General features: G+C 41.2%; 2 protein-coding genes and 7 long non-coding RNA genes across 23 annotated transcripts in view; all 9 read left to right on the forward strand.

Annotated features, from left to right (window-relative positions):
- Positions 1–5,026: 5,026 nt before the first annotated feature.
- On the forward strand, positions 5,027–12,240 carry LOC140591763 (HMG domain-containing protein 3-like). Of its 9 annotated transcripts, none has more exons than XM_072713229.1 (14): positions 5,027–5,925; positions 6,183–6,322; positions 6,426–6,630; positions 6,737–6,777; positions 6,956–7,149; positions 7,239–7,380; positions 7,479–8,126; positions 8,397–8,477; positions 8,731–8,816; positions 9,823–9,886; positions 11,246–11,312; positions 11,528–11,682; positions 11,795–11,905; positions 12,087–12,240. In XM_072713229.1, exons 1-5 carry the CDS (start codon positions 5,166–5,168, stop codon positions 7,124–7,126), a joined length of 1,317 nt encoding a protein of 438 aa, XP_072569330.1. In that variant the 5' UTR covers positions 5,027–5,165; the 3' UTR covers positions 7,127–7,149; positions 7,239–7,380; positions 7,479–8,126; positions 8,397–8,477; positions 8,731–8,816; positions 9,823–9,886; positions 11,246–11,312; positions 11,528–11,682; positions 11,795–11,905; positions 12,087–12,240. The 9 variants fall into 6 exon arrangements, with proteins under 9 accessions (XP_072569333.1, XP_072569330.1, XP_072569336.1 ...); XM_072713231.1 differs by having other exon boundaries at positions 8,397–8,453; XM_072713232.1 differs by having other exon boundaries at positions 11,528–11,686.
- Positions 12,241–18,187: 5,947 nt separating this feature from the next.
- On the forward strand, positions 18,188–21,442 carry LOC140591764 (uncharacterized). 3 transcript variants are annotated; one of them, XR_011992064.1, is made up of 7 exons: positions 18,188–19,419; positions 19,677–19,816; positions 19,920–20,124; positions 20,231–20,271; positions 20,450–20,643; positions 20,733–20,874; positions 20,973–21,442. XR_011992064.1 is itself a non-coding variant. In XM_072713238.1 (6 exons), exons 1-5 carry the CDS (start codon positions 18,222–18,224, stop codon positions 20,618–20,620), a joined length of 1,755 nt encoding a protein of 584 aa, XP_072569339.1. In that variant the 5' UTR covers positions 18,188–18,221; the 3' UTR covers positions 20,621–20,643; positions 20,733–21,442. The 3 variants fall into 3 exon arrangements, 1 of the variants encoding a protein (XP_072569339.1); XR_011992065.1 differs by having other exon boundaries at positions 20,238–20,271; XM_072713238.1 differs by having other exon boundaries at positions 20,733–21,442.
- Positions 21,443–23,377: 1,935 nt separating this feature from the next.
- On the forward strand, positions 23,378–25,724 carry LOC140591765 (uncharacterized). Its single transcript, XR_011992066.1, has 6 exons — positions 23,378–24,275; positions 24,533–24,672; positions 24,776–24,980; positions 25,087–25,127; positions 25,306–25,499; positions 25,589–25,724. It is a non-coding gene; the product is annotated as an uncharacterized lncRNA (long non-coding RNA).
- Positions 25,725–25,797: 73 nt separating this feature from the next.
- LOC140591767 (uncharacterized) lies at positions 25,798–28,268 on the forward strand. The gene is made up of 4 exons (XR_011992068.1): positions 25,798–26,476; positions 26,747–26,827; positions 27,081–27,166; positions 28,173–28,268. It is a non-coding gene; the product is annotated as an uncharacterized lncRNA (long non-coding RNA).
- Positions 28,269–28,729: 461 nt separating this feature from the next.
- On the forward strand, positions 28,730–30,591 carry LOC140591766 (uncharacterized). The gene is made up of 4 exons (XR_011992067.1): positions 28,730–29,663; positions 29,879–30,033; positions 30,146–30,256; positions 30,438–30,591. It is a non-coding gene; the product is annotated as an uncharacterized lncRNA (long non-coding RNA).
- A 5,195-nt stretch (positions 30,592–35,786) lies between these two features.
- On the forward strand, positions 35,787–42,997 carry LOC140591768 (uncharacterized). Of its 3 annotated transcripts, none has more exons than XR_011992071.1 (14): positions 35,787–36,685; positions 36,943–37,082; positions 37,186–37,390; positions 37,497–37,537; positions 37,716–37,909; positions 37,999–38,140; positions 38,239–38,886; positions 39,157–39,237; positions 39,491–39,576; positions 40,583–40,646; positions 42,003–42,069; positions 42,285–42,443; positions 42,552–42,662; positions 42,844–42,997. It is a non-coding gene; the product is annotated as an uncharacterized lncRNA (long non-coding RNA). The 3 variants fall into 3 exon arrangements; XR_011992069.1 differs by having other exon boundaries at positions 42,285–42,439; XR_011992070.1 differs by having other exon boundaries at positions 38,801–38,886; positions 42,285–42,439.
- Positions 42,998–49,995: 6,998 nt separating this feature from the next.
- LOC140591769 (uncharacterized) lies at positions 49,996–55,220 on the forward strand. 2 transcript variants are annotated; one of them, XR_011992072.1, is made up of 10 exons: positions 49,996–51,227; positions 51,485–51,624; positions 51,728–51,932; positions 52,039–52,079; positions 52,258–52,451; positions 52,541–52,682; positions 52,781–53,428; positions 53,699–53,779; positions 54,033–54,118; positions 55,125–55,220. It is a non-coding gene; the product is annotated as an uncharacterized lncRNA (long non-coding RNA). The 2 variants fall into 2 exon arrangements; XR_011992073.1 differs by having other exon boundaries at positions 53,343–53,428.
- Positions 55,221–55,725: 505 nt separating this feature from the next.
- LOC140591770 (uncharacterized) lies at positions 55,726–57,545 on the forward strand. Its single transcript, XR_011992074.1, has 4 exons — positions 55,726–56,617; positions 56,833–56,987; positions 57,100–57,210; positions 57,392–57,545. It is a non-coding gene; the product is annotated as an uncharacterized lncRNA (long non-coding RNA).
- A 9,933-nt stretch (positions 57,546–67,478) lies between these two features.
- LOC140591771 (uncharacterized) overlaps positions 67,479–71,075 on the forward strand; it is a 6,476-nt gene continuing 2,879 nt past the window's right edge. Inside the window, exons 1-9 of one of the 2 annotated variants that reach the window (XR_011992075.1) lie at positions 67,479–67,636; positions 67,894–68,033; positions 68,137–68,341; positions 68,448–68,488; positions 68,667–68,860; positions 68,950–69,091; positions 69,190–69,837; positions 70,108–70,188; positions 70,442–70,527. This is a non-coding gene — a long non-coding RNA (uncharacterized lncRNA). The remainder of the gene's footprint in view (positions 67,637–67,893; positions 68,034–68,136; positions 68,342–68,447; positions 68,489–68,666; positions 68,861–68,949; positions 69,092–69,189; positions 69,838–70,107; positions 70,189–70,441; positions 70,528–71,075) is intronic. The other variant, XR_011992076.1, reaches the window with a different exon arrangement.

The raw sequence follows: 71,075 nt of genomic DNA on the forward strand, positions 1-71,075 counted from the left end.
GCGTGTGTTGCTGCCGCCGCCATTTTGAAAGGCGCGTCTGCGTCACTGCGCATGCGCAAGCTTCGCATCCCATAAGGCAGTTATTTCGCCCGCATTGTTCAAACGGGTGGCACGCGCCTGGCCCTGCTCCTTGGATAATGGCAGCCTAGATCACGCTAGCTTTGTGCTACGCTGACGGGACCCAGAGCCGCTATGGATGGATCTTCGCCTTTGGTGAAGTGTTTTTTTTTCTCTTTGACATTGAAATAAAACTGTTAAACTGATTACGGCTTTTTCTCATTTTTAAAAACTTGGGCTAAAGTAGTTGTGCTTGTTTCACACTTTCTCTTGTTTCGCTTGGGTATGCCTCTACTTAAATATTGTGTCTCTAGTTAAAAGTTTTGGACCTGTGTCTCATTCACATAGGCTTTCACATATGCAAATTGCCACCCCTCTTCTGGGCTAATGCCGTACGCTCATTTTGACAACGAATTACCAGCGTTATTCGTTGATTTTTTTTGTCTAAAATGTTTATTATTCACATTGGTAGAAAAGTGCTTCAATACTTTAAAAAAAAGGTCATGGTTTATTTGAAATAACTGGGCACTCCGTTTGTTGCTGCCATATTTTGAAATGGGTTGTCTAAGGAATCCTTATTCTTTGTTTGATGCCCCGGTTTCGGGTAAACATCCGCGACGGTTTATGACTACACCACATGGCCAAAGTGGCCTGCGAACGGACGATCACCCTGATAACAAAATACAACTAAATACATCTTTGTCAGGATGTGGGGGGGGGGGAGGTCTATGACATTCGGGCTAAATGGGGGCAATAGCTTGGGGAGCCAGCCTATCTCAAAGCCTGTGGCCTGTTTGATTCTACCCCATGTTTCCTCCGTGTATGTCCGCTGTGATATGCTTAACAGACACGTTTGATGGCATTATTCTAACATAGCATGTTGCTAAATACCGCTCACTAGTTCCTACAGCTATTAAATGTATTTAAATGAAATCGGGGCATCTTGTTTAGAATAAAACTAAGAAAATACAGGAGATCGATCTTTCGCGTGTGTTGCTGCCGCCGCCATTTTGAAAGGCGCGTCTGCGTCACTGCGCATGCGCAAGCTTCGCATCCCATAAGGCAGTTATTTCGCCCGCATTGTTCAAACGGGTGGCACGCGCCTGGCCCTGCTCCTTGGATAATGGCAGCCTAGATCACGCTAGCTTTGTGCTACGCTGACGGGACCCAGAGCCGCTATGGATGGATCTTCGCCTTTGGTGAAGTGTTTTTTTTTCTCTTTGACATTGAAATAAAACTGTTAAACTGATTACGGCTTTTTCTCATTTTTAAAAACTTGGGCTAAAGTAGTTGTGCTTGTTTCACACTTTCTCTTGTTTCGCTTGGGTATGCCTCTACTTAAATATTGTGTCTCTAGTTAAAAGTTTTGGACCTGTGTCTCATTCACATAGGCTTTCACATATGCAAATTGCCACCCCTCTTCTGGGCTAATGCCGTGTGCTCATTTTGACAACGAATTACCAGCGTTATTCGTTGATTTTTTTTGTCTAAAATGTTTATTATTCACATTGGTAGAAAAGTGCTTCAATACTTTAAAAAAAAGGTCATGGTTTATTTGAAATAACTGGGCACTCCGTTTGTTGCTGCCATATTTTGAAATGGGTTGTCTAAGGAATCCTTATTCTTTGTTTGATGCCCCGGTTTCGGGTAAACATCCGCGACGGTTTATGACTACACCACATGGCCAAAGTGGCCTGCGAACGGACGATCACCCTGATAACAAAATACAACTAAATACATCTTTGTCAGGATGTGGGGGGGGGGGAGGTCTATGACATTCGGGCTAAATGGGGGCAATAGCTTGGGGAGCCAGCCTATCTCAAAGCCTGTGGCCTGTTTGATTCTACCCCATGTTTCCTCCGTGTATGTCCGCTGTGATATGCTTAACAGACACGTTTGATGGCATTATTCTAACATAGCATGTTGCTAAATACCGCTCACTAGTTCCTACAGCTATTAAATGTATTTAAATGAAATCGGGGCATCTTGTTTAGAATAAAACTAAGAAAATACAGGAGATCGATCTTTCGCGTGTGTTGCTGCCGCCGCCATTTTGAAAGGCGCGTCTGCGTCACTGCGCATGCGCAAGCTTCGCATCCCATAAGGCAGTTATTTCGCCCGCATTGTTCAAACGGGTGGCACGCGCCTGGCCCTGCTCCTTGGATAATGGCAGCCTAGATCACGCTAGCTTTGTGCTACGCTGACGGGACCCAGAGCCGCTATGGATGGATCTTCGCCTTTGGTGAAGTGTTTTTTTTTCTCTTTGACATTGAAATAAAACTGTTAAACTGATTACGGCTTTTTCTCATTTTTAAAAACTTGGGCTAAAGTAGTTGTGCTTGTTTCACACTTTCTCTTGTTTCGCTTGGGTATGCCTCTACTTAAATATTGTGTCTCTAGTTAAAAGTTTTGGACCTGTGTCTCATTCACATAGGCTTTCACATATGCAAATTGCCACCCCTCTTCTGGGCTAATGCCGTGTGCTCATTTTGACAACGAATTACCAGCGTTATTCGTTGATTTTTTTTGTCTAAAATGTTTATTATTCACATTGGTAGAAAAGTGCTTCAATACTTTAAAAAAAAGGTCATGGTTTATTTGAAATAACTGGGCACTCCGTTTGTTGCTGCCATATTTTGAAATGGGTTGTCTAAGGAATCCTTATTCTTTGTTTGATGCCCCGGTTTCGGGTAAACATCCGCGACGGTTTATGACTACACCACATGGCCAAAGTGGCCTGCGAACGGACGATCACCCTGATAACAAAATACAACTAAATACATCTTTGTCAGGATGTGAGGGGGGGGAGAGGTCTATGACATTCGGGCTAAATGGGGGCAATAGCTTGGGGAGCCAGCCTATCTCAAAGCCTGTGGCCTGTTTGATTCTACCCCATGTTTCCTCCGTGTATGTCCGCTGTGATATGCTTAACAGACACGTTTGATGGCATTATTCTAACATAGCATGTTGCTAAATACCGCTCACTAGTTCCTACAGCTATTAAATGTATTTAAATGAAATCGGGGCATCTTGTTTAGAATAAAACTAAGAAAATACAGGAGATCGATCTTTCGCGTGTGTTGCTGCCGCCGCCATTTTGAAAGGCGCGTCTGCGTCACTGCGCATGCGCAAGCTTCGCATCCCATAAGGCAGTTATTTCGCCCGCATTGTTCAAACGGGTGGCACGCGCCTGGCCCTGCTCCTTGGATAATGGCAGCCTAGATCACGCTAGCTTTGTGCTACACTGACGGGACCCAGAGCCGCTATGGATGGATCTTCGCCTTTGGTGAAGTGTTTTTTTTTCTCTTTGACATTGAAATAAAACTGTTAAACTGATTACGGCTTTTTCTCATTTTTAAAAACTTGGGCTAAAGTAGTTGTGCTTGTTTCACACTTTCTCTTGTTTCGCTTGGGTATGCCTCTACTTAAATATTGTGTCTCTAGTTAAAAGTTTTGGACCTGTGTCTCATTCACATAGGCTTTCACATATGCAAATTGCCACCCCTCTTCTGGGCTAATGCCGTACGCTCATTTTGACAACGAATTACCAGCGTTATTCGTTGATTTTTTTTGTCTAAAATGTTTATTATTCACATTGGTAGAAAAGTGCTTCAATACTTTAAAAAAAAGGTCATGGTTTATTTGAAATAACTGGGCACTCCGTTTGTTGCTGCCATATTTTGAAATGGGTTGTCTAAGGAATCCTTATTCTTTGTTTGATGCCCCGGTTTCGGGTAAACATCCGCGACGGTTTATGACTACACCACATGGCCAAAGTGCGAACGGACGATCACCCTGATAACAAAATACAACTAAATACATCTTTGTCAGGATGTGAGTATGTGACCGATATATTATTAAATTACACCAACAACCTCAATGGTATTTATGTAAAAATAGTATATTATGATTGTTAATTATGCAGATGTTTAGGCTATATTATGATGCTCAGGATACTCAAGTTAATGCTGATGATATGAATGCTCTATAAGATATTTTATCGATATCACAGCCTGATAACCTTACAAGCTGCATTACTTCTGCATGCATGTTATGTTGTTAGAATGAGCGTGCACCTCAGAGTAACAGTAAGTTTACACAATGTTTTATTGTTTATGTTTTAAAGCATCCAACGCATTTACAGGCCAGTCCTGATGCAACAAGGTTTTGCCTAGACGGTGTGTTCAGATGCCCATGCTGCACTTATGCAACTGACCAACAATTCAAATTTACAACACACATTCAGAGCCACGTGAGACATGCAGTACAGCATAGAGGTAATTCCTAATGATGTTTATTGGTCTATTGATTTTGGTGGTTTTAAAACATACACATGCTTAAATGTAGAATGCACTTCTTACAATCAAGATAGACAAAATGATGTGGAGTTCCTTAGTGGGAGTCCCTGAAGTCATGTGAATATTGGTAAGCTAATTTACCTATGTTTGTGTTTTGTTTGACACTGTAACTTTCTGATCAGCTACTCCTGACCTCACTCCCCCAGTCCCGTTCTGTGTATACCTTTCTTTTCTGTTGATAGCTTTGGTCTTCATGTTGCCGTCTTGCAGGTTTCTTCATCAGCAAATGCAACAATTATTGCAGACCCACAGGACACTTTCATTGTCTTTATTGCAGCCAAACAATAATACGCAAAGACCAGTTTAAACATCATGTATCCCAATGCATCAGTGAAACCAAGCCAACCACAACGGAAGCGCATCAGTCACCTCCCGCCTCTCCTGCTCCCTCCTTTACTGCTTCTGAAGCTGCATGTCCCCCTCCCCCAGTCCCCATCCTCCACCCCTCACTTTCTTCATGTTCCTCTGATCCTGGCTCCTCAGCAGCACCAGCACTACCACCCCCTCACCCAAAGAAAGCAGAAAACAGTGAAGTGTACTAGCTGTGGCCTAATCCTTAATAGACGGAACCTACGGATACATCTTCGAAGACGTCACACTCCCATCAAAATGGACATTACGGCACAGAACCACCTCAGTGCTCAGTGTGTTGATTACACAAATGGAGTGTTTGCAGTAGCAAAGTCTTTTATAGCACCCAGCACACCAGTACGTGTCATTAAAAGGACATGGGGTCCTGAACAAAAAACAATGTGTGAGCTGGATATCTGCAGAATTAATGCAGAGTTTGCAGAGAGGTCAAACCTTCGTCCATTTGAGTGCCACCACATTCAGTCCCTCGTGTACTGCCCTCCAGCCAGAATGGACACTCCATCACTTACAGAGGATGTTTTGCAGGTGATGGTACATGACAAGTGGTTTGGGGAAGACAAAAAGGAAAGGTGTTTGGTACGTCAGAGAGAAGCAAATGATGCAGGAGTCCCGTTGTCCTGTCTGGTGACTGTGTGTGGACCCCCCTACAAAAAGCACATTTCTGTATACGAGTCAACTATCTCCTATTACAGCCGGCTTGGCAGAGTGGTGGTAAGGTACAATTCTAAAATCATTTCATGGCATTGTCCTTGCGCGAACCCAAGGCAGTCATGCATACCTAAATATGTTGCCAAGTGGCATTTATTTGAAACAGACCAGGCACTCTTCAGAAAAACCAGAAGTGTGGAGGAGAACATCACAGAACATTTTCCAATTGACATGGAAAGTTTTGACCTAGAAGAAGGAGCTCCATACTCACCTGAAGGCAAAAATCTGTCGCGGATGGTTCAATACATTTTTCATAAGAAGAAACTGCCTGCGATTTTCCCCTCAGACGTGGTCAAGACCATTCATTTCCCTGTGCACTTCATACCATCAGAAACCTTTTGCTCAGAATGTTTAGAGCCCACTCCTCTAAGCGAACCTGTGCTGATTACATCTAAGGCTAAAATCCTAACAATCACTGATGTCATAGAAGGTATGTTCTCTCTTTATTTAAATATTTATTATCGATATTTTAACATTTCATTACTCACTACATGTACTGTAAATGTCAGTGTAGCCATGACTTCCACTATCAGCAGCTTAGCCTCCTTCCCAGCAATTCACACTTGTATGCTTACTGAGATAATTTCATACACTGGCTTTTAGTACTGTGCAAAGTATAGAGACATGTCACAGTGTAAAATGGTGAAAGATAAATGTGTAACATTTACTGGTGCTTGTGTCCATTAGGAATTTCAGTGTACAGAAAATGGTGCTACAGGTGTGGTATGGCATATCGATACCAGGAGTGGACTGATGGTGTCCACAATTTCGATGACCACACACTTCTGTCCATATACATGTGCCATTTTCTACGCAATACACTTCAGGTAGGAACCATGTTCTGTTGTTTTAATCATTTAAAACAATTACGAATACTTTATCAAAATAATATATTGTAAAGCCTTTAAATGTCATACATCAATTTCACAGACTCATCAGGCAGTAGGGAGTGCCATGGATGTGTTGGAGAAGACCTCTGGTAAAACCTATCCATCCAGGGAAAGGGTCCTGCAGGCTTATTTAAGCTTTGAAGCACTGTCAGACCTCGGTTACACATATGCTTGTGTATCGTGTGGTTATCATCCAGTATCTGTTGTGATGGACCTTCATGAGAAGGGCGTTTTTAGCATGCCTGGTAAGTGAACACATTTATTCATTTTCTTAGTCTTACATTGTTTCAAGCACCACATATCCAGCTATGACTGTTTGGAACATGCTTACTTAAGTCTTGCTTTCCTTAGTGAGCAGCATTGAGGAACCATCTCAGACTTTTGATGGAAAGGTAAGTGTTGAAAATTTCTGGGAGATGGTTTCCCTTGAAATGATCAGCCGTGGGTTGGTCCCAAGTAAGTACAGTCCGCACAATGTTCTAGGTGGGATGACAGTATTCTAGCATTTACTTTGTTTATCGTGGAATAATGTACTGTTATGTTAATAATATTTTCTAACATCATTTAAAGGCAACAAGTCAAACCCATTTGTCGTCCATCCCAGTTACCATAGTTGGGCTCCGTGGATTGGTCCTCACACAAGAGATAGGGATGTTGTACTCAACACTGAATACAAAGAAGTGTATTCTGCTTGTAGTGCAAAGGAGGAATCTGAGTTTAACCTCACAGAGGACCGACTGACTGATGAACTTCTTAAGCTCAAGGTACTGAACTTAAGTCAATTTTTGTCAGTTTTGTCAAAGATGTGTGTTTTTGAACCACGCCAGACCAACTATACTAATGTTCATTATAGATGGAAGCTGTGCGTGCTCTGTGCCGACAGTGTGGCATAGACCCCAAAGGCTCACGGATGGACCTGGTAACGAGACTTCAACAAGAAATGAAGAACAGAGCGAGTTATGATAAGGTGTTTTCACAGATCTGGGGAGCTTCTGGTAAGTTGTGTTCTATTACTGAGAGACCGTTTTTACAGACAGTTCTTAGTTTCATTACTTGGAATGGTTGCACTCTGATTTACAGTTTCCTTAAACAGGTGGATGGGCTGTGGTCACCTGTCCTTGTGCTGTGGTGTATGGTGTTAAGTTCAACATAAGGGCTGAGAGCCCCCGGGACTTTGCTGACCTTTTATTGTCGATGAAACATTTTCCAAACATTGTATTATATGATTTTGCGAGAGGGTTGGCAACACATACCAACCTAAGAGATCCAGAATCATTACCCTTCAAACCTCATGGGGGTAGGTTACTTGAGCCTACTGAAGATAACATCAGATGTGCCACTACTGGACAGATAAAAGTGAGCTTGCCATGGCTAGTCACCAAGAAGCCAGTTCCTGATGAAAATGGCCACCCTATAACTGGATCGTCTGAGCATTATGCTCTTTATGATAGATTTCATGAGGCAAACTCAAAAGATGCCAGGGATGTCTTGCGAAAGGTGGAACTGGTCCCAGAGTTACGTGGTTGGATCAACAGCCCGTGTGCTGAACAGCTCTTTGCTGGAATGAGGAAAAACAATCATTTTCTCAACATGATGACTCCCTCATCGCATGTCTTTTTGATGCGAAATATTTTGTGTCACTACAACAATGCTAGAAATTCAAGAACCATAGAAAGCATGAAGAAGAGATTGGGCAAAGGAGTGGACATACAGTTAAATTCCAATGGTCAGACAGTTTTGGGTATGTATTCCACCCTCATTCTAAATTATTAGTGGTAATGTCATGTTTATGTCATGTTTATGTAATTTTGCTGTCCGGTGCCGTGAAGTTATATTTGTCTTTTAATTGTAGGTGATTCCTCATGTTTATTTTGCAATTTGAAAGATCATAAAGCTATAACTTACAAATCTGTCAGAAATGCTAGACAGCATAGCGTTGATGAGAAATGCATGCAGTACAACCGATTTAACTCATTCTAAATCATTTGGTTTAAAATGTGCTTTTTTGCAGCACCAGCTGAAGCACCAGCCGAACAAGCACAAACAACAACAGCAGCACCAGCTCATGGTATGACAACTGCAGCATCCCCTGGTATGAAGACAATATATATTTTTTGAGGGCCTGGTTGTACAACTTAATAAAAACCTTAACACATCCATGTTTTTTAGAATATGTATACTTATGTATGTTTGCAGTGGGTACTTGATCTGCAGCTAAATGTATACCAACCTTCAGCCACCCTAAGAAAGTGTTATATGCTTCATAAGATGGCTCAGTATCACAGAAATGTGGTGAAACACTTATTTGGTTAATATTTTCATGCATGGTCTGATATGTATGACAGGAGATCTACCAGTGTGCAGTGATGACTGCTGGGGACTACCACATCTGGAGCACACAAGTGCCCGATCGGAAATCAGAGACTCAGAGGTGCATGTTTTATGTTTTGTTCCTCCGTATTTGTTTGTTTGTTTATATATTGATTGACTCATTTGATTGATTGCCGCATGGGCTCTCTTAGTCGCAAATTTGGAAACCATTTAACAATTGGCAACCATTTCATGTAATACAGTTGTCATTGTTTATGGGTGTTATAACTTTTAACATCTAATGTATCGGTTATTATATTATTTATAACTTGGAAACAAACTATTCATTAATCAGTAATACAATTCCTTTTGTGTCATACTTTTTAAATATTTTCTGTGATGCCTCGTAGTGCATGGCATATAAGTGAAGTGATTAGTTGTCATTGACACACCACAGCACACAGTGCACAACAACAAAATGTGTACTCTGCATTTAACCTATATGACACCATGACATTGCAGAGGAGAGCAGTGCTTGGGGGTGGTACCTTGCTCAGGGTACTTCAGTGGCACCTTTCGATTACAAGTGCACTTCCCTATCCATTAGGCCACCACTGACCCTATTACAAACAGCAGCATAATTTAATGGAGTCAGATTAATTGGTCTTAGTGATCTGATCTGAAGGTGGGGATTAGGGTTGTAACGGTATGAGATTTTCACGGTATGATAATCGTCTCAGAAAATATCACGGTTTCGTGGTATACGGTATTAAACTATCATTATTATTAGTATAATCATCAGCTACAATGACCCTTAAATGAATAAAAAGAGATATGGTTTTTGGATGAACATGGTTTATTGTAACAAACTTTTTTTTAATGAAAATAAAAAAAACTTATGGAAGTATGAGTCTAACTTTTGGGGGAAAAATAAATAAAATAAAGCTGCGCATCTCCCATTTGAACAAAATAAGGAATAAGTTATTTCTCTTTATATTAGACAAGAATAAATCAAACTGTCCTTCCTCTTTAACAGCATATATGGGAGAGCAATATGTGCAGGGTCATGTTTGTTAATATTTTCCTGAGATTATCATAGCAGCATGCATTTCTTTGCTTTTTTTCAGGTCAGATTATGATGAAGAAATGTAAGCATGTTGAGATTTTCAGGGCTCAATCTTGACCGCTGAGGTGAGAGAATGTGTCCACTTGTACTAAACACCTATGAGTTTTCAGTTAGTGTATTTGATGATTATTCTTTTAAATAAAATTATAAAGTGATCATTAAGTGTTCTCTTGAGAGTAGCTCTGGATATGTTCATGTGTTCACGTCTTCACATAGTGAATGAGACAGCAGACGCTTTAAAAACCATGACCATCATGCAGTGGCGGTTTTAGGCATGGGCGAACGGGGCAGCCGCCCGGGGCGGCACTTTTTCATGTCACGTGGGGGGCGGCACACGAACTTGGAGGAAAACAAAAATAATCTAAATAAAGCGTTTTTCTAGAGGATGGGCGAGCGGAGACGATAAGGGATGAAGTTGGGAGGGCGCCGGGAGGGATTCTATGGGGGGCGGCACACGAACCTGGAGGACAAAATAATCATCTGTGCCGCTGTGTGTGTGTGTGTGTGTGTGTGTGTGTGTGGGGGGGGGGGGGGGTAGTTGGTTAATGAGCAAGCGGCAGCCTTTTTGCGCTGTATATTCACAGACGCACATCGCGATTTAATTTGCTGCACAGCTATATTTTGATTTATTCATCCATCTATCTATCAAATCGGACATTTTACGTGGCATCTGAATTATACTGTAATTGACTCCAATTACATGACTGGATTCCGGGATTCCCTCTGCATCACAGAAATAATACGGCTTTAAGTTATAAATGGAACTTACCTTTATCTTCACGGAGGGATGGTGTTCGCGAATATGGGAGAACATGTTCGACGTATTTCCTCCTTTTGCGGCCACTGTTCGTCCACATTTCTTGCAAACTGGATATCCACCCCACGATCATTTTTCGGATACCCAAAATATTCCCATACTGCAGATTTTAATTTTTTTTTCGGCAGGAAATAGAGATTAGAATTTGCAGCCACTATCGGACATTTTCGCCGCTGTGCATTTATGGGTGGAGTCTAAGCAGTAAAGCGGAAAGAAGTTCCATATACACAGCAGCGCAGGTGAGATCTGGTTTCTTTTTTTTTTTTCCAAACCGCGGATAGGCAAATGTGCATGATATGATAATCGTACATGTCAATATCACAATAAACCGCCATACCGGTATACCGTTACAACCCTAGTGGGGATTGATACACCTTACAAAGTTGATGCTGTAATATTTATCACTCTGATGCATTGTTCTGACCCATATGCATATAAGCCTTTCAGTCTGACAAGCTGGTAGTATCATGACTGCCTTTTTCCAGGTCTGGTGCCCAACGTGATCAAATTGTTTTACACCTGTGCCCTCAGGTGGAGTCAACTCTATGTGATACCATTACAATATGTCATAGTTTTACAATAGTTGTGACAATATAATTTCTTTTAGGAAAATTCAATGTGTTGAAAGCACAGATGGTAGAGGAGGAGGAATGGGTTCCATCTCCATTGAACAGGTATTTATGTAGCTGATCTTACAGCTGAACCTGCTGTTTTTCTCTTTTTTTCTCTGTGCTTACTGTGCTGTACCCTACAAAAATGTGAAAACAATGAGCTTCATTTTAAGCAGTTGGAGTTGGAATGTAGAAGTCATGCTATTTTTGTCTGTTTTTGTTATATTACAGAACTATTGTAAAATAATATTTGCGTGCTTGTATGATTTCTTTCACAGATCCCCCTCGACGTCCTGGAGGATATCCTTTTAGAAGTAGTCCTGTTCGAGGGTGACAAAGCTTTTTTAAAGCTGTCACTTGTTTGTCACCTTTTTTTGGGACTTAGTCGGAAGGGAAACATTCCGTGCCCGAGCGCATTTTCAGTGGCTTGACAGTAGGTATAAAACATATTATGATATTTGAATACCCTTTGAGTTAGGATGTTTGTATTCCCATTAACAAGGGATTTTACTCTAATGAATCATTCTTAAATTTGAAACCTACAGGTGTAGTCCCATGGAAACTGTACAGTGCGGCCTATCAAGCACAATTCCGACGATTGTATCGCCTGGAATGCTGCCAGCACTGTCTAGAGACTTATAAGAACAGCTTACCAGGTATGCATACTGTGTAAGAATGTTGACAATTGTTGCTGAAGTCAGTGGTTGCAAAAAGAAAGTCACCAGAACAATTTATTGTGTATCAGGTCCTGAATATTTTCTTGAAAGTATGCAATGAAAAACATTGTTGCTCTGTTTTGATACTAAGTATGCTTGCTTATTATTTATTGTCCCATAGGCTACATTGGGCGTGGAAGACGAGGGGAACTTCACACAGCCTGGGTTCTGCAGCGAGTTCTGCAAACACCTTACGGAAGACTTGGGTGTGTGAATGGGTGGGTGGGTCAGTGAGTGAGTGAGTGAATGGGTGGGTATGTAAGGAAAATAGCAAATTGGATGACTTTGGAATAAAAAAATAACAGCTACTATGCCTCTGTTTCCTTGTCTACACACAGACTACACACATGACCGAACCACATTTTAAGTTTTATCAGCTTTTCATTAAAAAGCACAGTGGCACCCAATTGTGATGAGTTACTGTATGTGGAAATGAGTGGCACCTCTGTATCATTTGTGAATAATTTGTCATCTCATATCGACATTAAATCATAAGTTTATTTAATTTTAATGTTGGCACAGAAATAAGTTACAGTGCCTTTGGAAATGCAATAAAATGCTCATTTGGAAAACGTTTAACTATCCTTTGTAATTGAGTAAAATTATGATAACTGAATACTTTTATAAGGCACTGTATACTTGATTGCAATGGGTTTTATTACTTTCCGGCTATATTAATACACCAATCAATATGTTAACCAATCATCACAGACAAGCATTACATCGATATCGGATTGAAACTATATTATGGCCATCCTACAGCTACATAAACAAGGGTAAATAGTCCTACTTTCACTGTCCTGGAGAGAGAGAGCGAGAGAGACAGAGATGTAAACATGTAAGCAGCAGCAGAATAAAATAGAAATATGATTTCAGAATGTTTTACTTACTGTATGCAAATGTCATTTTCGAGAAATGTTTGGCTCGCATTATCACCAAATTGATGACAATATCACCATTTACTACAAAACTTTGAACTCAATAATTAACAAAATAATATATAAGAAATAAATTGAGAAACTAAATTTCCTGTTACAGACAATTTATCTTAAAATAGTTTGATGTTCAGAATGCTCCTCACTCCACTTCACGCAACTTTAAAACACGCAAGGACCATGTTAGGCCAAAAGCTGAACAATGTTTGTGGGCAACACTCTTGATTTCCCCAGGAGATCTAGACATAGCATATATGCTCACCTAAAGGATTATTAGGAACACCTGTTCAATTTCTCATTAATGCAATTATCTAATCAACCAATCACATGGCAGTTGCTTCAATGCATTTAGGGGTGTGGTCCTGGTCAAGACAATCTCCTGAACTCCAAACTGAATGTCAGAATGGGAAAGAAAGGTGATTTAAGCAATTTTGAGCGTGGCATAGTTGTTGGTGCCAGACGGGCCGGTCTGAGTATTTCACAATCTGCTCAGTTACTGGGATTTTCACACACAACCATTTCTAGGGTTTACAAAGAATGGTGTGCAAAGGGAAAAACATCCAGTATGCGGCAGTCCCGTTGGGCGAAAATGCCTTGTTGATGCTAGAGGTCAGAGGAGAATGGTCCGACTGATTCAAGCTGATAGAAGAGCAACTTTGGCTGAAATAACCACTCGTTACAACCGAGGTATGCAGCAAAGCATTTGTGAAGCCACAACACGCACAACCTTGAGGCGGATGGGCTACAACAGCAGAAGACCCCACCGGGTACCACTCATCTCCACTACAAATAGGAAAAAGAGGCTACAATTTGCACGAGCTCACCAAAATTGGACAGTTGAAGACTGGAAAAATGTTGCCTGGTCTGATGAGTCTCGATTTCTGTTGAGACATTCAAATGGTAGAGTCAGAATTTGGCGTAAACAGAATGAGAACATGGATCCATCATGCCTTGTTACCACTGTGCAGGCTGCTGGTGGTGGTGTAATGGTGTGGGGGATGTTTTCTTGGCACACTTTAGGCCCCTTAGTGCCAATTGGGCATCGTTTAAATGCCACGGCCTACCTGAGCATTGTTTCTGACCATGTCCATCCCTTTATGACCACCATGTACCCATCCTCTGATGGCTACTTCCAGCAGGATAATGCACCATGTCACAAAGCTCGAATCATTTCAAATTGATTTCTTGAACATGACAGTGAGTTCACTGTACTACAATGGCCCCAACAGTCACCAGATCTCAACCCAATAGAGCATCTTCGGGATGTGTTGGAACGGGAGCTTCGTGCCCTGGATGTGCATCCCACAAATCTCCATCAACTGCAAGATGCTATCCTATCAATATGGGCCAACATTTCTAAAGAATGCTTTCAGCACCTTGTTGAATCAATGCCACGTAGAATTAAGGCAGTTCTGAAGGCGAAAGGGGGTCAAACACCATATTAGTATGGTGTTCCTAATAATCCTTTAGGTGAGTGTATGTGTGTATGTGCACAATGAATGAATGGAATAAGCTGCTACAGTTACATTGAACCATGTGCTTGTGCTCATGTGCACAAGCACACACACACACACACACACACACACGCCGATGGGCTTTAAAGTTTAACTTTAGGTTTGTGAAAGCAGACATAATTATTTCTGTCAGGACCTCGATGTGTATCCAAGCCCCAAAAACACACTAACTCAGGCGTTCACGCAACTTATCGCGAAAAACCAGACAGAAATAGACTTGAAAATTTTAAAGAAAAGACATTAGCGGTTTTTGTTAATGTTTAAAGGTATAAAAAAAAACCTTTGCTGCCTTTCTTAAATGGCTAGAAAACATTGCCTCAACACTATTAAACACGGAATCCGCTGTTTGTAAACGGTCCGCATTTTACCCTCACCGCTAAAATAGTTGTGCTTGTTTCACACTTTCTCTTGTTTCGCTTGGGTATGCCTCTACTTAAATATTGTGTCTCTAGTTAAAAGTTTGGGACCTGTGTCTCATTCACATAGGCTTTCACATATGCAAATTGCCACCCCTCTTCTGGGCTAATGCCTTACGCTCATTTTGACAACGAATTGCCAGCGTTATTCGTTGATTTTTTTTGTCTAAAATGTTTATTATTCACATTGGTAGAAAAGTGCTTCAATACTTTAAAAAAAGGTCATGGTTTATTTGAAATAACTGGGCACTCCGTTTGTTGCTGCCATATTTTGAAATGGGTTGTCTAAGGAATCCTTATTCTTTGTTTGATGCCCCGGTTTCGGGTAAACATCCGCGACGGTTTATGACTACACCACATGGCCAAAGTGGCCTGCGAACGGACGATCACCCTGATAACAAAATACAACTAAATACATCTTTGTCAGGATGTGGGGGGGGGGGGAGGTCTATGACATTCGGGCTAAATGGGGGCAATAGCTTGGGGAGCCAGCCTATCTCAAAGCCTGTGGCCTGTTTGATTCTACCCCATGTTTCCTCCGTGTATGTCCGCTGTGATATGCTTAACAGACACGTTTGATGGCATTATTCTAACATAGCATGTTGCTAAATACCGCTCACTAGCTCCTACAGCTATTAAATGTATTTAAATGAAATCGGGGCATCTTGTTTAGAATAAAACTAAGAAAATACAGGAGATCGATCTTTCGCGTGTGTTGCTGCCGCCGCCATTTTGAAAGGCGCGTCTGCGTCACTGCGCATGCGCAAGCTTCGCATCCCATAAGGCAGTTATTTCGCCCGCATTGTTCAAACGGGTGGCACGCGCCTGGCCCTGCTCCTTGGATAATGGCAGCCTAGATCACGCTAGCTTTGTGCTACGCTGACGGGACCCAGAGCCGCTATGGATGGATCTTCGCCTTTGGTGAAGTGTTTTTTTTTCTCTTTGACATTGAAATAAAACTGTTAAACTGATTACGGCTTTTTCTCATTTTTAAAAACTTGGGCTAAAGTAGTTGTGCTTGTTTCACACTTTCTCTTGTTTCGCTTGGGTATGCCTCTACTTAAATATTGTGTCTCTAGTTAAAAGTTTTGGACCTGTGTCTCATTCACATAGGCTTTCACATATGCAAATTGCCACCCCTCTTCTGGGCTAATGCCGTACGCTCATTTTGACAACGAATTACCAGCGTTATTCGTTGATTTTTTTTGTCTAAAATGTTTATTATTCACATTGGTAGAAAAGTGCTTCAATACTTTAAAAAAAAGGTCATGGTTTATTTGAAATAACTGGGCACTCCGTTTGTTGCTGCCATATTTTGAAATGGGTTGTCTAAGGAATCCTTATTCTTTGTTTGATGCCCGGTTTCGGGTAAACATCCGCGACGGTTTATGACTACACCACATGGCCAAAGTGGCCTGCGAACGGACGATCACCCTGATAACAAAATACAACTAAATACATCTTTGTCAGGATGTGGGGGGGGGGGAGGTCTATGACATTCGGGCTAAATAGGCTGGCTCCCCAAGCTATTGCCCCCATCTCAAAGCCTGTGGCCTGTTTGATTCTACCCCATGTTTCCTCCGTGTATGTCCGCTGTGATATGCTTAACAGACACGTTTGATGGCATTATTCTAACATAGCATGTTGCTAAATACCGCTCACTAGTTCCTACAGCTATTAAATGTATTTAAATGAAATCGGGGCATCTTGTTTAGAATAAAACTAAGAAAATACAGGAGATCGATCTTTCGCGTGTGTTGCTGCCGCCGCCATTTTGAAAGGCGCGTCTGCGTCACTGCGCATGCGCAAGCTTCGCATCCCATAAGGCAGTTATTTCGCCCGCATTGTTCAAACGGGTGGCACGCGCCTGGCCCTGCTCCTTGGATAATGGCAGCCTAGATCACGCTAGCTTTGTGCTACACTGACGGGACCCAGAGCCGCTATGGATGGATCTTCGCCTTTGGTGAAGTGTTTTTTTTTCTCTTTGACATTGAAATAAAACTGTTAAACTGATTACGGCTTTTTCTCATTTTTAAAAACTTGGGCTAAAGTAGTTGTGCTTGTTTCACACTTTCTCTTGTTTCGCTTGGGTATGCCTCTACTTAAATATTGTGTCTCTAGTTAAAATTTCCGGACTTGAAATGCCCTTAGATTCAGAACATGAGAAGGGTAACACATTGAATAGACTAAAATGAAATTGGGTATGCCTCTACTTAAATATTGTGTCTCTAGTTAAAATTTCCGGACTTGAAATGCCCTTAGATTCAGAACATGAGAAGGGTAACACATTGAATAGACTAAAATGAAATTTGAATAAATAAATCATGTATATATGTTTTGTTTTAGGGCGTAACACTAGAAAATGCAGACGGTACGTTTTGCTGCTAGGTTGTTTCTCTTTTGTTTCAGGGACCGCAGGTCTGGGCCTTATGTCCTAAAAATTATATGACAATATTGCAAAATATTTATCACAAATGCATATGTAGAAAACAGACTACGACAGGTGCTTTTGAGTTTTTCTGATTATGATGACCGAATTGTTTTATTAAGAGTTATGGAGTATGTGACCGATATATTATTAAATTACACCAACAACCTCAATGGTATTTATGTAAAAATAGTATATTATGATTGTTAATTATGCAGATGTTTAGGCTATATTATGATGCTCAGGATACTCAAGTTAATGCTGATGATATGAATGCTCTATAAGATATTTTATCGATATCACAGCCTGATAACCTTACAAGCTGCATTACTTCTGCATGCATGTTATGTTGTTAGAATGAGCGTGCACCTCAGAGTAACAGTAAGTTTACACAATGTTTTATTGTTTATGTTTTAAAGCATCCAACGCATTTACAGGCCAGTCCTGATGCAACAAGGTTTTGCCTAGACGGTGTGTTCAGATGCCCATGCTGCACTTATGCAACTGACCAACAATTCAAATTTACAACACACATTCAGAGCCACGTGAGACATGCAGTACAGCATAGAGGTAATTCCTAATGATGTTTATTGGTCTATTGATTTTGGTGGTTTTAAAACATACACATGCTTAAATGTAGAATGCACTTCTTACAATCAAGATAGACAAAATGATGTGGAGTTCCTTAGTGGGAGTCCCTGAAGTCATGTGAATATTGGTAAGCTAATTTACCTATGTTTGTGTTTTGTTTGACACTGTAACTTTCTGATCAGCTACTCCTGACCTCACTCCCCCAGTCCCGTTCTGTGTATACCTTTCTTTTCTGTTGATAGCTTTGGTCTTCATGTTGCCGTCTTGCAGGTTTCTTCATCAGCAAATGCAACAATTATTGCAGACCCACAGGACACTTTCATTGTCTTTATTGCAGCCAAACAATAATACGCAAAGACCAGTTTAAACATCATGTATCCCAATGCATCAGTGAAACCAAGCCAACCACAACGGAAGCGCATCAGTCACCTCCCGCCTCTCCTGCTCCCTCCTTTACTGCTTCTGAAGCTGCATGTCCCCCTCCCCCAGTCCCCATCCTCCACCCCTCACTTTCTTCATGTTCCTCTGATCCTGGCTCCTCAGCAGCACCAGCACTACCACCCTCTCACCCAAAGAAAGCAGAAAACAGTGAAGTGTACTAGCTGTGGCCTAATCCTTAATAGACGGAACCTACGGATACATCTTCGAAGACGTCACACTCCCATCAAAATGGACATTACGGCACAGAACCACCTCAGTGCTCAGTGTGTTGATTACACAAATGGAGTGTTTGCAGTAGCAAAGTCTTTTATAGCACCCAGCACACCAGTACGTGTCATTAAAAGGACATGGGGTCCTGAACAAAAAACAATGTGTGAGCTGGATATCTGCAGAATTAATGCAGAGTTTGCAGAGAGGTCAAACCTTCGTCCATTTGAGTGCCACCACATTCAGTCCCTCGTGTACTGCCCTCCAGCCAGAATGGACACTCCATCACTTACAGAGGATGTTTTGCAGGTGATGGTACATGACAAGTGGTTTGGGGAAGACAAAAAGGAAAGGTGTTTGGTACGTCAGAGAGAAGCAAATGATGCAGGAGTCCCGTTGTCCTGTCTGGTGACTGTGTGTGGACCCCCCTACAAAAAGCACATTTCTGTATACGAGTCAACTATCTCCTATTACAGCCGGCTTGGCAGAGTGGTGGTAAGGTACAATTCTAAAATCATTTCATGGCATTGTCCTTGCGCGAACCCAAGGCAGTCATGCATACCTAAATATGTTGCCAAGTGGCATTTATTTGAAACAGACCAGGCACTCTTCAGAAAAACCAGAAGTGTGGAGGAGAACATCACAGAACATTTTCCAATTGACATGGAAAGTTTTGACCTAGAAGAAGGAGCTCCATACTCACCTGAAGGCAAAAATCTGTCGCGGATGGTTCAATACATTTTTCATAAGAAGAAACTGCCTGCGATTTTCCCCTCAGACGTGGTCAAGACCATTCATTTCCCTGTGCACTTCATACCATCAGAAACCTTTTGCTCAGAATGTTTAGAGCCCACTCCTCTAAGCGAACCTGTGCTGATTACATCTAAGGCTAAAATCCTAACAATCACTGATGTCATAGAAGGTATGTTCTCTCTTTATTTAAATATTTATTATCGATATTTTAACATTTCATTACTCACTACATGTACTGTAAATGTCAGTGTAGCCATGACTTCCACTATCAGCAGCTTAGCCTCCTTCCCAGCAATTCACACTTGTATGCTTACTGAGATAATTTCATACACTGGCTTTTAGTACTGTGCAAAGTATAGAGACATGTCACAGTGTAAAATGGTGAAAGATAAATGTGTAACATTTACTGGTGCTTGTGTCCATTAGGAATTTCAGTGTACAGAAAATGGTGCTACAGGTGTGGTATGGCATATCGATACCAGGAGTGGACTGATGGTGTCCACAATTTCGATGACCACACACTTCTGTCCATATACATGTGCCATTTTCTACGCAATACACTTCAGGTAGGAACCATGTTCTGTTGTTTTAATCATTTAAAACAATTACGAATACTTTATCAAAATAATATATTGTAAAGCCTTTAAATGTCATACATCAATTTCACAGACTCATCAGGCAGTAGGGAGTGCCATGGATGTGTTGGAGAAGACCTCTGGTAAAACCTATCCATCCAGGGAAAGGGTCCTGCAGGCTTATTTAAGCTTTGAAGCACTGTCAGACCTCGGTTACACATATGCTTGTGTATCGTGTGGTTATCATCCAGTATCTGTTGTGATGGACCTTCATGAGAAGGGCGTTTTTAGCATGCCTGGTAAGTGAACACATTTATTCATTTTCTTAGTCTTACATTGTTTCAAGCACCACATATCCAGCTATGACTGTTTGGAACATGCTTACTTAAGTCTTGCTTTCCTTAGTGAGCAGCATTGAGGAACCATCTCAGACTTTTGATGGAAAGGTAAGTGTTGAAAATTTCTGGGAGATGGTTTCCCTTGAAATGATCAGCCGTGGGTTGGTCCCAAGTAAGTACAGTCCGCACAATGTTCTAGGTGGGATGACAGTATTCTAGCATTTACTTTGTTTATCGTGGAATAATGTACTGTTATGTTAATAATATTTTCTAACATCATTTAAAGGCAACAAGTCAAACCCATTTGTCGTCCATCCCAGTTACCATAGTTGGGCTCCGTGGATTGGTCCTCACACAAGAGATAGGGATGTTGTACTCAACACTGAATACAAAGAAGTGTATTCTGCTTGTAGTGCAAAGGAGGAATCTGAGTTTAACCTCACAGAGGACCGACTGACTGATGAACTTCTTAAGCTCAAGGTACTGAACTTAAGTCAATTTTTGTCAGTTTTGTCAAAGATGTGTGTTTTTGAACCACGCCAGACCAACTATACTAATGTTCATTATAGATGGAAGCTGTGCGTGCTCTGTGCCGACAGTGTGGCATAGACCCCAAAGGCTCACGGATGGACCTGGTAACGAGACTTCAACAAGAAATGAAGAACAGAGCGAGTTATGATAAGGTGTTTTCACAGATCTGGGGAGCTTCTGGTAAGTTGTGTTCTATTACTGAGAGACCGTTTTTACAGACAGTTCTTAGTTTCATTACTTGGAATGGTTGCACTCTGATTTACAGTTTCCTTAAACAGGTGGATGGGCTGTGGTCACCTGTCCTTGTGCTGTGGTGTATGGTGTTAAGTTCAACATAAGGGCTGAGAGCCCCCGGGACTTTGCTGACCTTTTATTGTCGATGAAACATTTTCCAAACATTGTATTATATGATTTTGCGAGAGGGTTGGCAACACATACCAACCTAAGAGATCCAGAATCATTACCCTTCAAACCTCATGGGGGTAGGTTACTTGAGCCTACTGAAGATAACATCAGATGTGCCACTACTGGACAGATAAAAGTGAGCTTGCCATGGCTAGTCACCAAGAAGCCAGTTCCTGATGAAAATGGCCACCCTATAACTGGATCGTCTGAGCATTATGCTCTTTATGATAGATTTCATGAGGCAAACTCAAAAGATGCCAGGGATGTCTTGCGAAAGGTGGAACTGGTCCCAGAGTTACGTGGTTGGATCAACAGCCCGTGTGCTGAACAGCTCTTTGCTGGAATGAGGAAAAACAATCATTTTCTCAACATGATGACTCCCTATTTAAATGAAATCGGGGCATCTTGTTTAGAATAAAACTAAGAAAATACAGGAGATCGATCTTTCGCGTGTGTTGCTGCCGCCGCCATTTTGAAAGGCGCGTCTGCGTCACTGCGCATGCGCAAGCTTCGCATCCCATAAGGCAGTTATTTCGCCCGCATTGTTCAAACGGGTGGCACGCGCCTGGCCCTGCTCCTTGGATAATGGCAGCCTAGATCACGCTAGCTTTGTGCTACACTGACGGGACCCAGAGCCGCTATGGATGGATCTTCGCCTTTGGTGAAGTGTTTTTTTTTCTCTTTGACATTGAAATAAAACTGTTAAACTGATTACGGCTTTTTCTCATTTTTAAAAACTTGGGCTAAAGTAGTTGTGCTTGTTTCACACTTTCTCTTGTTTCGCTTGGGTATGCCTCTACTTAAATATTGTGTCTCTAGTTAAAATTTCCGGACTTGAAATGCCCTTAGATTCAGAACATGAGAAGGGTAACACATTGAATAGACTAAAATGAAATTTGAATAAATAAATCATGTATATATGTTTTGTTTTAGGGCGTAACACTAGAAAACGCAGACGGTACGTTTTGCTGCTAGGTTGTTTCTCTTTTGTTTCAGGGACCGCAGGTCTGGGCCTTATGTCCTAAAAATTATATGACAATATTGCAAAATATTTATCACAAATGCATATGTAGAAAACAGACTACGACAGGTGCTTTTGAGTTTTTCTGATTATGATGACCGAATTGTTTTATTAAGAGTTATGGAGTATGTGACCGATATATTATTAAATTACACCAACAACCTCAATGGTATTTATGTAAAAATAGTATATTATGATTGTTAATTATGCAGATGTTTAGGCTATATTATGATGCTCAGGATACTCAAGTTAATGCTGATGATATGAATGCTCTATAAGATATTTTATCGATATCACAGCCTGATAACCTTACAAGCTGCATTACTTCTGCATGCATGTTATGTTGTTAGAATGAGCGTGCACCTCAGAGTAACAGTAAGTTTACACAATGTTTTATTGTTTATGTTTTAAAGCATCCAACGCATTTACAGGCCAGTCCTGATGCAACATGGTTTTGCCTAGACGGTGTGTTCAGATGCCCATGCTGCACTTATGCAACTGACCAACAATTCAAATTTACAACACACATTCAGAGCCACGTGAGACATGCAGTACAGCATAGAGGTAATTCCTAATGATGTTTATTGGTCTATTGATTTTGGTGGTTTTAAAACATACACATGCTTAAATGTAGAATGCACTTCTTACAATCAAGATAGACAAAATGATGTGGAGTTCCTTAGTGGGAGTCCCTGAAGTCATGTGAATATTGGTAAGCTAATTTACCTATGTTTGTGTTTTGTTTGACACTGTAACTTTCTGATCAGCTACTCCTGACCTCACTCCCCCAGTCCCGTTCTGTGTATACCTTTCTTTTCTGTTGATAGCTTTGGTCTTCATGTTGCCGTCTTGCAGGTTTCTTCATCAGCAAATGCAACAATTATTGCAGACCCACAGGACACTTTCATTGTCTTTATTGCAGCCAAACAATAATACGCAAAGACCAGTTTAAACATCATGTATCCCAATGCATCAGTGAAACCAAGCCAACCACAACGGAAGCGCATCAGTCACCTCCCGCCTCTCCTGCTCCCTCCTTTACTGCTTCTGAAGCTGCATGTCCCCCTCCCCCAGTCCCCATCCTCCACCCCTCACTTTCTTCATGTTCCTCTGATCCTGGCTCCTCAGCAGCACCAGCACTACCACCCCCTCACCCAAAGAAAGCAGAAAACAGTGAAGTGTACTAGCTGTGGCCTAATCCTTAATAGACGGAACCTACGGATACATCTTCGAAGATGTCACACTCCCATCAAAATGGACATTACGGCACAGAACCACCTCAGTGCTCAGTGTGTTGATTACACAAATGGAGTGTTTGCAGTAGCAAAGTCTTTTATAGCACCCAGCACACCAGTACGTGTCATTAAAAGGACATGGGGTCCTGAACAAAAAACAATGTGTGAGCTGGATATCTGCAGAATTAATGCAGAGTTTGCAGAGAGGTCAAACCTTCGTCCATTTGAGTGCCACCACATTCAGTCCCTCGTGTACTGCCCTCCAGCCAGAATGGACACTCCATCACTTACAGAGGATGTTTTGCAGGTGATGGTACATGACAAGTGGTTTGGGGAAGACAAAAAGGAAAGGTGTTTGGTACGTCAGAGAGAAGCAAATGATGCAGGAGTCCCGTTGTCCTGTCTGGTGACTGTGTGTGGACCCCCCTACAAAAAGCACATTTCTGTATACGAGTCAACTATCTCCTATTACAGCCGGCTTGGCAGAGTGGTGGTAAGGTACAATTCTAAAATCATTTCATGGCATTGTCCTTGCGCGAACCCAAGGCAGTCATGCATACCTAAATATGTTGCCAAGTGGCATTTATTTGAAACAGACCAGGCACTCTTCAGAAAAACCAGAAGTGTGGAGGAGAACATCACAGAACATTTTCCAATTGACATGGAAAGTTTTGACCTAGAAGAAGGAGCTCCATACTCACCTGAAGGCAAAAATCTGTCGCGGATGGTTCAATACATTTTTCATAAGAAGAAACTGCCTGCGATTTTCCCCTCAGACGTGGTCAAGACCATTCATTTCCCTGTGCACTTCATACCATCAGAAACCTTTTGCTCAGAATGTTTAGAGCCCACTCCTCTAAGCGAACCTGTGCTGATTACATCTAAGGCTAAAATCCTAACAATCACTGATGTCATAGAAGGTATGTTCTCTCTTTATTTAAATATTTATTATCGATATTTTAACATTTCATTACTCACTACATGTACTGTAAATGTCAGTGTAGCCATGACTTCCACTATCAGCAGCTTAGCCTCCTTCCCAGCAATTCACACTTGTATGCTTACTGAGATAATTTCATACACTGGCTTTTAGTACTGTGCAAAGTATAGAGACATGTCACAGTGTAAAATGGTGAAAGATAAATGTGTAACATTTACTGGTGCTTGTGTCCATTAGGAATTTCAGTGTACAGAAAATGGTGCTACAGGTGTGGTATGGCATATCGATACCAGGAGTGGACTGATGGTGTCCACAATTTCGATGACCACACACTTCTGTCCATATACATGTGCCATTTTCTACGCAATACACTTCAGGTAGGAACCATGTTCTGTTGTTTTAATCATTTAAAACAATTACGAATACTTTATCAAAATAATATATTGTAAAGCCTTTAAATGTCATACATCAATTTCACAGACTCATCAGGCAGTAGGGAGTGCCATGGATGTGTTGGAGAAGACCTCTGGTAAAACCTATCCATCCAGGGAAAGGGTCCTGCAGGCTTATTTAAGCTTTGAAGCACTGTCAGACCTCGGTTACACATATGCTTGTGTATCGTGTGGTTATCATCCAGTATCTGTTGTGATGGACCTTCATGAGAAGGGCGTTTTTAGCATGCCTGGTAAGTGAACACATTTATTCATTTTCTTAGTCTTACATTGTTTCAAGCACCACATATCCAGCTATGACTGTTTGGAACATGCTTACTTAAGTCTTGCTTTCCTTAGTGAGCAGCATTGAGGAACCATCTCAGACTTTTGATGGAAAGGTAAGTGTTGAAAATTTCTGGGAGATGGTTTCCCTTGAAATGATCAGCCGTGGGTTGGTCCCAAGTAAGTACAGTCCGCACAATGTTCTAGGTGGGATGACAGTATTCTAGCATTTACTTTGTTTATCGTGGAATAATGTACTGTTATGTTAATAATATTTTCTAACATCATTTAAAGGCAACAAGTCAAACCCATTTGTCGTCCATCCCAGTTACCATAGTTGGGCTCCGTGGATTGGTCCTCACACAAGAGATAGGGATGTTGTACTCAACACTGAATACAAAGAAGTGTATTCTGCTTGTAGTGCAAAGGAGGAATCTGAGTTTAACCTCACAGAGGACCGACTGACTGATGAACTTCTTAAGCTCAAGGTACTGAACTTAAGTCAATTTTTGTCAGTTTTGTCAAAGATGTGTGTTTTTGAACCACGCCAGACCAACTATACTAATGTTCATTATAGATGGAAGCTGTGCGTGCTCTGTGCCGACAGTGTGGCATAGACCCCAAAGGCTCACGGATGGACCTGGTAACGAGACTTCAACAAGAAATGAAGAACAGAGCGAGCTATGATAAGGTGTTTTCACAGATCTGGGGAGCTTCTGGTAAGTTGTGTTCTATTACTGAGAGACCGTTTTTACAGACAGTTCTTAGTTTCATTACTTGGAATGGTTGCACTCTGATTTACAGTTTCCTTAAACAGGTGGATGGGCTGTGGTCACCTGTCCTTGTGCTGTGGTGTATGGTGTTAAGTTCAACATAAGGGCTGAGAGCCCCCGGGACTTTGCTGACCTTTTATTGTCGATGAAACATTTTCCAAACATTGTATTATATGATTTTGCGAGAGGGTTGGCAACACATACCAACCTAAGAGATCCAGAATCATTACCCTTCAAACCTCATGGGGGTAGGTTACTTGAGCCTACTGAAGATAACATCAGATGTGCCACTACTGGACAGATAAAAGTGAGCTTGCCATGGCTAGTCACCAAGAAGCCAGTTCCTGATGAAAATGGCCACCCTATAACTGGATCGTCTGAGCATTATGCTCTTTATGATAGATTTCATGAGGCAAACTCAAAAGATGCCAGGGATGTCTTGCGAAAGGTGGAACTGGTCCCAGAGTTACGTGGTTGGATCAACAGCCCGTGTGCTGAACAGCTCTTTGCTGGAATGAGGAAAAACAATCATTTTCTCAACATGATGACTCCCTCATCGCATGTCTTTTTGATGCGAAATATTTTGTGTCACTACAACAATGCTAGAAATTCAAGAACCATAGAAAGCATGAAGAAGAGATTGGGCAAAGGAGTGGACATACAGTTAAATTCCAATGGTCAGACAGTTTTGGGTATGTATTCCACCCTCATTCTAAATTATTAGTGGTAATGTCATGTTTATGTCATGTTTATGTAATTTTGCTGTCCGGTGCCGTGAAGTTATATTTGTCTTTTAATTGTAGGTGATTCCTCATGTTTATTTTGCAATTTGAAAGATCATAAAGCTATAACTTACAAATCTGTCAGAAATGCTAGACAGCATAGCGTTGATGAGAAATGCATGCAGTACAACCGATTTAACTCATTCTAAATCATTTGGTTTAAAATGTGCTTTTTTGCAGCACCAGCTGAAGCACCAGCCGAACAAGCACAAACAACAACAGCAGCACCAGCTCATGGTATGACAACTGCAGCATCCCCTGGTATGAAGACAATATATATTTTTTGAGGGCCTGGTTGTACAACTTAATAAAAACCTTAACACATCCATGTTTTTTAGAATATGTATACTTATGTATGTTTGCAGTGGGTACTTGATCTGCAGCTAAATGTATACCAACCTTCAGCCACCCTAAGAAAGTGTTATATGCTTCATAAGATGGCTCAGTATCACAGAAATGTGGTGAAACACTTATTTGGTTAATATTTTCATGCATGGTCTGATATGTATGACAGGAGATCTACCAGTGTGCAGTGATGACTGCTGGGGACTACCACATCTGGAGCACACAAGTGCCCGATCGGAAATCAGAGACTCAGAGGTGCATGTTTTATGTTTTGTTCCTCCGTATTTGTTTGTTTGTTTATATATTGATTGACTCATTTGATTGATTGCCGCATGGGCTCTCTTAGTCGCAAATTTGGAAACCATTTAACAATTGGCAACCATTTCATGTAATACAGTTGTCATTGTTTATGGGTGTTATAACTTTTAACATCTAATGTATCGGTTATTATATTATTTATAACTTGGAAACAAACTATTCATTAATCAGTAATACAATTCCTTTTGTGTCATACTTTTTAAATATTTTCTGTGATGCCTCGTAGTGCATGGCATATAAGTGAAGTGATTAGTTGTCATTGACACACCACAGCACACAGTGCACAACAACAAAATGTGTACTCTGCATTTAACCTATATGACACCATGACATTGCAGAGGAGAGCAGTGCTTGGGGGTGGTACCTTGCTCAGGGTACTTCAGTGGCACCTTTCGATTACAAGTGCACTTCCCTATCCATTAGGCCACCACTGACCCTATTACAAACAGCAGCATAATTTAATGGAGTCAGATTAATTGGTCTTAGTGATCTGATCTGAAGGTGGGGATTAGGGTTGTAACGGTATGAGATTTTCACGGTATGATAATCGTCTCAGAAAATATCACGGTTTCGTGGTATACGGTATTAAACTATCATTATTATTAGTATAATCATCAGCTACAATGACCCTTAAATGAATAAAAAGAGATATGGTTTTTGGATGAACATGGTTTATTGTAACAAACTTTTTTTTAATGAAAATAAAAAAAACTTATGGAAGTATGAGTCTAACTTTTGGGGGAAAAATAAATAAAATAAAGCTGCGCATCTCCCATTTGAACAAAATAAGGAATAAGTTATTTCTCTTTATATTAGACAAGAATAAATCAAACTGTCCTTCCTCTTTAACAGCATATATGGGAGAGCAATATGTGCAGGGTCATGTTTGTTAATATTTTCCTGAGATTATCATAGCAGCATGCATTTCTTTGCTTTTTTTCAGGTCAGATTATGATGAAGAAATGTAAGCATGTTGAGATTTTCAGGGCTCAATCTTGACCGCTGAGGTGAGAGAATGTGTCCACTTGTACTAAACACCTATGAGTTTTCAGTTAGTGTATTTGATGATTATTCTTTTAAATAAAATTATAAAATGATCATTAAGTGTTCTCTTGAGAGTAGCTCTGGATATGTTCATGTGTTCACGTCTTCACATAGTGAATGAGACAGCAGACGCTTTAAAAACCATGACCATCATGCAGTGGCGGTTTTAGGCATGGGCGAACGGGGCAGCCGCCCGGGGCGGCACTTTTTCATGTCACGTGGGGGGCGGCACACGAACTTGGAGGAAAACAAAAATAATCTAAATAAAGCGTTTTTCTAGAGGATGGGCGAGCGGAGACGATAAGGGATGAAGTTGGGAGGGCGCCGGGAGGGATTCTATGGGGGGCGGCACACGAACCTGGAGGACAAAATAATCATCTGTGCCGCTGTGTGTGTGTGTGTGTGTGTGTGTGTGTGTGTGGGGGGGGGGGGGGTAGTTGGTTAATGAGCAAGCGGCAGCCTTTTTGCGCTGTATATTCACAGACGCACATCGCGATTTAATTTGCTGCACAGCTATATTTTGATTTATTCATCCATCTATCTATCAAATCGGACATTTTACGTGGCATCTGAATTATACTGTAATTGACTCCAATTACATGACTGGATTCCGGGATTCCCTCTGCATCACAGAAATAATACGGCTTTAAGTTATAAATGGAACTTACCTTTATCTTCACGGAGGGATGGTGTTCGCGAATATGGGAGAACATGTTCGACGTATTTCCTCCTTTTGCGGCCACTGTTCGTCCACATTTCTTGCAAACTGGATATCCACCCCACGATCATTTTTCGGATACCCAAAATATTCCCATACTGCAGATTTTAATTTTTTTTTCGGCGGGAAATAGAGATTAGAATTTGCAGCCACTATCGGACATTTTCGCCGCTGTGCATTTATGGGTGGAGTCTAAGCAGTAAAGCGGAAAGAAGTTGCATATACACAGCAGCGCAGGTGAGATCTGGTTTCTTTTTTTTTTTTCCAAACCGCGGATAGGCAAATGTGCATGATATGATAATCGTACATGTCAATATCACAATAAACCGCCATACCGGTATACCGTTACAACCCTAGTGGGGATTGATACACCTTACAAAGTTGATGCTGTAATATTTATCACTCTGATGCATTGTTCTGACCCATATGCATATAAGCCTTTCAGTCTGACAAGCTGGTAGTATCATGACTGCCTTTTTCCAGGTCTGGTGCCCAACGTGATCAAATTGTTTTACACCTGTGCCCTCAGGTGGAGTCAACTCTATGTGATACCATTACAATATGTCATAGTTTTACAATAGTTGTGACAATATAATTTCTTTTAGGAAAATTCAATGTGTTGAAAGCACAGATGGTAGAGGAGGAGGAATGGGTTCCATCTCCATTGAACAGGTATTTATGTAGCTGATCTTACAGCTGAACCTGCTGTTTTTCTCTTTTTTTCTCTGTGCTTACTGTGCTGTACCCTACAAAAATGTGAAAACAATGAGCTTCATTTTAAGCAGTTGGAGTTGGAATGTAGAAGTCATGCTATTTTTGTCTGTTTTTGTTATATTACAGAACTATTGTAAAATAATATTTGCGTGCTTGTATGATTTCTTTCACAGATCCCCCTCGACGTCCTGGAGGATATCCTTTTAGAAGTAGTCCTGTTCGAGGGTGACAAAGCTTTTTTAAAGCTGTCACTTGTTTGTCACCTTTTTTTGGGACTTAGTCGGAAGGGAAACATTCCGTGCCCGAGCGCATTTTCAGTGGCTTGACAGTAGGTATAAAACATATTATGATATTTGAATACCCTTTGAGTTAGGATGTTTGTATTCCCATTAACAAGGGATTTTACTCTAATGAATCATTCTTAAATTTGAAACCTACAGGTGTAGTCCCATGGAAACTGTACAGTGCGGCCTATCAAGCACAATTCCGACGATTGTATCGCCTGGAATGCTGCCAGCACTGTCTAGAGACTTATAAGAACAGCTTACCAGGTATGCATACTGTGTAAGAATGTTGACAATTGTTGCTGAAGTCAGTGGTTGCAAAAAGAAAGTCACCAGAACAATTTATTGTGTGTCAGGTCCTGAATATTTTCTTGAAAGTATGCAATGAAAAACATTGTTGCTCTGTTTTGATACTAAGTATGCTTGCTTATTATTTATTGTCCCATAGGCTACATTGGGCGTGGAAGACGAGGGGAACTTCACACAGCCTGGGTTCTGCAGCGAGTTCTGCAAACACCTTACGGAAGACTTGGGTGTGTGAATGGGTGGGTGGGTCAGTGAGTGAGTGAGTGAATGGGTGGGTATGTAAGGAAAATAGCAAATTGGATGACTTTGGAATAAAAAAATAACAGCTACTATGCCTCTGTTTCCTTGTCTACACACAGACTACACACATGACCGAACCACATTTTAAGTTTTATCAGCTTTTCATTAAAAAGCACAGTGGCACCCAATTGTGATGAGTTACTGTATGTGGAAATGAGTGGCACCTCTGTATCATTTGTGAATAATTTGTCATCTCATATCGACATTAAATCATAAGTTTATTTAATTTTAATGTTGGCACAGAAATAAGTTACAGTGCCTTTGGAAATGCAATAAAATGCTCATTTGGAAAACGTTTAACTATCCTTTGTAATTGAGTAAAATTATGATAACTGAATACTTTTATAAGGCACTGTATACTTGATTGCAATGGGTTTTATTACTTTCCGGCTATATTAATACACCAATCAATATGTTAACCAATCATCACAGACAAGCATTACATCGATATCGGATTGAAACTATATTATGGCCATCCTACAGCTACATAAACAAGGATAAATAGTCCTACTTTCACTGTCCTGGAGAGAGAGAGCGAGAGAGACAGAGATGTAAACATGTAAGCAGCAGCAGAAAAAAATAGAAATATGATTTCAGAATGTTTTACTTACTGTATGCAAATGTCATTTTCGAGAAATGTTTGGCTCGCATTATCACCAAATTGATGACAATATCACCATTTACTACAAAACTTTGAACTCAATAATTAACAAAATAATATATAAGAAATAAATTGAGAAACTAAATTTCCTGTTACAGACAATTTATCTTAAAATAGTTTGATGTTCAGAATGCTCCTCACTCCACTTCACGCAACTTTAAAACACGCAAGGACCATGTTAGGCCAAAAGCTGAACAATGTTTGTGGGCAACACTCTTGATTTCCCCAGGAGATCTAGACATAGCATATATGCTCACCTAAAGGATTATTAGGAACACCTGTTCAATTTCTCATTAATGCAATTATCTAATCAACCAATCACATGGCAGTTGCTTCAATGCATTTAGGGGTGTGGTCCTGGTCAAGACAATCTCCTGAACTCCAAACTGAATGTCAGAATGGGAAAGAAAGGTGATTTAAGCAATTTTGAGCGTGGCATAGTTGTTGGTGCCAGATGGGCCGGTCTGAGTATTTCACAATCTGCTCAGTTACTGGGATTTTCACGCACAACCATTTCTAGGATTTACAAAGAATGGTGTGCAAAGGGAAAAACATCCAGTATGCGGCAGTCCCGTTGGGCGAAAATGCCTTGTTGATGCTAGAGGTCAGAGGAGAATGGTCCGACTGATTCAAGCTGATAGAAGAGCAACTTTGGCTGAAATAACCACTCGTTACAACCGAGGTATGCAGCAAAGCATTTGTGAAGCCACAACACGCACAACCTTGAGGCGGATGGGCTACAACAGCAGAAGACCCCACCGGGTACCACTCATCTCCACTACAAATAGGAAAAAGAGGCTACAATTTGCACGAGCTCACCAAAATTGGACAGTTGAAGACTGGAAAAATGTTGCCTGGTCTGATGAGTCTGGATTTCTGTTGAGACATTCAAATGGTAGAGTCAGAATTTGGCGTCAACAGAATGAGAACATGGATCCATCATGCCTTGTTACCACTGTGCAGGCTGCTGGTGGTGGTGTAATGGTGTGGGGGATGTTTTCTTGGCACACTTTAGGCCCCTTAGTGCCAATTGGGCATCGTTTAAATGCCACGGCCTACCTGAGCATTGTTTCTGACCATGTCCATCCCTTTATGACCACCATGTACCCATCCTCTGATGGCTACTTCCAGCAGGATAATGCACCATGTCACAAAGCTCGAATCATTTCAAATTGATTTCTTGAACATGACAATGAGTTCACTGTACTACAATGGCCCCAACAGTCACCAGATCTCAACCCAATAGAGCATCTTCGGGATGTGTTGGAACGGGAGCTTCGTGCCCTGGATGTGCATCCCACAAATCTCCATCAACTGCAAGATGCTATCCTATCAATATGGGCCAACATTTCTAAAGAATGCTTTCAGCACCTTGTTGAATCAATGCCACGTAGAATTAAGGCAGTTCTGAAGGCGAAAGGGGGTCAAACACCATATTAGTATGGTGTTCCTAATAATCCTTTAGGTGAGTGTATGTGTGTATGTGCACAATGAATGAATGGAATAAGCTGCTACAGTTACATTGAACCATGTGCTTGTGCTCATGTGCACAAGCACACACACACACACACACACACACACGCCGATGGGCTTTAAAGTTTAACTTTAGGTCTGTGAAAGCAGACATAATTATTTCTGTCAGGACCTCGATGTGTATCCAAGCCCCAAAAACACACTAACTCAGGCGTTCACGCAACTTATCGCGAAAAACCAGACAGAAATAGACTTGAAAATTTTAAAGAAAAGACATTAGCGGTTTTTGTTAATGTTTAAAGGTATAAAAAAAAACCTTTGCTGCCTTTCTTAAATGGCTAGAAAACATTGCCTCAACACTATTAAACACGGAATCCGCTGTTTGTAAACGGTCCGCATTTTACCCTCACCGCTAAAATAGTTGTGCTTGTTTCACACTTTCTCTTGTTTCGCTTGGGTATGCCTCTACTTAAATATTGTGTCTCTAGTTAAAAGTTTGGGACCTGTGTCTCATTCACATAGGCTTTCACATATGCAAATTGCCACCCCTCTTCTGGGCTAATGCCGTACGCTCATTTTGACAACGAATTGCCAGCGTTATTCGTTGATTTTTTTTGTCTAAAATGTTTATTATTCACATTGGTAGAAAAGTGCTTCAATACTTTAAAAAAAGGTCATGGTTTATTTGAAATAACTGGGCACTCCGTTTGTTGCTGCCATATTTTGAAATGGGTTGTCTAAGGAATCCTTATTCTTTGTTTGATGCCCCGGTTTCGGGTAAACATCCGCGACGGTTTATGACTACACCACATGGCCAAAGTGGCCTGCGAACGGACGATCACCCTGATAACAAAATACAACTAAATACATCTTTGTCAGGATGTGGGGGGGGGGGAGAGGTCTATGACATTCGGGCTAAATGGGGGCAATAGCTTGGGGAGCCAGCCTATCTCAAAGCCTGTGGCCTGTTTGATTCTACCCCATGTTTCCTCCGTGTATGTCCGCTGTGATATGCTTAACAGACACGTTTGATGGCATTATTCTAACATAGCATGTTGCTAAATACCGCTCACTAGTTCCTACAGCTATTAAATGTATTTAAATGAAATCGGGGCATCTTGTTTAGAATAAAACTAAGAAAATACAGGAGATCGATCTTTCGCGTGTGTTGCTGCCGCCGCCATTTTGAAAGGCGCGTCTGCGTCACTGCGCATGCGCAAGCTTCGCATCCCATAAGGCAGTTATTTCGCCCGCATTGTTCAAACGGGTGGCACGCGCCTGGCCCTGCTCCTTGGATAATGGCAGCCTAGATCACGCTAGCTTTGTGCTACGCTGACGGGACCCAGAGCCGCTATGGATGGATCTTCGCCTTTGGTGAAGTGTTTTTTTTTCTCTTTGACATTGAAATAAAACTGTTAAACTGATTACGGCTTTTTCTCATTTTTAAAAACTTGGGCTAAAGTAGTTGTGCTTGTTTCACACTTTCTCTTGTTTCGCTTGGGTATGCCTCTACTTAAATATTGTGTCTCTAGTTAAAAGTTTTGGACCTGTGTCTCATTCACATAGGCTTTCACATATGCAAATTGCCACCCCTCTTCTGGGCTAATGCCGTACGCTCATTTTGACAACGAATTACCAGCGTTATTCGTTGATTTTTTTTGTCTAAAATGTTTATTATTCACATTGGTAGAAAAGTGCTTCAATACTTTAAAAAAAAGGTCATGGTTTATTTGAAATAACTGGGCACTCCGTTTGTTGCTGCCATATTTTGAAATGGGTTGTCTAAGGAATCCTTATTCTTTGTTTGATGCCCCGGTTTCGGGTAAACATCCGCGACGGTTTATGACTACACCACATGGCCAAAGTGCGAACGGACGATCACCCTGATAACAAAATACAACTAAATACATCTTTGTCAGGATGTGAGTATGTGACCGATATATTATTAAATTACACCAACAACCTCAATGGTATTTATGTAAAAATAGTATATTATGATTGTTAATTATGCAGATGTTTAGGCTATATTATGATGCTCAGGATACTCAAGTTAATGCTGATGATATGAATGCTCTATAAGATATTTTATCGATATCACAGCCTGATAACCTTACAAGCTGCATTACTTCTGCATGCATGTTATGTTGTTAGAATGAGCGTGCACCTCAGAGTAACAGTAAGTTTACACAATGTTTTATTGTTTATGTTTTAAAGCATCCAACGCATTTACAGGCCAGTCCTGATGCAACAAGGTTTTGCCTAGACGGTGTGTTCAGATGCCCATGCTGCACTTATGCAACTGACCAACAATTCAAATTTACAACACACATTCAGAGCCACGTGAGACATGCAGTACAGCATAGAGGTAATTCCTAATGATGTTTATTGGTCTATTGATTTTGGTGGTTTTAAAACATACACATGCTTAAATGTAGAATGCACTTCTTACAATCAAGATAGACAAAATGATGTGGAGTTCCTTAGTGGGAGTCCCTGAAGTCATGTGAATATTGGTAAGCTAATTTACCTATGTTTGTGTTTTGTTTGACACTGTAACTTTCTGATCAGCTACTCCTGACCTCACTCCCCCAGTCCCGTTCTGTGTATACCTTTCTTTTCTGTTGATAGCTTTGGTCTTCATGTTGCCGTCTTGCAGGTTTCTTCATCAGCAAATGCAACAATTATTGCAGACCCACAGGACACTTTCATTGTCTTTATTGCAGCCAAACAATAATACGCAAAGACCAGTTTAAACATCATGTATCCCAATGCATCAGTGAAACCAAGCCAACCACAACGGAAGCGCATCAGTCACCTCCCGCCTCTCCTGCTCCCTCCTTTACTGCTTCTGAAGCTGCATGTCCCCCTCCCCCAGTCCCCATCCTCCACCCCTCACTTTCTTCATGTTCCTCTGATCCTGGCTCCTCAGCAGCACCAGCACTACCACCCCCTCACCCAAAGAAAGCAGAAAACAGTGAAGTGTACTAGCTGTGGCCTAATCCTTAATAGACGGAACCTACGGATACATCTTCGAAGACGTCACACTCCCATCAAAATGGACATTACGGCACAGAACCACCTCAGTGCTCAGTGTGTTGATTACACAAATGGAGTGTTTGCAGTAGCAAAGTCTTTTATAGCACCCAGCACACCAGTACGTGTCATTAAAAGGACATGGGGTCCTGAACAAAAAACAATGTGTGAGCTGGATATCTGCAGAATTAATGCAGAGTTTGCAGAGAGGTCAAACCTTCGTCCATTTGAGTGCCACCACATTCAGTCCCTCGTGTACTGCCCTCCAGCCAGAATGGACACTCCATCACTTACAGAGGATGTTTTGCAGGTGATGGTACATGACAAGTGGTTTGGGGAAGACAAAAAGGAAAGGTGTTTGGTACGTCAGAGAGAAGCAAATGATGCAGGAGTCCCGTTGTCCTGTCTGGTGACTGTGTGTGGACCCCCCTACAAAAAGCACATTTCTGTATACGAGTCAACTATCTCCTATTACAGCCGGCTTGGCAGAGTGGTGGTAAGGTACAATTCTAAAATCATTTCATGGCATTGTCCTTGCGCGAACCCAAGGCAGTCATGCATACCTAAATATGTTGCCAAGTGGCATTTATTTGAAACAGACCAGGCACTCTTCAGAAAAACCAGAAGTGTGGAGGAGAACATCACAGAACATTTTCCAATTGACATGGAAAGTTTTGACCTAGAAGAAGGAGCTCCATACTCACCTGAAGGCAAAAATCTGTCGCGGATGGTTCAATACATTTTTCATAAGAAGAAACTGCCTGCGATTTTCCCCTCAGACGTGGTCAAGACCATTCATTTCCCTGTGCACTTCATACCATCAGAAACCTTTTGCTCAGAATGTTTAGAGCCCACTCCTCTAAGCGAACCTGTGCTGATTACATCTAAGGCTAAAATCCTAACAATCACTGATGTCATAGAAGGTATGTTCTCTCTTTATTTAAATATTTATTATCGATATTTTAACATTTCATTACTCACTACATGTACTGTAAATGTCAGTGTAGCCATGACTTCCACTATCAGCAGCTTAGCCTCCTTCCCAGCAATTCACACTTGTATGCTTACTGAGATAATTTCATACACTGGCTTTTAGTACTGTGCAAAGTATAGAGACATGTCACAGTGTAAAATGGTGAAAGATAAATGTGTAACATTTACTGGTGCTTGTGTCCATTAGGAATTTCAGTGTACAGAAAATGGTGCTACAGGTGTGGTATGGCATATCGATACCAGGAGTGGACTGATGGTGTCCACAATTTCGATGACCACACACTTCTGTCCATATACATGTGCCATTTTCTACGCAATACACTTCAGGTAGGAACCATGTTCTGTTGTTTTAATCATTTAAAACAATTACGAATACTTTATCAAAATAATATATTGTAAAGCCTTTAAATGTCATACATCAATTTCACAGACTCATCAGGCAGTAGGGAGTGCCATGGATGTGTTGGAGAAGACCTCTGGTAAAACCTATCCATCCAGGGAAAGGGTCCTGCAGGCTTATTTAAGCTTTGAAGCACTGTCAGACCTCGGTTACACATATGCTTGTGTATCGTGTGGTTATCATCCAGTATCTGTTGTGATGGACCTTCATGAGAAGGGCGTTTTTAGCATGCCTGGTAAGTGAACACATTTATTCATTTTCTTAGTCTTACATTGTTTCAAGCACCACATATCCAGCTATGACTGTTTGGAACATGCTTACTTAAGTCTTGCTTTCCTTAGTGAGCAGCATTGAGGAACCATCTCAGACTTTTGATGGAAAGGTAAGTGTTGAAAATTTCTGGGAGATGGTTTCCCTTGAAATGATCAGCCGTGGGTTGGTCCCAAGTAAGTACAGTCCGCACAATGTTCTAGGTGGGATGACAGTATTCTAGCATTTACTTTGTTTATCGTGGAATAATGTACTGTTATGTTAATAATATTTTCTAACATCATTTAAAGGCAACAAGTCAAACCCATTTGTCGTCCATCCCAGTTACCATAGTTGGGCTCCGTGGATTGGTCCTCACACAAGAGATAGGGATGTTGTACTCAACACTGAATACAAAGAAGTGTATTCTGCTTGTAGTGCAAAGGAGGAATCTGAGTTTAACCTCACAGAGGACCGACTGACTGATGAACTTCTTAAGCTCAAGGTACTGAACTTAAGTCAATTTTTGTCAGTTTTGTCAAAGATGTGTGTTTTTGAACCACGCCAGACCAACTATACTAATGTTCATTATAGATGGAAGCTGTGCGTGCTCTGTGCCGACAGTGTGGCATAGACCCCAAAGGCTCACGGATGGACCTGGTAACGAGACTTCAACAAGAAATGAAGAACAGAGCGAGTTATGATAAGGTGTTTTCACAGATCTGGGGAGCTTCTGGTAAGTTGTGTTCTATTACTGAGAGACCGTTTTTACAGACAGTTCTTAGTTTCATTACTTGGAATGGTTGCACTCTGATTTACAGTTTCCTTAAACAGGTGGATGGGCTGTGGTCACCTGTCCTTGTGCTGTGGTGTATGGTGTTAAGTTCAACATAAGGGCTGAGAGCCCCCGGGACTTTGCTGACCTTTTATTGTCGATGAAACATTTTCCAAACATTGTATTATATGATTTTGCGAGAGGGTTGGCAACACATACCAACCTAAGAGATCCAGAATCATTACCCTTCAAACCTCATGGGGGTAGGTTACTTGAGCCTACTGAAGATAACATCAGATGTGCCACTACTGGACAGATAAAAGTGAGCTTGCCATGGCTAGTCACCAAGAAGCCAGTTCCTGATGAAAATGGCCACCCTATAACTGGATCGTCTGAGCATTATGCTCTTTATGATAGATTTCATGAGGCAAACTCAAAAGATGCCAGGGATGTCTTGCGAAAGGTGGAACTGGTCCCAGAGTTACGTGGTTGGATCAACAGCCCGTGTGCTGAACAGCTCTTTGCTGGAATGAGGAAAAACAATCATTTTCTCAACATGATGACTCCCTCATCGCATGTCTTTTTGATGCGAAATATTTTGTGTCACTACAACAATGCTAGAAATTCAAGAACCATAGAAAGCATGAAGAAGAGATTGGGCAAAGGAGTGGACATACAGTTAAATTCCAATGGTCAGACAGTTTTGGGTATGTATTCCACCCTCATTCTAAATTATTAGTGGTAATGTCATGTTTATGTCATGTTTATGTAATTTTGCTGTCCGGTGCCGTGAAGTTATATTTGTCTTTTAATTGTAGGTGATTCCTCATGTTTATTTTGCAATTTGAAAGATCATAAAGCTATAACTTACAAATCTGTCAGAAATGCTAGACAGCATAGCGTTGATGAGAAATGCATGCAGTACAACCGATTTAACTCATTCTAAATCATTTGGTTTAAAATGTGCTTTTTTGCAGCACCAGCTGAAGCACCAGCCGAACAAGCACAAACAACAACAGCAGCACCAGCTCATGGTATGACAACTGCAGCATCCCCTGGTATGAAGACAATATATATTTTTTGAGGGCCTGGTTGTACAACTTAATAAAAACCTTAACACATCCATGTTTTTTAGAATATGTATACTTATGTATGTTTGCAGTGGGTACTTGATCTGCAGCTAAATGTATACCAACCTTCAGCCACCCTAAGAAAGTGTTATATGCTTCATAAGATGGCTCAGTATCACAGAAATGTGGTGAAACACTTATTTGGTTAATATTTTCATGCATGGTCTGATATGTATGACAGGAGATCTACCAGTGTGCAGTGATGACTGCTGGGGACTACCACATCTGGAGCACACAAGTGCCCGATCGGAAATCAGAGACTCAGAGGTGCATGTTTTATGTTTTGTTCCTCCGTATTTGTTTGTTTGTTTATATATTGATTGACTCATTTGATTGATTGCCGCATGGGCTCTCTTAGTCGCAAATTTGGAAACCATTTAACAATTGGCAACCATTTCATGTAATACAGTTGTCATTGTTTATGGGTGTTATAACTTTTAACATCTAATGTATCGGTTATTATATTATTTATAACTTGGAAACAAACTATTCATTAATCAGTAATACAATTCCTTTTGTGTCATACTTTTTAAATATTTTCTGTGATGCCTCGTAGTGCATGGCATATAAGTGAAGTGATTAGTTGTCATTGACACACCACAGCACACAGTGCACAACAACAAAATGTGTACTCTGCATTTAACCTATATGACACCATGACATTGCAGAGGAGAGCAGTGCTTGGGGGTGGTACCTTGCTCAGGGTACTTCAGTGGCACCTTTCGATTACAAGTGCACTTCCCTATCCATTAGGCCACCACTGACCCTATTACAAACAGCAGCATAATTTAATGGAGTCAGATTAATTGGTCTTAGTGATCTGATCTGAAGGTGGGGATTAGGGTTGTAACGGTATGAGATTTTCACGGTATGATAATCGTCTCAGAAAATATCACGGTTTCGTGGTATACGGTATTAAACTATCATTATTATTAGTATAATCATCAGCTACAATGACCCTTAAATGAATAAAAAGAGATATGGTTTTTGGATGAACATGGTTTATTGTAACAAACTTTTTTTTAATGAAAATAAAAAAAACTTATGGAAGTATGAGTCTAACTTTTGGGGGAAAAATAAATAAAATAAAGCTGCGCATCTCCCATTTGAACAAAATAAGGAATAAGTTATTTCTCTTTATATTAGACAAGAATAAATCAAACTGTCCTTCCTCTTTAACAGCATATATGGGAGAGCAATATGTGCAGGGTCATGTTTGTTAATATTTTCCTGAGATTATCATAGCAGCATGCATTTCTTTGCTTTTTTTCAGGTCAGATTATGATGAAGAAATGTAAGCATGTTGAGATTTTCAGGGCTCAATCTTGACCGCTGAGGTGAGAGAATGTGTCCACTTGTACTAAACACCTATGAGTTTTCAGTTAGTGTATTTGATGATTATTCTTTTAAATAAAATTATAAAGTGATCATTAAGTGTTCTCTTGAGAGTAGCTCTGGATATGTTCATGTGTTCACGTCTTCACATAGTGAATGAGACAGCAGACGCTTTAAAAACCATGACCATCATGCAGTGGCGGTTTTAGGCATGGGCGAACGGGGCAGCCGCCCGGGGCGGCACTTTTTCATGTCACGTGGGGGGCGGCACACGAACTTGGAGGAAAACAAAAATAATCTAAATAAAGCGTTTTTCTAGAGGATGGGCGAGCGGAGACGATAAGGGATGAAGTTGGGAGGGCGCCGGGAGGGATTCTATGGGGGGCGGCACACGAACCTGGAGGACAAAATAATCATCTGTGCCGCTGTGTGTGTGTGTGTGTGTGTGTGTGTGTGGGGGGGGGGGGGGTAGTTGGTTAATGAGCAAGCGGCAGCCTTTTTGCGCTGTATATTCACAGACGCACATCGCGATTTAATTTGCTGCACAGCTATATTTTGATTTATTCATCCATCTATCTATCAAATCGGACATTTTACGTGGCATCTGAATTATACTGTAATTGACTCCAATTACATGACTGGATTCCAGGATTCCCTCTGCATCACAGAAATAATACGGCTTTAAGTTATAAATGGAACTTACCTTTATCTTCACGGAGGGATGGTGTTCGCGAATATGGGAGAACATGTTCGACGTATTTCCTCCTTTTGCGGCCACTGTTCGTCCACATTTCTTGCAAACTGGATATCCACCCCACGATCATTTTTCGGATACCCAAAATATTCCCATACTGCAGATTTTAATTTTTTTTTCGGCAGGAAATAGAGATTAGAATTTGCAGCCACTATCGGACATTTTCGCCGCTGTGCATTTATGGGTGGAGTCTAAGCAGTAAAGCGGAAAGAAGTTCCATATACACAGCAGCGCAGGTGAGATCTGGTTTCTTTTTTTTTTTTCCAAACCGCGGATAGGCAAATGTGCATGATATGATAATCGTACATGTCAATATCACAATAAACCGCCATACCGGTATACCGTTACAACCCTAGTGGGGATTGATACACCTTACAAAGTTGATGCTGTAATATTTATCACTCTGATGCATTGTTCTGACCCATATGCATATAAGCCTTTCAGTCTGACAAGCTGGTAGTATCATGACTGCCTTTTTCCAGGTCTGGTGCCCAACGTGATCAAATTGTTTTACACCTGTGCCCTCAGGTGGAGTCAACTCTATGTGATACCATTACAATATGTCATAGTTTTACAATAGTTGTGACAATATAATTTCTTTTAGGAAAATTCAATGTGTTGAAAGCACAGATGGTAGAGGAGGAGGAATGGGTTCCATCTCCATTGAACAGGTATTTATGTAGCTGATCTTACAGCTGAACCTGCTGTTTTTCTCTTTTTTTCTCTGTGCTTACTGTGCTGTACCCTACAAAAATGTGAAAACAATGAGCTTCATTTTAAGCAGTTGGAGTTGGAATGTAGAAGTCATGCTATTTTTGTCTGTTTTTGTTATATTACAGAACTATTGTAAAATAATATTTGCGTGCTTGTATGATTTCTTTCACAGATCCCCCTCGACGTCCTGGAGGATATCCTTTTAGAAGTAGTCCTGTTCGAGGGTGACAAAGCTTTTTTAAAGCTGTCACTTGTTTGTCACCTTTTTTTGGGACTTAGTCGGAAGGGAAACATTCCGTGCCCGAGCGCATTTTCAGTGGCTTGACAGTAGGTATAAAACATATTATGATATTTGAATACCCTTTGAGTTAGGATGTTTGTATTCCCATTAACAAGGGATTTTACTCTAATGAATCATTCTTAAATTTGAAACCTACAGGTGTAGTCCCATGGAAACTGTACAGTGCGGCCTATCAAGCACAATTCCGACGATTGTATCGCCTGGAATGCTGCCAGCACTGTCTAGAGACTTATAAGAACAGCTTACCAGGTATGCATACTGTGTAAGAATGTTGACAATTGTTGCTGAAGTCAGTGGTTGCAAAAAGAAAGTCACCAGAACAATTTATTGTGTATCAGGTCCTGAATATTTTCTTGAAAGTATGCAATGAAAAACATTGTTGCTCTGTTTTGATACTAAGTATGCTTGCTTATTATTTATTGTCCCATAGGCTACATTGGGCGTGGAAGACGAGGGGAACTTCACACAGCCTGGGTTCTGCAGCGAGTTCTGCAAACACCTTACGGAAGACTTGGGTGTGTGAATGGGTGGGTGGGTCAGTGAGTGAGTGAGTGAATGGGTGGGTATGTAAGGAAAATAGCAAATTGGATGACTTTGGAATAAAAAAATAACAGCTACTATGCCTCTGTTTCCTTGTCTACACACAGACTACACACATGACCGAACCACATTTTAAGTTTTATCAGCTTTTCATTAAAAAGCACAGTGGCACCCAATTGTGATGAGTTACTGTATGTGGAAATGAGTGGCACCTCTGTATCATTTGTGAATAATTTGTCATCTCATATCGACATTAAATCATAAGTTTATTTAATTTTAATGTTGGCACAGAAATAAGTTACAGTGCCTTTGGAAATGCAATAAAATGCTCATTTGGAAAACGTTTAACTATCCTTTGTAATTGAGTAAAATTATGATAACTGAATACTTTTATAAGGCACTGTATACTTGATTGCAATGGGTTTTATTACTTTCCGGCTATATTAATACACCAATCAATATGTTAACCAATCATCACAGACAAGCATTACATCGATATCGGATTGAAACTATATTATGGCCATCCTACAGCTACATAAACAAGGGTAAATAGTCCTACTTTCACTGTCCTGGAGAGAGAGAGCGAGAGAGACAGAGATGTAAACATGTAAGCAGCAGCAGAATAAAATAGAAATATGATTTCAGAATGTTTTACTTACTGTATGCAAATGTCATTTTCGAGAAATGTTTGGCTCGCATTATCACCAAATTGATGACAATATCACCATTTACTACAAAACTTTGAACTCAATAATTAACAAAATAATATATAAGAAATAAATTGAGAAACTAAATTTCCTGTTACAGACAATTTATCTTAAAATAGTTTGATGTTCAGAATGCTCCTCACTCCACTTCACGCAACTTTAAAACACGCAAGGACCATGTTAGGCCAAAAGCTGAACAATGTTTGTGGGCAACACTCTTGATTTCCCCAGGAGATCTAGACATAGCATATATGCTCACCTAAAGGATTATTAGGAACACCTGTTCAATTTCTCATTAATGCAATTATCTAATCAACCAATCACATGGCAGTTGCTTCAATGCATTTAGGGGTGTGGTCCTGGTCAAGACAATCTCCTGAACTCCAAACTGAATGTCAGAATGGGAAAGAAAGGTGATTTAAGCAATTTTGAGCGTGGCATAGTTGTTGGTGCCAGACGGGCCGGTCTGAGTATTTCACAATCTGCTCAGTTACTGGGATTTTCACACACAACCATTTCTAGGGTTTACAAAGAATGGTGTGCAAAGGGAAAAACATCCAGTATGCGGCAGTCCCGTTGGGCGAAAATGCCTTGTTGATGCTAGAGGTCAGAGGAGAATGGTCCGACTGATTCAAGCTGATAGAAGAGCAACTTTGGCTGAAATAACCACTCGTTACAACCGAGGTATGCAGCAAAGCATTTGTGAAGCCACAACACGCACAACCTTGAGGCGGATGGGCTACAACAGCAGAAGACCCCACCGGGTACCACTCATCTCCACTACAAATAGGAAAAAGAGGCTACAATTTGCACGAGCTCACCAAAATTGGACAGTTGAAGACTGGAAAAATGTTGCCTGGTCTGATGAGTCTCGATTTCTGTTGAGACATTCAAATGGTAGAGTCAGAATTTGGCGTAAACAGAATGAGAACATGGATCCATCATGCCTTGTTACCACTGTGCAGGCTGCTGGTGGTGGTGTAATGGTGTGGGGGATGTTTTCTTGGCACACTTTAGGCCCCTTAGTGCCAATTGGGCATCGTTTAAATGCCACGGCCTACCTGAGCATTGTTTCTGACCATGTCCATCCCTTTATGACCACCATGTACCCATCCTCTGATGGCTACTTCCAGCAGGATAATGCACCATGTCACAAAGCTCGAATCATTTCAAATTGATTTCTTGAACATGACAGTGAGTTCACTGTACTACAATGGCCCCAACAGTCACCAGATCTCAACCCAATAGAGCATCTTCGGGATGTGTTGGAACGGGAGCTTCGTGCCCTGGATGTGCATCCCACAAATCTCCATCAACTGCAAGATGCTATCCTATCAATATGGGCCAACATTTCTAAAGAATGCTTTCAGCACCTTGTTGAATCAATGCCACGTAGAATTAAGGCAGTTCTGAAGGCGAAAGGGGGTCAAACACCATATTAGTATGGTGTTCCTAATAATCCTTTAGGTGAGTGTATGTGTGTATGTGCACAATGAATGAATGGAATAAGCTGCTACAGTTACATTGAACCATGTGCTTGTGCTCATGTGCACAAGCACACACACACACACACACACACACACACACACGCCGATGGGCTTTAAAGTTTAACTTTAGGTTTGTGAAAGCAGACATAATTATTTCTGTCAGGACCTCGATGTGTATCCAAGCCCCAAAAACACACTAACTCAGGCGTTCACGCAACTTATCGCGAAAAACCAGACAGAAATAGACTTGAAAATTTTAAAGAAAAGACATTAGCGGTTTTTGTTAATGTTTAAAGGTATAAAAAAAAACCTTTGCTGCCTTTCTTAAATGGCTAGAAAACATTGCCTCAACACTATTAAACACGGAATCCGCTGTTTGTAAACGGTCCGCATTTTACCCTCACCGCTAAAATAGTTGTGCTTGTTTCACACTTTCTCTTGTTTCGCTTGGGTATGCCTCTACTTAAATATTGTGTCTCTAGTTAAAAGTTTGGGACCTGTGTCTCATTCACATAGGCTTTCACATATGCAAATTGCCACCCCTCTTCTGGGCTAATGCCTTACGCTCATTTTGACAACGAATTGCCAGCGTTATTCGTTGATTTTTTTTGTCTAAAATGTTTATTATTCACATTGGTAGAAAAGTGCTTCAATACTTTAAAAAAAGGTCATGGTTTATTTGAAATAACTGGGCACTCCGTTTGTTGCTGCCATATTTTGAAATGGGTTGTCTAAGGAATCCTTATTCTTTGTTTGATGCCCCGGTTTCGGGTAAACATCCGCGACGGTTTATGACTACACCACATGGCCAAAGTGGCCTGCGAACGGACGATCACCCTGATAACAAAATACAACTAAATACATCTTTGTCAGGATGTGGGGGGGGGGGGGAGGTCTATGACATTCGGGCTAAATGGGGGCAATAGCTTGGGGAGCCAGCCTATCTCAAAGCCTGTGGCCTGTTTGATTCTACCCCATGTTTCCTCCGTGTATGTCCGCTGTGATATGCTTAACAGACACGTTTGATGGCATTATTCTAACATAGCATGTTGCTAAATACCGCTCACTAGCTCCTACAGCTATTAAATGTATTTAAATGAAATCGGGGCATCTTGTTTAGAATAAAACTAAGAAAATACAGGAGATCGATCTTTCGCGTGTGTTGCTGCCGCCGCCATTTTGAAAGGCGCGTCTGCGTCACTGCGCATGCGCAAGCTTCGCATCCCATAAGGCAGTTATTTCGCCCGCATTGTTCAAACGGGTGGCACGCGCCTGGCCCTGCTCCTTGGATAATGGCAGCCTAGATCACGCTAGCTTTGTGCTACGCTGACGGGACCCAGAGCCGCTATGGATGGATCTTCGCCTTTGGTGAAGTGTTTTTTTTTCTCTTTGACATTGAAATAAAACTGTTAAACTGATTACGGCTTTTTCTCATTTTTAAAAACTTGGGCTAAAGTAGTTGTGCTTGTTTCACACTTTCTCTTGTTTCGCTTGGGTATGCCTCTACTTAAATATTGTGTCTCTAGTTAAAAGTTTTGGACCTGTGTCTCATTCACATAGGCTTTCACATATGCAAATTGCCACCCCTCTTCTGGGCTAATGCCGTACGCTCATTTTGACAACGAATTACCAGCGTTATTCGTTGATTTTTTTTGTCTAAAGTGTTTATTATTCACATTGGTAGAAAAGTGCTTCAATACTTTAAAAAAAAGGTCATGGTTTATTTGAAATAACTGGGCACTCCGTTTGTTGCTGCCATATTTTGAAATGGGTTGTCTAAGGAATCCTTATTCTTTGTTTGATGCCCCGGTTTCGGGTAAACATCCGCGACGGTTTATGACTACACCACATGGCCAAAGTGGCCTGCGAACGGACGATCACCCTGATAACAAAATACAACTAAATACATCTTTGTCAGGATGTGGGGGGGGGGGAGAGGTCTATGACATTCGGGCTAAATGGGGGCAATAGCTTGGGGAGCCAGCCTATCTCAAAGCCTGTGGCCTGTTTGATTCTACCCCATGTTTCCTCCGTGTATGTCCGCTGTGATATGCTTAACAGACACGTTTGATGGCATTATTCTAACATAGCATGTTGCTAAATACCGCTCACTAGTTCCTACAGCTATTAAATGTATTTAAATGAAATCGGGGCATCTTGTTTAGAATAAAACTAAGAAAATACAGGAGATCGATCTTTCGCGTGTGTTGCTGCCGCCGCCATTTTGAAAGGCGCGTCTGCGTCACTGCGCATGCGCAAGCTTCGCATCCCATAAGGCAGTTATTTCGCCCGCATTGTTCAAACGGGTGGCACGCGCCTGGCCCTGCTCCTTGGATAATGGCAGCCTAGATCACGCTAGCTTTGTGCTACGCTGACGGGACCCAGAGCCGCTATGGATGGATCTTCGCCTTTGGTGAAGTGTTTTTTTTTCTCTTTGACATTGAAATAAAACTGTTAAACTGATTACGGCTTTTTCTCATTTTTAAAAACTTGGGCTAAAGTAGTTGTGCTTGTTTCACACTTTCTCTTGTTTCGCTTGGGTATGCCTCTACTTAAATATTGTGTCTCTAGTTAAAAGTTTTGGACCTGTGTCTCATTCACATAGGCTTTCACATATGCAAATTGCCACCCCTCTTCTGGGCTAATGCCGTACGCTCATTTTGACAACGAATTACCAGCGTTATTCGTTGATTTTTTTTGTCTAAAATGTTTATTATTCACATTGGTAGAAAAGTGCTTCAATACTTTAAAAAAAAGGTCATGGTTTATTTGAAATAACTGGGCACTCCGTTTGTTGCTGCCATATTTTGAAATGGGTTGTCTAAGGAATCCTTATTCTTTGTTTGATGCCCGGTTTCGGGTAAACATCCGCGACGGTTTATGACTACACCACATGGCCAAAGTGGCCTGCGAACGGACGATCACCCTGATAACAAAATACAACTAAATACATCTTTGTCAGGATGTGGGGGGGGGGAGGTCTATGACATTCGGGCTAAATAGGCTGGCTCCCCAAGCTATTGCCCCCATCTCAAAGCCTGTGGCCTGTTTGATTCTACCCCATGTTTCCTCCGTGTATGTCCGCTGTGATATGCTTAACAGACACGTTTGATGGCATTATTCTAACATAGCATGTTGCTAAATACCGCTCACTAGTTCCTACAGCTATTAAATGTATTTAAATGAAATCGGGGCATCTTGTTTAGAATAAAACTAAGAAAATACAGGAGATCGATCTTTCGCGTGTGTTGCTGCCGCCGCCATTTTGAAAGGCGCGTCTGCGTCACTGCGCATGCGCAAGCTTCGCATCCCATAAGGCAGTTATTTCGCCCGCATTGTTCAAACGGGTGGCACGCGCCTGGCCCTGCTCCTTGGATAATGGCAGCCTAGATCACGCTAGCTTTGTGCTACACTGACGGGACCCAGAGCCGCTATGGATGGATCTTCGCCTTTGGTGAAGTGTTTTTTTTTCTCTTTGACATTGAAATAAAACTGTTAAACTGATTACGGCTTTTTCTCATTTTTAAAAACTTGGGCTAAAGTAGTTGTGCTTGTTTCACACTTTCTCTTGTTTCGCTTGGGTATGCCTCTACTTAAATATTGTGTCTCTAGTTAAAATTTCCGGACTTGAAATGCCCTTAGATTCAGAACATGAGAAGGGTAACACATTGAATAGACTAAAATGAAATTGGGTATGCCTCTACTTAAATATTGTGTCTCTAGTTAAAATTTCCGGACTTGAAATGCCCTTAGATTCAGAACATGAGAAGGGTAACACATTGAATAGACTAAAATGAAATTTGAATAAATAAATCATGTATATATGTTTTGTTTTAGGGCGTAACACTAGAAAATGCAGACGGTACGTTTTGCTGCTAGGTTGTTTCTCTTTTGTTTCAGGGACCGCAGGTCTGGGCCTTATGTCCTAAAAATTATATGACAATATTGCAAAATATTTATCACAAATGCATATGTAGAAAACAGACTACGACAGGTGCTTTTGAGTTTTTCTGATTATGATGACCGAATTGTTTTATTAAGAGTTATGGAGTATGTGACCGATATATTATTAAATTACACCAACAACCTCAATGGTATTTATGTAAAAATAGTATATTATGATTGTTAATTATGCAGATGTTTAGGCTATATTATGATGCTCAGGATACTCAAGTTAATGCTGATGATATGAATGCTCTATAAGATATTTTATCGATATCACAGCCTGATAACCTTACAAGCTGCATTACTTCTGCATGCATGTTATGTTGTTAGAATGAGCGTGCACCTCAGAGTAACAGTAAGTTTACACAATGTTTTATTGTTTATGTTTTAAAGCATCCAACGCATTTACAGGCCAGTCCTGATGCAACAAGGTTTTGCCTAGACGGTGTGTTCAGATGCCCATGCTGCACTTATGCAACTGACCAACAATTCAAATTTACAACACACATTCAGAGCCACGTGAGACATGCAGTACAGCATAGAGGTAATTCCTAATGATGTTTATTGGTCTATTGATTTTGGTGGTTTTAAAACATACACATGCTTAAATGTAGAATGCACTTCTTACAATCAAGATAGACAAAATGATGTGGAGTTCCTTAGTGGGAGTCCCTGAAGTCATGTGAATATTGGTAAGCTAATTTACCTATGTTTGTGTTTTGTTTGACACTGTAACTTTCTGATCAGCTACTCCTGACCTCACTCCCCCAGTCCCGTTCTGTGTATACCTTTCTTTTCTGTTGATAGCTTTGGTCTTCATGTTGCCGTCTTGCAGGTTTCTTCATCAGCAAATGCAACAATTATTGCAGACCCACAGGACACTTTCATTGTCTTTATTGCAGCCAAACAATAATACGCAAAGACCAGTTTAAACATCATGTATCCCAATGCATCAGTGAAACCAAGCCAACCACAACGGAAGCGCATCAGTCACCTCCCGCCTCTCCTGCTCCCTCCTTTACTGCTTCTGAAGCTGCATGTCCCCCTCCCCCAGTCCCCATCCTCCACCCCTCACTTTCTTCATGTTCCTCTGATCCTGGCTCCTCAGCAGCACCAGCACTACCACCCTCTCACCCAAAGAAAGCAGAAAACAGTGAAGTGTACTAGCTGTGGCCTAATCCTTAATAGACGGAACCTACGGATACATCTTCGAAGACGTCACACTCCCATCAAAATGGACATTACGGCACAGAACCACCTCAGTGCTCAGTGTGTTGATTACACAAATGGAGTGTTTGCAGTAGCAAAGTCTTTTATAGCACCCAGCACACCAGTACGTGTCATTAAAAGGACATGGGGTCCTGAACAAAAAACAATGTGTGAGCTGGATATCTGCAGAATTAATGCAGAGTTTGCAGAGAGGTCAAACCTTCGTCCATTTGAGTGCCACCACATTCAGTCCCTCGTGTACTGCCCTCCAGCCAGAATGGACACTCCATCACTTACAGAGGATGTTTTGCAGGTGATGGTACATGACAAGTGGTTTGGGGAAGACAAAAAGGAAAGGTGTTTGGTACGTCAGAGAGAAGCAAATGATGCAGGAGTCCCGTTGTCCTGTCTGGTGACTGTGTGTGGACCCCCCTACAAAAAGCACATTTCTGTATACGAGTCAACTATCTCCTATTACAGCCGGCTTGGCAGAGTGGTGGTAAGGTACAATTCTAAAATCATTTCATGGCATTGTCCTTGCGCGAACCCAAGGCAGTCATGCATACCTAAATATGTTGCCAAGTGGCATTTATTTGAAACAGACCAGGCACTCTTCAGAAAAACCAGAAGTGTGGAGGAGAACATCACAGAACATTTTCCAATTGACATGGAAAGTTTTGACCTAGAAGAAGGAGCTCCATACTCACCTGAAGGCAAAAATCTGTCGCGGATGGTTCAATACATTTTTCATAAGAAGAAACTGCCTGCGATTTTCCCCTCAGACGTGGTCAAGACCATTCATTTCCCTGTGCACTTCATACCATCAGAAACCTTTTGCTCAGAATGTTTAGAGCCCACTCCTCTAAGCGAACCTGTGCTGATTACATCTAAGGCTAAAATCCTAACAATCACTGATGTCATAGAAGGTATGTTCTCTCTTTATTTAAATATTTATTATCGATATTTTAACATTTCATTACTCACTACATGTACTGTAAATGTCAGTGTAGCCATGACTTCCACTATCAGCAGCTTAGCCTCCTTCCCAGCAATTCACACTTGTATGCTTACTGAGATAATTTCATACACTGGCTTTTAGTACTGTGCAAAGTATAGAGACATGTCACAGTGTAAAATGGTGAAAGATAAATGTGTAACATTTACTGGTGCTTGTGTCCATTAGGAATTTCAGTGTACAGAAAATGGTGCTACAGGTGTGGTATGGCATATCGATACCAGGAGTGGACTGATGGTGTCCACAATTTCGATGACCACACACTTCTGTCCATATACATGTGCCATTTTCTACGCAATACACTTCAGGTAGGAACCATGTTCTGTTGTTTTAATCATTTAAAACAATTACGAATACTTTATCAAAATAATATATTGTAAAGCCTTTAAATGTCATACATCAATTTCACAGACTCATCAGGCAGTAGGGAGTGCCATGGATGTGTTGGAGAAGACCTCTGGTAAAACCTATCCATCCAGGGAAAGGGTCCTGCAGGCTTATTTAAGCTTTGAAGCACTGTCAGACCTCGGTTACACATATGCTTGTGTATCGTGTGGTTATCATCCAGTATCTGTTGTGATGGACCTTCATGAGAAGGGCGTTTTTAGCATGCCTGGTAAGTGAACACATTTATTCATTTTCTTAGTCTTACATTGTTTCAAGCACCACATATCCAGCTATGACTGTTTGGAACATGCTTACTTAAGTCTTGCTTTCCTTAGTGAGCAGCATTGAGGAACCATCTCAGACTTTTGATGGAAAGGTAAGTGTTGAAAATTTCTGGGAGATGGTTTCCCTTGAAATGATCAGCCGTGGGTTGGTCCCAAGTAAGTACAGTCCGCACAATGTTCTAGGTGGGATGACAGTATTCTAGCATTTACTTTGTTTATCGTGGAATAATGTACTGTTATGTTAATAATATTTTCTAACATCATTTAAAGGCAACAAGTCAAACCCATTTGTCGTCCATCCCAGTTACCATAGTTGGGCTCCGTGGATTGGTCCTCACACAAGAGATAGGGATGTTGTACTCAACACTGAATACAAAGAAGTGTATTCTGCTTGTAGTGCAAAGGAGGAATCTGAGTTTAACCTCACAGAGGACCGACTGACTGATGAACTTCTTAAGCTCAAGGTACTGAACTTAAGTCAATTTTTGTCAGTTTTGTCAAAGATGTGTGTTTTTGAACCACGCCAGACCAACTATACTAATGTTCATTATAGATGGAAGCTGTGCGTGCTCTGTGCCGACAGTGTGGCATAGACCCCAAAGGCTCACGGATGGACCTGGTAACGAGACTTCAACAAGAAATGAAGAACAGAGCGAGTTATGATAAGGTGTTTTCACAGATCTGGGGAGCTTCTGGTAAGTTGTGTTCTATTACTGAGAGACCGTTTTTACAGACAGTTCTTAGTTTCATTACTTGGAATGGTTGCACTCTGATTTACAGTTTCCTTAAACAGGTGGATGGGCTGTGGTCACCTGTCCTTGTGCTGTGGTGTATGGTGTTAAGTTCAACATAAGGGCTGAGAGCCCCCGGGACTTTGCTGACCTTTTATTGTCGATGAAACATTTTCCAAACATTGTATTATATGATTTTGCGAGAGGGTTGGCAACACATACCAACCTAAGAGATCCAGAATCATTACCCTTCAAACCTCATGGGGGTAGGTTACTTGAGCCTACTGAAGATAACATCAGATGTGCCACTACTGGACAGATAAAAGTGAGCTTGCCATGGCTAGTCACCAAGAAGCCAGTTCCTGATGAAAATGGCCACCCTATAACTGGATCGTCTGAGCATTATGCTCTTTATGATAGATTTCATGAGGCAAACTCAAAAGATGCCAGGGATGTCTTGCGAAAGGTGGAACTGGTCCCAGAGTTACGTGGTTGGATCAACAGCCCGTGTGCTGAACAGCTCTTTGCTGGAATGAGGAAAAACAATCATTTTCTCAACATGATGACTCCCTCATCGCATGTCTTTTTGATGCGAAATATTTTGTGTCACTACAACAATGCTAGAAATTCAAGAACCATAGAAAGCATGAAGAAGAGATTGGGCAAAGGAGTGGACATACAGTTAAATTCCAATGGTCAGACAGTTTTGGGTATGTATTCCACCCTCATTCTAAATTATTAGTGGTAATGTCATGTTTATGTCATGTTTATGTAATTTTGCTGTCCGGTGCCGTGAAGTTATATTTGTCTTTTAATTGTAGGTGATTCCTCATGTTTATTTTGCAATTTGAAAGATCATAAAGCTATAACTTACAAATCTGTCAGAAATGCTAGACAGCATAGCGTTGATGAGAAATGCATGCAGTACAACCGATTTAACTCATTCTAAATCATTTGGTTTAAAATGTGCTTTTTTGCAGCACCAGCTGAAGCACCAGCCGAACAAGCACAAACAACAACAGCAGCACCAGCTCATGGTATGACAACTGCAGCATCCCCTGGTATGAAGACAATATATATTTTTTGAGGGCCTGGTTGTACAACTTAATAAAAACCTTAACACATCCATGTTTTTTAGAATATGTATACTTATGTATGTTTGCAGTGGGTACTTGATCTGCAGCTAAATGTATACCAACCTTCAGCCACCCTAAGAAAGTGTTATATGCTTCATAAGATGGCTCAGTATCACAGAAATGTGGTGAAACACTTATTTGGTTAATATTTTCATGCATGGTCTGATATGTATGACAGGAGATCTACCAGTGTGCAGTGATGACTGCTGGGGACTACCACATCTGGAGCACACAAGTGCCCGATCGGAAATCAGAGACTCAGAGGTGCATGTTTTATGTTTTGTTCCTCCGTATTTGTTTGTTTGTTTATATATTGATTGACTCATTTGATTGATTGCCGCATGGGCTCTCTTAGTCGCAAATTTGGAAACCATTTAACAATTGGCAACCATTTCATGTAATACAGTTGTCATTGTTTATGGGTGTTATAACTTTTAACATCTAATGTATCGGTTATTATATTATTTATAACTTGGAAACAAACTATTCATTAATCAGTAATACAATTCCTTTTGTGTCATACTTTTTAAATATTTTCTGTGATGCCTCGTAGTGCATGGCATATAAGTGAAGTGATTAGTTGTCATTGACACACCACAGCACACAGTGCACAACAACAAAATGTGTACTCTGCATTTAACCTATATGACACCATGACATTGCAGAGGAGAGCAGTGCTTGGGGGTGGTACCTTGCTCAGGGTACTTCAGTGGCACCTTTCGATTACAAGTGCACTTCCCTATCCATTAGGCCACCACTGACCCTATTACAAACAGCAGCATAATTTAATGGAGTCAGATTAATTGGTCTTAGTGATCTGATCTGAAGGTGGGGATTAGGGTTGTAACGGTATGAGATTTTCACGGTATGATAATCGTCTCAGAAAATATCACGGTTTCGTGGTATACGGTATTAAACTATCATTATTATTAGTATAATCATCAGCTACAATGACCCTTAAATGAATAAAAAGAGATATGGTTTTTGGATGAACATGGTTTATTGTAACAAACTTTTTTTTAATGAAAATAAAAAAAACTTATGGAAGTATGAGTCTAACTTTTGGGGGAAAAATAAATAAAATAAAGCTGCGCATCTCCCATTTGAACAAAATAAGGAATAAGTTATTTCTCTTTATATTAGACAAGAATAAATCAAACTGTCCTTCCTCTTTAACAGCATATATGGGAGAGCAATATGTGCAGGGTCATGTTTGTTAATATTTTCCTGAGATTATCATAGCAGCATGCATTTCTTTGCTTTTTTTCAGGTCAGATTATGATGAAGAAATGTAAGCATGTTGAGATTTTCAGGGCTCAATCTTGACCGCTGAGGTGAGAGAATGTGTCCACTTGTACTAAACACCTATGAGTTTTCAGTTAGTGTATTTGATGATTATTCTTTTAAATAAAATTATAAAATGATCATTAAGTGTTCTCTTGAGAGTAGCTCTGGATATGTTCATGTGTTCACGTCTTCACATAGTGAATGAGACAGCAGACGCTTTAAAAACCATGACCATCATGCAGTGGCGGTTTTAGGCATGGGCGAACGGGGCAGCCGCCCGGGGCGGCACTTTTTCATGTCACGTGGGGGGCGGCACACGAACTTGGAGGAAAACAAAAATAATCTAAATAAAGCGTTTTTCTAGAGGATGGGCGAGCGGAGACGATAAGGGATGAAGTTGGGAGGGCGCCGGGAGGGATTCTATGGGGGGCGGCACACGAACCTGGAGGACAAAATAATCATCTGTGCCGCTGTGTGTGTGTGTGTGTGTGTGTGTGTGTGTGTGGGGGGGGGGGGGGGGTAGTTGGTTAATGAGCAAGCGGCAGCCTTTTTGCGCTGTATATTCACAGACGCACATCGCGATTTAATTTGCTGCACAGCTATATTTTGATTTATTCATCCATCTATCTATCAAATCGGACATTTTACGTGGCATCTGAATTATACTGTAATTGACTCCAATTACATGACTGGATTCCGGGATTCCCTCTGCATCACAGAAATAATACGGCTTTAAGTTATAAATGGAACTTACCTTTATCTTCACGGAGGGATGGTGTTCGCGAATATGGGAGAACATGTTCGACGTATTTCCTCCTTTTGCGGCCACTGTTCGTCCACATTTCTTGCAAACTGGATATCCACCCCACGATCATTTTTCGGATACCCAAAATATTCCCATACTGCAGATTTTAATTTTTTTTTCGGCGGGAAATAGAGATTAGAATTTGCAGCCACTATCGGACATTTTCGCCGCTGTGCATTTATGGGTGGAGTCTAAGCAGTAAAGCGGAAAGAAGTTGCATATACACAGCAGCGCAGGTGAGATCTGGTTTCTTTTTTTTTTTTCCAAACCGCGGATAGGCAAATGTGCATGATATGATAATCGTACATGTCAATATCACAATAAACCGCCATACCGGTATACCGTTACAACCCTAGTGGGGATTGATACACCTTACAAAGTTGATGCTGTAATATTTATCACTCTGATGCATTGTTCTGACCCATATGCATATAAGCCTTTCAGTCTGACAAGCTGGTAGTATCATGACTGCCTTTTTCCAGGTCTGGTGCCCAACGTGATCAAATTGTTTTACACCTGTGCCCTCAGGTGGAGTCAACTCTATGTGATACCATTACAATATGTCATAGTTTTACAATAGTTGTGACAATATAATTTCTTTTAGGAAAATTCAATGTGTTGAAAGCACAGATGGTAGAGGAGGAGGAATGGGTTCCATCTCCATTGAACAGGTATTTATGTAGCTGATCTTACAGCTGAACCTGCTGTTTTTCTCTTTTTTTCTCTGTGCTTACTGTGCTGTACCCTACAAAAATGTGAAAACAATGAGCTTCATTTTAAGCAGTTGGAGTTGGAATGTAGAAGTCATGCTATTTTTGTCTGTTTTTGTTATATTACAGAACTATTGTAAAATAATATTTGCGTGCTTGTATGATTTCTTTCACAGATCCCCCTCGACGTCCTGGAGGATATCCTTTTAGAAGTAGTCCTGTTCGAGGGTGACAAAGCTTTTTTAAAGCTGTCACTTGTTTGTCACCTTTTTTTGGATCTTAGTCGGAAGGGAAACATTCCGTGCCCGAGCGCATTTTCAGTGGCTTGACAGTAGGTATAAAACATATTATGATATTTGAATACCCTTTGAGTTAGGATGTTTGTATTCCCATTAACAAGGGATTTTACTCTAATGAATCATTCTTAAATTTGAAACCTACAGGTGTAGTCCCATGGAAACTGTACAGTGCGGCCTATCAAGCACAATTCCGACGATTGTATCGCCTGGAATGCTGCCAGCACTGTCTAGAGACTTATAAGAACAGCTTACCAGGTATGCATACTGTGTAAGAATGTTGACAATTGTTGCTGAAGTCAGTGGTTGCAAAAAGAAAGTCACCAGAACAATTTATTGTGTGTCAGGTCCTGAATATTTTCTTGAAAGTATGCAATGAAAAACATTGTTGCTCTGTTTTGATACTAAGTATGCTTGCTTATTATTTATTGTCCCATAGGCTACATTGGGCGTGGAAGACGAGGGGAACTTCACACAGCCTGGGTTCTGCAGCGAGTTCTGCAAACACCTTACGGAAGACTTGGGTGTGTGAATGGGTGGGTGGGTCAGTGAGTGAGTGAGTGAATGGGTGGGTATGTAAGGAAAATAGCAAATTGGATGACTTTGGAATAAAAAAATAACAGCTACTATGCCTCTGTTTCCTTGTCTACACACAGACTACACACATGACCGAACCACATTTTAAGTTTTATCAGCTTTTCATTAAAAAGCACAGTGGCACCCAATTGTGATGAGTTACTGTATGTGGAAATGAGTGGCACCTCTGTATCATTTGTGAATAATTTGTCATCTCATATCGACATTAAATCATAAGTTTATTTAATTTTAATGTTGGCACAGAAATAAGTTACAGTGCCTTTGGAAATGCAATAAAATGCTCATTTGGAAAACGTTTAACTATCCTTTGTAATTGAGTAAAATTATGATAACTGAATACTTTTATAAGGCACTGTATACTTGATTGCAATGGGTTTTATTACTTTCCGGCTATATTAATACACCAATCAATATGTTAACCAATCATCACAGACAAGCATTACATCGATATCGGATTGAAACTATATTATGGCCATCCTACAGCTACATAAACAAGGGTAAATAGTCCTACTTTCACTGTCCTGGGGAGAGAGAGCGAGAGAGACAGAGATGTAAACATGTAAGCAGCAGCAGAATAAAATAGAAATATGATTTCAGAATGTTTTACTTACTGTATGCAAATGTCATTTTCGAGAAATGTTTGGCTCGCATTATCACCAAATTGATGACAATATCACCATTTACTACAAAACTTTGAACTCAATAATTAACAAAATAATATATAAGAAATAAATTGAGAAACTAAATTTCCTGTTACAGACAATTTATCTTAAAATAGTTTGATGTTCAGAATGCTCCTCACTCCACTTCACGCAACTTTAAAACACGCAAGGACCATGTTAGGCCAAAAGCTGAACAATGTTTGTGGGCAACACTCTTGATTTCCCCAGGAGATCTAGACATAGCATATATGCTCACCTAAAGGATTATTAGGAACACCTGTTCAATTTCTCATTAATGCAATTATCTAATCAACCAATCACATGGCAGTTGCTTCAATGCATTTAGGGGTGTGGTCCTGGTCAAGACAATCTCCTGAACTCCAAACTGAATGTCAGAATGGGAAAGAAAGGTGATTTAAGCAATTTTGAGCGTGGCATAGTTGTTGGTGCCAGACGGGCCGGTCTGAGTATTTCACAATCTGCTCAGTTACTGGGATTTTCACGCACAACCATTTCTAGGGTTTACAAAGAATGGTGTGCAAAGGGAAAAACATCCAGTATGCGGCAGTCCCGTTGGGCGAAAATGCCTTGTTGATGCTAGAGGTCAGAGGAGAATGGTCCGACTGATTCAAGCTGATAGAAGAGCAACTTTGGCTGAAATAACCACTCGTTACAACCGAGGTATGCAGCAAAGCATTTGTGAAGCCACAACACGCACAACCTTGAGGCGGATGGGCTACAACAGCAGAAGACCCCACCGGGTACCACTCATCTCCACTACAAATAGGAAAAAGAGGCTACAATTTGCACGAGCTCACCAAAATTGGACAGTTGAAGACTGGAAAAATGTTGCCTGGTCTGATGAGTCTCGATTTCTGTTGAGACATTCAAATGGTAGAGTCAGAATTTGGCGTAAACAGAATGAGAACATGGATCCATCATGCCTTGTTACCACTGTGCAGGCTGCTGGTGGTGGTGTAATGGTGTGGGGGATGTTTTCTTGGCACACTTTAGGCCCCTTAGTGCCAATTGGGCATCGTTTAAATGCCACGGCCTACCTGAGCATTGTTTCTGACCATGTCCATCCCTTTATGACCACCATGTACCCATCCTCTGATGGCTACTTCCAGCAGGATAATGCACCATGTCACAAAGCTCGAATCATTTCAAATTGATTTCTTGAACATGACAGTGAGTTCACTGTACTACAATGGCCCCAACAGTCACCAGATCTCAACCCAATAGAGCATCTTCGGGATGTGTTGGAACGGGAGCTTCGTGCCCTGGATGTGCATCCCACAAATCTCCATCAACTGCAAGATGCTATCCTATCAATATGGGCCAACATTTCTAAAGAATGCTTTCAGCACCTTGTTGAATCAATGCCACGTAGAATTAAGGCAGTTCTGAAGGCGAAAGGGGGTCAAACACCATATTAGTATGGTGTTCCTAATAATCCTTTAGGTGAGTGTATGTGTGTATGTGCACAATGAATGAATGGAATAAGCTGCTACAGTTACATTGAACCATGTGCTTGTGCTCATGTGCACAAGCACACACACACACACACACACACACACACGCCGATGGGCTTTAAAGTTTAACTTTAGGTTTGTGAAAGCAGACATAATTATTTCTGTCAGGACCTCGATGTGTATCCAAGCCCCAAAAACACACTAACTCAGGCGTTCACGCAACTTATCGCGAAAAACCAGACAGAAATAGACTTGAAAATTTTAAAGAAAAGACATTAGCGGTTTTTGTTAATGTTTAAAGGTATAAAAAAAAACCTTTGCTGCCTTTCTTAAATGGCTAGAAAACATTGCCTCAACACTATTAAACACGGAATCCGCTGTTTGTAAACGGTCCGCATTTTACCCTCACCGCTAAAATAGTTGTGCTTGTTTCACACTTTCTCTTGTTTCGCTTGGGTATGCCTCTACTTAAATATTGTGTCTCTAGTTAAAAGTTTGGGACCTGTGTCTCATTCACATAGGCTTTCACATATGCAAATTGCCACCCCTCTTCTGGGCTAATGCCTTACGCTCATTTTGACAACGAATTGCCAGCGTTATTCGTTGATTTTTTTTGTCTAAAATGTTTATTATTCACATTGGTAGAAAAGTGCTTCAATACTTTAAAAAAAGGTCATGGTTTATTTGAAATAACTGGGCACTCCGTTTGTTGCTGCCATATTTTGAAATGGGTTGTCTAAGGAATCCTTATTCTTTGTTTGATGCCCCGGTTTCGGGTAAACATCCGCGACGGTTTATGACTACACCACATGGCCAAAGTGGCCTGCGAACGGACGATCACCCTGATAACAAAATACAACTAAATACATCTTTGTCAGGATGTGGGGGGGGGGAGAGGTCTATGACATTCGGGCTAAATGGGGGCAATAGCTTGGGGAGCCAGCCTATCTCAAAGCCTGTGGCCTGTTTGATTCTACCCCATGTTTCCTCCGTGTATGTCCGCTGTGATATGCTTAACAGACACGTTTGATGGCATTATTCTAACATAGCATGTTGCTAAATACCGCTCACTAGTTCCTACAGCTATTAAATGTATTTAAATGAAATCGGGGCATCTTGTTTAGAATAAAACTAAGAAAATACAGGAGATCGATCTTTCGCGTGTGTTGCTGCCGCCGCCATTTTGAAAGGCGCGTCTGCGTCACTGCGCATGCGCAAGCTTCGCATCCCATAAGGCAGTTATTTCGCCCGCATTGTTCAAACGGGTGGCACGCGCCTGGCCCTGCTCCTTGGATAATGGCAGCCTAGATCACGCTAGCTTTGTGCTACGCTGACGGGACCCAGAGCCGCTATGGATGGATCTTCGCCTTTGGTTAAGTGTTTTTTTTTCTCTTTGACATTGAAATAAAACTGTTAAACTGATTACGGCTTTTTCTCATTTTTAAAAACTTGGGCTAAAGTAGTTGTGCTTGTTTCACACTTTCTCTTGTTTCGCTTGGGTATGCCTCTACTTAAATATTGTGTCTCTAGTTAAAAGTTTTGGACCTGTGTCTCATTCACATAGGCTTTCACATATGCAAATTGCCACCCCTCTTCTGGGCTAATGCCGTACGCTCATTTTGACAACGAATTACCAGCGTTATTCGTTGATTTTTTTTGTCTAAAATGTTTATTATTCACATTGGTAGAAAAGTGCTTCAATACTTTAAAAAAAAGGTCATGGTTTATTTGAAATAACTGGGCACTCCGTTTGTTGCTGCCATATTTTGAAATGGGTTGTCTAAGGAATCCTTATTCTTTGTTTGATGCCCCGGTTTCGGGTAAACATCCGCGACGGTTTATGACTACACCACATGGCCAAAGTGGCCTGCGAACGGACGATCACCCTGATAACAAAATACAACTAAATACATCTTTGTCAGGATGTGGGGGGGGGGGGAGAGGTCTATGACATTCGGGCTAAATGGGGGCAATAGCTTGGGGAGCCAGCCTATCTCAAAGCCTGTGGCCTGTTTGATTCTACCCCATGTTTCCTCCGTGTATGTCCGCTGTGATATGCTTAACAGACACGTTTGATGGCATTATTCTAACATAGCATGTTGCTAAATACCGCTCACTAGTTCCTACAGCTATTAAATGTATTTAAATGAAATCAGGGCATCTTGTTTAGAATAAAACTAAGAAAATACAGGAGATCGATCTTTCGCGTGTGTTGCTGCCGCCGCCATTTTGAAAGGCGCGTCTGCGTCACTGCGCATGCGCAAGCTTCGCATCCCATAAGGCAGTTATTTCGCCCGCATTGTTCAAACGGGTGGCACGCGCCTGGCCCTGCTCCTTGGATAATGGCAGCCTAGATCACGCTAGCTTTGTGCTACGCTGACGGGACCCAGAGCCGCTATGGATGGATCTTCGCCTTTGGTGAAGTGTTTTTTTTTCTCTTTGACATTGAAATAAAACTGTTAAACTGATTACGGCTTTTTCTCATTTTTAAAAACTTGGGCTAAAGTAGTTGTGCTTGTTTCACACTTTCTCTTGTTTCGCTTGGGTATGCCTCTACTTAAATATTGTGTCTCTAGTTAAAAGTTTTGGACCTGTGTCTCATTCACATAGGCTTTCACATATGCAAATTGCCACCCCTCTTCTGGGCTAATGCCGTACGCTCATTTTGACAACGAATTACCAGCGTTATTCGTTGATTTTTTTTGTCTAAAATGTTTATTATTCACATTGGTAGAAAAGTGCTTCAATACTTTAAAAAAAAGGTCATGGTTTATTTGAAATAACTGGGCACTCCGTTTGTTGCTGCCATATTTTGAAATGGGTTGTCTAAGGAATCCTTATTCTTTGTTTGATGCCCCGGTTTCGGGTAAACATCCGCGACGGTTTATGACTACACCACATGGCCAAAGTGGCCTGCGAACGGACGATCACCCTGATAACAAAATACAACTAAATACATCTTTGTCAGGATGTGGGGGGGGGGAGAGGTCTATGACATTCGGGCTAAATGGGGGCAATAGCTTGGGGAGCCAGCCTATCTCAAAGCCTGTGGCCTGTTTGATTCTACCCCATGTTTCCTCCGTGTATGTCCGCTGTGATATGCTTAACAGACACGTTTGATGGCATTATTCTAACATAGCATGTTGCTAAATACCGCTCACTAGTTCCTACAGCTATTAAATGTATTTAAATGAAATCGGGGCATCTTGTTTAGAATAAAACTAAGAAAATACAGGAGATCGATCTTTCGCGTGTGTTGCTGCCGCCGCCATTTTGAAAGGCGCGTCTGCGTCACTGCGCATGCGCAAGCTTCGCATCCCATAAGGCAGTTATTTCGCCCGCATTGTTCAAACGGGTGCCACGCGCCTGGCCCTGCTCCTTGGATAATGGCAGCCTAGATCACGCTAGCTTTGTGCTACACTGACGGGACCCAGAGCCGCTATGGATGGATCTTCGCCTTTGGTGAAGTGTTTTTTTTTCTCTTTGACATTGAAATAAAACTGTTAAACTGATTACGGCTTTTTCTCATTTTTAAAAACTTGGGCTAAAGTAGTTGTGCTTGTTTCACACTTTCTCTTGTTTCGCTTGGGTATGCCTCTACTTAAATATTGTGTCTCTAGTTAAAAGTTTTGGACCTGTGTCTCATTCACATAGGCTTTCACATATGCAAATTGCCACCCCTCTTCTGGGCTAATGCCGTACGCTCATTTTGACAACGAATTACCAGCGTTATTCGTTGATTTTTTTTGTCTAAAATGTTTATTATTCACATTGGTAGAAAAGTGCTTCAATACTTTAAAAAAAAGGTCATGGTTTATTTGAAATAACTGGGCACTCCGTTTGTTGCTGCCATATTTTGAAATGGGTTGTCTAAGGAATCCTTATTCTTTGTTTGATGCCCCGGTTTCGGGTAAACATCCGCGACGGTTTATGACTACACCACATGGCCAAAGTGGCCTGCGAACGGACGATCACCCTGATAACAAAATACAACTAAATACATCTTTGTCAGGATGTGGGGGGGGGGGAGGTCTATGACATTCGGGCTAAATGGGGGCAATAGCTTGGGGAGCCAGCCTATCTCAAAGCCTGTGGCCTGTTTGATTCTACCCCATGTTTCCTCCGTGTATGTCCGCTGTGATATGCTTAACAGACACGTTTGATGGCATTATTCTAACATAGCATGTTGCTAAATACCGCTCACTAGTTCCTACAGCTATTAAATGTATTTAAATGAAATCGGGGCATCTTGTTTAGAATAAAACTAAGAAAATACAGGTGATCGATCTTTCGCGTGTGTTGCTGCCGCCGCCATTTTGAAAGGCGCGTCTGCGTCACTGCGCATGCGCAAGCTTCGCATCCCATAAGGCAGTTATTTCGCCCGCATTGTTCAAACGGGTGGCACGCGCCTGGCCCTGCTCCTTGGATAATGGCAGCCTAGATCACGCTAGCTTTGTGCTACACTGACGGGACCCAGAGCCGCTATGGATGGATCTTCGCCTTTGGTGAAGTGTTTTTTTTTCTCTTTGACATTGAAATAAAACTGTTAAACTGATTACGGCTTTTTCTCATTTTTAAAAACTTGGGCTAAAGTAGTTGTGCTTGTTTCACACTTTCTCTTGTTTCGCTTGGGTATGCCTCTACTTAAATATTGTGTCTCTAGTTAAAAGTTTTGGACCTGTGTCTCATTCACATAGGCTTTCACATATGCAAATTGCCACCCCTCTTCTGGGCTAATGCCGTACGCTCATTTTGACAACGAATTACCAGCGTTATTCGTTGATTTTTTTTGTCTAAAATGTTTATTATTCACATTGGTAGAAAAGTGCTTCAATACTTTAAAAAAAGGTCATGGTTTATTTGAAATAACTGGGCACTCCGTTTGTTGCTGCCATATTTTGAAATGGGTTGTCTAAGGAATCCTTATTCTTTGTTTGATGCCCCGGTTTCGGGTAAACATCCGCGACGGTTTATGACTACACCACATGGCCAAAGTGGCCTGCGAACGGACGATCACCCTGATAACAAAATACAACTAAATACATCTTTGTCAGGATGTGGGGGGGGGGGGAGGTCTATGACATTCGGGCTAAATGGGGGCAATAGCTTGGGGAGCCAGCCTATCTCAAAGCCTGTGGCCTGTTTGATTCTACCCCATGTTTCCTCCGTGTATGTCCGCTGTGATATGCTTAACAGACACGTTTGATGGCATTATTCTAACATAGCATGTTGCTAAATACCGCTCACTAGTTCCTACAGCTATTAAATGTATTTAAATGAAATCGGGGCATCTTGTTTAGAATAAAACTAAGAAAATACAGGAGATCGATCTTTCGCGTGTGTTGCTGCCGCCGCCATTTTGAAAGGCGCGTCTGCGTCACTGCGCATGCGCAAGCTTCGCATCCCATAAGGCAGTTATTTCGCCCGCATTGTTCAAACGGGTGGCACGCGCCTGGCCCTGCTCCTTGGATAATGGCAGCCTAGATCACGCTAGCTTTGTGCTACGCTGACGGGACCCAGAGCCGCTATGGATGGATCTTCGCCTTTGGTGAAGTGTTTTTTTTTCTCTTTGACATTGAAATAAAACTGTTAAACTGATTACGGCTTTTTCTCATTTTTAAAAACTTGGGCTAAAGTAGTTGTGCTTGTTTCACACTTTCTCTTGTTTCGCTTGGGTATGCCTCTACTTAAATATTGTGTCTCTAGTTAAAAGTTTTGGACCTGTGTCTCATTCACATAGGCTTTCACATATGCAAATTGCCACCCCTCTTCTGGGCTAATGCCGTACGCTCATTTTGACAACGAATTACCAGCGTTATTCGTTGATTTTTTTTGTCTAAAATGTTTATTATTCACATTGGTAGAAAAGTGCTTCAATACTTTAAAAAAAAGGTCATGGTTTATTTGAAATAACTGGGCACTCCGTTTGTTGCTGCCATATTTTGAAATGGGTTGTCTAAGGAATCCTTATTCTTTGTTTGATGCCCCGGTTTCGGGTAAACATCCGCGACGGTTTATGACTACACCACATGGCCAAAGTGGCCTGCGAACGGACGATCACCCTGATAACAAAATACAACTAAATACATCTTTGTCAGGATGTGGGGGGGGGGAGAGGTCTATGACATTCGGGCTAAATGGGGGCAATAGCTTGGGGAGCCAGCCTATCTCAAAGCCTGTGGCCTGTTTGATTCTACCCCATGTTTCCTCCGTGTATGTCCGCTGTGATATGCTTAACAGACACGTTTGATGGCATTATTCTAACATAGCATGTTGCTAAATACTGCTCACTAGTTCCTACAGCTATTAAATGTATTTAAATGAAATCGGGGCATCTTGTTTAGAATAAAACTAAGAAAATACAGGAGATCGATCTTTCGCGTGTGTTGCTGCCGCCGCCATTTTGAAAGGCGCGTCTGCGTCACTGCGCATGCGCAAGCTTCGCATCCCATAAGGCAGTTATTTCGCCCGCATTGTTCAAACGGGTGGCACGCGCCTGGCCCTGCTCCTTGGATAATGGCAGCCTAGATCACGCTAGCTTTGTGCTACGCTGACGGGACCCAGAGCCGCTATGGATGGATCTTCGCCTTTGGTGAAGTGTTTTTTTTTCTCTTTGACATTGAAATAAAACTGTTAAACTGATTACGGCTTTTTCTCATTTTTAAAAACTTGGGCTAAAGTAGTTGTGCTTGTTTCACACTTTCTCTTGTTTCGCTTGGGTATGCCTCTACTTAAATGTTGTGTCTCTAGTTAAAAGTTTTGGACCTGTGTCTCATTCACATAGGCTTTCACATATGCAAATTGCCACCCCTCTTCTGGGCTAATGCCGTACGCTCATTTTGACAACGAATTACCAGCGTTATTCGTTGATTTTTTTTGTCTAAAATGTTTATTATTCACATTGGTAGAAAAGTGCTTCAATACTTTAAAAAAAAGGTCATGGTTTATTTGAAATAACTGGGCACTCCGTTTGTTGCTGCCATATTTTGAAATGGGTTGTCTAAGGAATCCTTATTCTTTGTTTGATGCCCCGGTTTCGGGTAAACATCCGCGAAGGTTTATGACTACACCACATGGCCAAAGTGGCCTGCGAACGGACGATCACCCTGATAACAAAATACAACTAAATACATCTTTGTCAGGATGTGGGGGGGGGGGGGAGAGGTCTATGACATTCGGGCTAAATGGGGGCAATAGCTTGGGGAGCCAGCCTATCTCAAAGCCTGTGGCCTGTTTGATTCTACCCCATGTTTCCTCCGTGTATGTCCGCTGTGATATGCTTAACAGACACGTTTGATGGCATTATTCTAACATAGCATGTTGCTAAATACCGCTCACTAGTTCCTACAGCTATTAAATGTATTTAAATGAAATCGGGGCATCTTGTTTAGAATAAAACTAAGAAAATACAGGAGATCGATCTTTCGCGTGTGTTGCTGCCGCCGCCATTTTGAAAGGCGCGTCTGCGTCACTGCGCATGCGCAAGCTTCGCATCCCATAAGGCAGTTATTTCGCCCGCATTGTTCAAACGGGTGGCACGCGCCTGGCCCTGCTCCTTGGATAATGGCAGCCTAGATCACGCTAGCATGACTACACCACATGGCCAAAGTGGCCTGCGAACGGACGATCACCCTGATAACAAAATACAACTAAATACATCTTTGTCAGGATGTGGGGGGGGGGGGGAGAGGTCTATGACATTCGGGCTAAATGGGGGAGCTCCATACTCACCTGAAGGCAAAAATCTGTCGCGGATGGTTCAATACATTTTTCATAAGAAGAAACTGCCTGCGATTTTCCCCTCAGACGTGGTCAAGACCATTCATTTCCCTGTGCACTTCATACCATCAGAAACCTTTTGCTCAGAATGTTTAGAGCCCACTCCTCTAAGCGAACCTGTGCTGATTACATCTAAGGCTAAAATCCTAACAATCACTGATGTCATAGAAGGTATGTTCTCTCTTTATTTAAATATTTATTATCGATATTTTAACATTTCATTACTCACTACATGTACTGTAAATGTCAGTGTAGCCATGACTTCCACTATCAGCAGCTTAGCCTCCTTCCCAGCAATTCACACTTGTATGCTTACTGAGATAATTTCATACACTGGCTTTTAGTACTGTGCAAAGTATAGAGACATGTCACAGTGTAAAATGGTGAAAGATAAATGTGTAACATTTACTGGTGCTTGTGTCCATTAGGAATTTCAGTGTACAGAAAATGGTGCTACAGGTGTGGTATGGCATATCGATACCAGGAGTGGACTGATGGTGTCCACAATTTCGATGACCACACACTTCTGTCCATATACATGTGCCATTTTCTACGCAATACACTTCAGGTAGGAACCATGTTCTGTTGTTTTAATCATTTAAAACAATTACGAATACTTTATCAAAATAATATATTGTAAAGCCTTTAAATGTCATACATCAATTTCACAGACTCATCAGGCAGTAGGGAGTGCCATGGATGTGTTGGAGAAGACCTCTGGTAAAACCTATCCATCCAGGGAAAGGGTCCTGCAGGCTTATTTAAGCTTTGAAGCACTGTCAGACCTCGGTTACACATATGCTTGTGTATCGTGTGGTTATCATCCAGTATCTGTTGTGATGGACCTTCATGAGAAGGGCGTTTTTAGCATGCCTGGTAAGTGAACACATTTATTCATTTTCTTAGTCTTACATTGTTTCAAGCACCACATATCCAGCTATGACTGTTTGGAACATGCTTACTTAAGTCTTGCTTTCCTTAGTGAGCAGCATTGAGGAACCATCTCAGACTTTTGATGGAAAGGTAAGTGTTGAAAATTTCTGGGAGATGGTTTCCCTTGAAATGATCAGCCGTGGGTTGGTCCCAAGTAAGTACAGTCCGCACAATGTTCTAGGTGGGATGACAGTATTCTAGCATTTACTTTGTTTATCGTGGAATAATGTACTGTTATGTTAATAATATTTTCTAACATCATTTAAAGGCAACAAGTCAAACCCATTTGTCGTCCATCCCAGTTACCATAGTTGGGCTCCGTGGATTGGTCCTCACACAAGAGATAGGGATGTTGTACTCAACACTGAATACAAAGAAGTGTATTCTGCTTGTAGTGCAAAGGAGGAATCTGAGTTTAACCTCACAGAGGACCGACTGACTGATGAACTTCTTAAGCTCAAGGTACTGAACTTAAGTCAATTTTTGTCAGTTTTGTCAAAGATGTGTGTTTTTGAACCACGCCAGACCAACTATACTAATGTTCATTATAGATGGAAGCTGTGCGTGCTCTGTGCCGACAGTGTGGCATAGACCCCAAAGGCTCACGGATGGACCTGGTAACGAGACTTCAACAAGAAATGAAGAACAGAGCGAGTTATGATAAGGTGTTTTCACAGATCTGGGGAGCTTCTGGTAAGTTGTGTTCTATTACTGAGAGACCGTTTTTACAGACAGTTCTTAGTTTCATTACTTGGAATGGTTGCACTCTGATTTACAGTTTCCTTAAACAGGTGGATGGGCTGTGGTCACCTGTCCTTGTGCTGTGGTGTATGGTGTTAAGTTCAACATAAGGGCTGAGAGCCCCCGGGACTTTGCTGACCTTTTATTGTCGATGAAACATTTTCCAAACATTGTATTATATGATTTTGCGAGAGGGTTGGCAACACATACCAACCTAAGAGATCCAGAATCATTACCCTTCAAACCTCATGGGGGTAGGTTACTTGAGCCTACTGAAGATAACATCAGATGTGCCACTACTGGACAGATAAAAGTGAGCTTGCCATGGCTAGTCACCAAGAAGCCAGTTCCTGATGAAAATGGCCACCCTATAACTGGATCGTCTGAGCATTATGCTCTTTATGATAGATTTCATGAGGCAAACTCAAAAGATGCCAGGGATGTCTTGCGAAAGGTGGAACTGGTCCCAGAGTTACGTGGTTGGATCAACAGCCCGTGTGCTGAACAGCTCTTTGCTGGAATGAGGAAAAACAATCATTTTCTCAACATGATGACTCCCTCATCGCATGTCTTTTTGATGCGAAATATTTTGTGTCACTACAACAATGCTAGAAATTCAAGAACCATAGAAAGCATGAAGAAGAGATTGGGCAAAGGAGTGGACATACAGTTAAATTCCAATGGTCAGACAGTTTTGGGTATGTATTCCACCCTCATTCTAAATTATTAGTGGTAATGTCATGTTTATGTCATGTTTATGTAATTTTGCTGTCCGGTGCCGTGAAGTTATATTTGTCTTTTAATTGTAGGTGATTCCTCATGTTTATTTTGCAATTTGAAAGATCATAAAGCTATAACTTACAAATCTGTCAGAAATGCTAGACAGCATAGCGTTGATGAGAAATGCATGCAGTACAACCGATTTAACTCATTCTAAATCATTTGGTTTAAAATGTGCTTTTTTGCAGCACCAGCTGAAGCACCAGCCGAACAAGCACAAACAACAACAGCAGCACCAGCTCATGGTATGACAACTGCAGCATCCCCTGGTATGAAGACAATATATATTTTTTGAGGGCCTGGTTGTACAACTTAATAAAAACCTTAACACATCCATGTTTTTTAGAATATGTATACTTATGTATGTTTGCAGTGGGTACTTGATCTGCAGCTAAATGTATACCAACCTTCAGCCACCCTAAGAAAGTGTTATATGCTTCATAAGATGGCTCAGTATCACAGAAATGTGGTGAAACACTTATTTGGTTAATATTTTCATGCATGGTCTGATATGTATGACAGGAGATCTACCAGTGTGCAGTGATGACTGCTGGGGACTACCACATCTGGAGCACACAAGTGCCCGATCGGAAATCAGAGACTCAGAGGTGCATGTTTTATGTTTTGTTCCTCCGTATTTGTTTGTTTGTTTATATATTGATTGACTCATTTGATTGATTGCCGCATGGGCTCTCTTAGTCGCAAATTTGGAAACCATTTAACAATTGGCAACCATTTCATGTAATACAGTTGTCATTGTTTATGGGTGTTATAACTTTTAACATCTAATGTATCGGTTATTATATTATTTATAACTTGGAAACAAACTATTCATTAATCAGTAATACAATTCCTTTTGTGTCATACTTTTTAAATATTTTCTGTGATGCCTCGTAGTGCATGGCATATAAGTGAAGTGATTAGTTGTCATTGACACACCACAGCACACAGTGCACAACAACAAAATGTGTACTCTGCATTTAACCTATATGACACCATGACATTGCAGAGGAGAGCAGTGCTTGGGGGTGGTACCTTGCTCAGGGTACTTCAGTGGCACCTTTCGATTACAAGTGCACTTCCCTATCCATTAGGCCACCACTGACCCTATTACAAACAGCAGCATAATTTAATGGAGTCAGATTAATTGGTCTTA

The sequence above is a fragment of the Paramormyrops kingsleyae genome, chromosome 6, assembly GCF_048594095.1.
Source record: "Paramormyrops kingsleyae isolate MSU_618 chromosome 6, PKINGS_0.4, whole genome shotgun sequence".
Lineage (NCBI taxonomy): Eukaryota > Metazoa > Chordata > Actinopteri > Osteoglossiformes > Mormyridae > Paramormyrops > Paramormyrops kingsleyae.

Coding starts and splice junctions, on each gene's coding strand:
- LOC140591763 (XM_072713232.1), top strand. CDS start 5,166: ATGTGTGAGCTGGATATCTGCAGAATTAATGCAGAGTTTGCAGAGAGG. Junction 6,323..6,425: donor TTCTACGCAATACACTTCAG/GTAGGAACCATG, acceptor TCAATTTCACAG/ACTCATCAGGCAGTAGGGAG. Junction 6,631..6,736: donor GGGCGTTTTTAGCATGCCTG/GTAAGTGAACAC, acceptor TGCTTTCCTTAG/TGAGCAGCATTGAGGAACCA.
- LOC140591764 (XM_072713238.1), top strand. CDS start 18,222: ATGTATCCCAATGCATCAGTGAAACCAAGCCAACCACAACGGAAGCGC. Junction 19,817..19,919: donor TTCTACGCAATACACTTCAG/GTAGGAACCATG, acceptor TCAATTTCACAG/ACTCATCAGGCAGTAGGGAG. Junction 20,125..20,230: donor GGGCGTTTTTAGCATGCCTG/GTAAGTGAACAC, acceptor TGCTTTCCTTAG/TGAGCAGCATTGAGGAACCA.